This window comes from Etheostoma cragini, chromosome 11 (genome assembly GCF_013103735.1).
Source record: "Etheostoma cragini isolate CJK2018 chromosome 11, CSU_Ecrag_1.0, whole genome shotgun sequence".
NCBI classification, from domain to species: Eukaryota; Metazoa; Chordata; class Actinopteri; order Perciformes; family Percidae; genus Etheostoma; species Etheostoma cragini.
Window position 1 is genome coordinate 6,198,528 of NC_048417.1, and position 71,736 is coordinate 6,270,263.

Consider the following 71,736-nt stretch of genomic DNA (forward strand, 5'->3'; position numbering starts at 1 on the left):
GATGCTTGCAGTGGCTTGCATTTTTGCAGTTTCTTTTTGCCTCACCCGCTCTGTCAGCTTCCTGATTAATTACCTTGAAGCGTAATATTCCCCTTGGGAGTGACATAAATAACCAACGGCTCTGTAACAATCAACAGCATTGTTAATGCTTTCAAAAGTGCGTTAATTAAAATTACCGGGAGACCTGAAGAAATTCCGTCAACATAGTCTGGATTTCACAATATAATTAATTGTATTTAATTACGTTTTTAGATTTTTTCTTTTTTCTTTTAAATCTCAACTGCCAATCATTTTTTTATTCTTTGTGGACATCATTATTTTCTGACTTCTAAGGAAAAAAGGCACAAGGACTAGCCTGCAGTGTCAGAAGAGAGACAGAAAAACATGTTCACCAACTCCTTAAAAGATGCTCACATCTTTCTTACATGTAAATTGATTACTGTGGTAACATCTTTTTTGCCTTTTGTCAGATCAATAAAAAGAAGAAAAGAAGTCTGTTCCCACACCATTTATCAAGGACTGAATGGAGTTAGGGTGTGAATTAATAGAGTAAACGTGAGGTCATATAAGACTATGAGTCTAATACTTAAAACAAGAATTCTTTAGTTTCCTTTTGCAAATGAGCCATAGCTTCTAGCTTGTCTTTATTCAAAGAAATGAGGAACATTTCTGATCCACTAACTGTACTTTCTCGTGTGCGCTCATGCTTTAATAAAAACTGGAGTATTCCTCCTCCTCATTTGGATAATAATACAGAGTTGGCTGTTCTCACAAAAAAAAAACTTCTCTTGCAGAAGAACTTGGGCTTTGAGGCAAAAAAAAAATCTTGATAAGCTTTCATCTACTGTGGTTGAACGTGCAAAAATAGAAGTGGAACATGAGGATGGGCCGTCGACAAAGCCATGAACAAATAAAAGCATCCAGTATAGCCTTAGAGAAAACAGGAAGAGAGGGATTGATGACTGTTTTTGGTTCAGGCAGTTTCTATCTGTGACTCACTGAAAACACTGCGAGCGTTTCAATTCCCACCAGATTCCAACATTTCTGATGTGTAGGTTCTTATTATTTTCAGCCTCTAAAAAAAAAAAAAAAAAGTTAAAATTATGTAAGATAGGACACAAGAGTCACACTTAAAGCACCGTTCATTAAGCTTTTCTTCGCACACTCTTCCTCCCACTCTCACACACACACACACACACACACACCAGCATAATGACTACTTATTTATACCAAATGTGTTTCACTTTATCTGAGAGTAATACATTCATTAACATCAACGTTTTGGATGTCTGGATTCAAATGTGATGGGGTCTAATGTGAAGAGGGTGCTCGGTGTGCCAAAATCAATATGTTGGCTGAGGGGATAAAGTTTCCATTATAAACTAGAACAGGAGCAACTCATCAAACAAGTTGTGATCAGTGGATTCTTTTGCAAGGGCACATTAGCCTGCGTCTTAATAAATCTTTTGCATCAAGTTCAACTTTTGGGAACTTTGATTAATCAGAACAAATTTTGATGCGAAAAGAGGCTCCACAGCTGTGGGAGTACAGTTGATGGGAAACGCATCTCTTGAATTAATTGTGTGGGCGTACTGACCCGTTTTCCACTGACGCGTTACCATTTAGACTGACAAGCGGTAAGTCTGGCATGTTCTTGGCTAGCTAGTGTGTTAGCCAGCCTTGGTTAGATTGGCAATCAACCATGTGGTAACTACGGGACTCATTCAGCAACATCTTCTTAAGTTTCTTCTCAAATTTGTCCGTCAAAAATGTCCAAAGAGAGATCAGATTCGTCAGATTAATGAGGGTGTTCTTGTTCGTACTTGTGTTCTTATTTTGGTGAACCCCATTGTGCTCTTAAATTGAAAGTGCGTGCCAGTTGATCTATAGCACTTAAACACCAAAAATAAAAAAACATGCCTATTTTGGATCTATAAGCAGAATGAAAAATCATTAATTATTGGATGGTTAACTAGCTTTATTGTTGTATATCATACAATGCAGGATTGAACAATGAAAGCAAGTGTAGCCCCCTCCATGCTACAAACACAGTTGTGTATGTGTTTATATTCATGTAGACGTTGGAAATATGTGCAATATCAACGTAACATGCAATCATAGTTTGTCATTTTAATTAGAGAAACTTTTTAGGGAGCAGAAGGAAACAGAGTGCAACAGTTAGACAGAGAGAGTGTGACCTTAATGAAATATATTTAACAATTGGACATTCCAAACTGAAGAATAAATTGTAAAAACAACTCACATTTGCACTGGATTTATTTCCCTAGGGGATAGTGGGGTCATTTTAATATTTGCAAATGTTTTTGCCAATCTGACGGAAACAAGCTGACCCCAACAGTCAGGCCTATTTGAGAACCAACATGAGGACAGGGCAAAATTAACCCTTGTGTGGCCTTCCAGTCAAAGTGAAAAAGACTTTAGTTGATGCTTTTCATTGATTTTTTTTAACTCTTTCTTACTTTTTTGTTCCTTTTTTTAAAACACTTTTGACGGGGTTTTTTCCAATGTTTGTCACTTTTTTTGACGTTTTCAACGTTTTTTGACGTGACACTGCGTATCACTAACTTACTAACTTTAGTTTTACAGTTATTTTTGGAATTGATGATCAATAAACCTCATTTATAGAAAATGTTACCTAATGTTTGAGTTAGAAAAGCAGAAATTAGGAATTATTTAGATCAAAATTAAAGGAATGTATGTTGATTGGAATATAGCAACTTTTAGTCCATCCTATTTCAAAACCATTTCTATTTTTTTATTATTTCAAACGCTATAAAATTGAATGAGACACCCCAAAATTAGTAAAAGAAGATATTTTTACTTGCCAAAGAGCATTGTGTAAAATCAATCATGTTATTTTGGGTAGTTAAAAAGAACATTGATATAGGAAGGACAACTTGAGGGTTAAAGCCATCAGGAGAGCAAGACGCAGTAAATGCTAATCCAGTGTGCTCTTGTATTGTCCGTTACAGGTAAAGCGGCATGTCCATGTCTATTACAGTCCATATGTTACAGTGGTTAAAATGCTATCCCGAACAATGAGTTACATTACAGGGGGGCGCAGAGAATGTTTCTTTCTCCACTTCCCCCCTATAATGTCAGATAGATAGATAGATAGAGAGATGGAGAGATGGAGAGATAGATTGATACTTTAGTCATCCCGAAGAATATTTTCCAATAGCATGTTCATGGAATGGCATAGAACACTGTCCACCATGTTCAGATGCATATAAAATGTCTTTATAAGAGCAAAGCCTTTTTAGTAATTTAATATGTAAAAGGAAAACCATCATAAGATCTCAAGGACATTTCTAGTTTTCAGTGAGGTCACATCTGTAATAGACTAATGTAGCTCTCACCTTCACAGTTTATAGGAGCAGCCTTGAGGGAAAAGGCCACCCCGAGTCAGCCAAGCTGTGGACTTCAGGGAGGCCTGTGTGGGCCGCCGGCTGAAAGGGTGCCCTTCATTTCTAGACAGCATGCCCTTTTTAAAATACAATCACAGATAGAGAATGAGTGGCAGCCCCACTGTTGTCTGTCCCCGTCTCCCTCACTCACAAACGTGGCCTCAAGGGTCTCATTTGTGCACACTCGTACTCATGCGTTCCACACAGGGGTTAAATTTAAGCAACAAAAGCCCTTTCGGTGAGGTTAGGGGGAGATTGTAGTTTCAGTTAAATGATAATTCATCTAAATACATGACAAATTGATTATATTAGGGTAACAAGATCAGCTGGCTATCCAGCCATCTCATTGTCCCCAAATCAATATCAAGATTTTCACAAACAAATGATGTGTCATGTGTCAGTCAGAGCCTGAAGTAGCGAGTTTGAACAGCTATTGGGGATGTGAGGCAGACACTTACATGACAGCAGCACAAAAGCCTGCAGTGTTTCATTCAGACAGTCACGGGGTAGTTTTCATAATTTTTCATGCTTTCTGTTTTACAGTAACTACCCATTTTGCAGTTGTTTTTTTGTCTGGACATCATCTTCATTCCATCTTTTTCATCTTGTATTTGATTTAATTCTGGGTGCAGCGCATTTGTTTAGAACAGTGACAAGACAGTTTTACTGCAACTGCTTAGTAGGTGTCCATGGCCATGTCTAAATGAATACACACAATTAATATGTTCTGAGTCATTTTAACTTTGTTTCAAGTGTTTTTAAAGACATTGCATACAGATCTGTACATGTTTATTATTTTCTTAAAGGTGTCTTGTGAAAGACACTATGGCATAATACACTTTTGAACTTACATTTTGACTGTTGCCATTTCCTATGTTTACACTTTAGCCAATAGATCTGAAGTAAAAGAATGAGGCCAACAGCTCAGAAGACCCACTGCAGAAAGATTAACATTGATTGTGTAACTGCAGCTTGACTTCATTTGGAATCGGTAAGCCTTTCACTGCAGCCAGGGCATTTTCTACCATCTTCTCCACAATCCTTCTTGCTGTATTGTAGGTACTGATCCCGATGTGGGGGGTGATCAGCACATTAGGCAGACCGAGGAGAGGATGGTCCCTGCACAAGATGAAGTAGAGGGGCTGAGTAATACATTATTAGTTGTTACACTAGTGAATCTGTCTATGTGTGTGGGCTTTGATTTTCAGTGTAAAGGACCTTGGTAATGGTTCAGGATGAGTCACGTCTAGTGCTGCTGCACGAATTGATCCTGACTGGAGAGCCTCAACCAAGGCATTCTGGTCCACAACTTTGCCTGAGAAAATGGAAAGAGCATTTTTATCAACTTGAACTAGTAATCATCACAGTGTGGGCACGGGCGGTTCCAGACTTTTTAAGTTGGGTGGCACAGGGCGGACCAATAATCAGTTGGTATATCATTATATTTCTAAGAATAGAAAATGTGCTTAGAAATATAGTAAGTTTTGGATAGGATAAACCAAAATGTAATTCTGCTCAATAAGTGCTTTGTTCCATGATATCAGAATTTTGGAGAGTCATCATGGAAACTGGTCATTTGACAAGGGCATCAAAAACAAGCAGCCAAGGGATACTGTGATCCAATGGGATTCACAACAGCACTCTGGGCCAGTGGATGGGGGAAAGGCAATCATATTTCAGACTTCTGGCCCGGCGCCTGAGTTTAGGAAACACATTGTTCCCACCTCTGCTGATGTTGACCAGTGTTGCTGTGGGTTTCATGAGGGATAGCCCTCTGTGGCCGATGAGACCCGTTGTGTCCGAGGTCAGTTTGACGGCTATCACCACAAAGTCCGACTTCCTCAGCAGGTCGTCCAGGCTCTCACAGTAGCTCGCTCCAACCGCCTGCTCATCCTCCACATTTCTGAATAGAAAAATGTAAGAATTAAGGTTTTCACACTAATACATTATCACTGTATCCAGTTTTTCAAGTGAGGGTATGGTGTGTTTAAGAATTGTAGAAATCAGCTTCTGTTGAAAAAAAAAACATTGCTCAAGTTGGTATTTGTTTTTAGCTTTTACCCAGCAAGAAAAATGCTGCCTTGTTAAGCATCAGCTTGTTATCGTAGGTTTTCTGCATAGTCCTAGAGAAAACTCATGATTAACAAATTACTCATTGGTTATTTCTGCAACACATACAACATAAAATATCCTGAATTGTTTTTAAACGGCTATTAAAAAATAAACTCTTCAGCAAAGTAAAACGCAAACATTTTGAGATTGTTGACTGTACCTTCTGGTCCTGTTGTGATACAGGATCTTCATTTCAAATCCTTGGCTTCTTTGGGCAATTTTATAACCAATCTCTCCCATTCCAATGATCCCTAGAGTTGAGAATGTGACTTCAACTCCCATCAGGCTTTGTGGTATGTGCATTGTCTTTGGGTCAACAGCTATTTGATGACCTGTGAAAAACAAAAAACAAAAACTCTAATTAAACATGTTGTTTATTTATTACAGACTTATGCAATCAGCTGTGACTAACCAGCAGGAGGCATCAACATGGTATTTATCCCTCACTGGCTTCACAACTGCCAACACAAATTGTTTTGGACAACCTTAAAAAAAAAAATATATATATATATATATATATATATATATATATAAAGTATACATGTCCACGTATATGGGTTTGGGTGGTTTTTTTTATAAAGAAAACAGCCAATAATTGCAGATTTGATAATATGCTGTGCTCCTTTGCTAAAGAATGACCAAAAAACATATTCATCTAAAAATTGCAGGCAAATTAGGATTAATTTCCTACTCAGAGACAATAAATACGAGCCCTGATGTGCAAGTTTTCCTGGAAACTGTTTCACTCACAGATTGTGTTGAATTGGTTAACCTTTGATCTCACCGTCAAGGATCTTGCGAGCTGATGCCAGAAGTAAACCCATGGCCAAATCTGCAGTGGAGTCGCTGACTACGCTTGGCGTGTTGGCCACCTTCACCCCGACGCTGTTAATGAACGGCACATCCAGGTGGTCGATGCCCACTCCTCCGCTGACAACCACTTTGAGGGAAGGAAGCAGGCCAAGCAGCAAAGGCTCGGCTGCAGGACAATACTTCCACATGAACAGGACCTGGATTTTGGGGCCATAAAGCACTGGGTCTTCTAGAAGCTCTCTGTAGCAAATGATTCGGAAGTGTTGTTTCAGTATGTCAGCTAGTTCTTCAAGGTAACCGTGCTCGCCCCCCACCTCTGAGACCAGCGCCCATGTTTTTTCCTCCGTCATCACCTGGTGTGACATAAGAGACATAAAAATCCTTTGTCATGTTAATTGTTCAAATAGCATACTTCAAATTAGCTGCTAGTGTAAACCTTAAGTTTGCCTCTTATTATTACCAAATTGCAAAACTCTCTCCATAAAACTTCTTTTAATATGATTAGGAAATTACATTAAAGTGTGTTTTTCTTCAGAGTTAGTTTTTATGAAGGAGACTCACCTTTTTAACCCGAGCTGGTTTCAACAGTTCTGTCTCCTCAGACTGATCCGGTAGGAGCTGAGAACTTGGGGCTGTTTTTAAAACCTTTGACCAGTGTCAAGTGGTGACCTAATGTGAAAACCACACATTCTTCACCCTGTGGCATAAAGATGTGACAGTGGAACGTTCTGCTTGGTTTATTATTTATAAATAATAAATGACTGAATACCTTTCCAACTGACAACATTGTTGTTAAAAGGTGCACATTTAAATTAGCTCAGCTTACACATTGACCTAAAATAAAAGCAAGTAAGGCTAAACAAGACCAGAGACATCATTTCATGCTGACTCATAGTTTTACATTTTTTAAAGGCAGGTCTGTTACTGGATTTTCTGGTTATCATCACAGGTAGTTTAGAGATTTTGCCACTGTTTGGTCTTTACTTTTCTGTGCATTGGTTAGCTAGCCAGTCTTTGTCAAAAAAGAAGAAATGTTAATCAACATACCAGCATCTCCAAAGCTCACTTTGGTTTTTGTGCAGATTAAACTAACAAGATGCAGTGTGTTATTAGGTGATCTCAAAAGGTGCTGGTAGACACATTTTCTTCAACCTCTGTGCAGAGTCAGGTTAGGTGCAGTGTCCATCTACACTTTTCTAGCTCTAGAGATAATGTTTTTGGTCAGCACATTTCAGTCCTTTGCTTCTTTGAGTTCATTTGTCTCCAATATCCACTGTTCCAACAGTTTCCAGAGTGTATCCTGTGACATCCACTCCCATCAGGCTGTGTGGTATAAGGAGGGGTTTAAGGTCCCCAGGTATTCAATAAGCTGTGAGGGAAAAGGACTTAAAAGTCTTAAAAATTATTTATTTTCTTATTTATTTATGACCCCCCCCCCCATTCTTTTCATGAAAAAAAAATTTGTAGCTGATGCAAGGCTTTGTAATGCTAACCCATAATTCACTGTTTCTCTAGGTGTGTACTGTATGAAGGCTATTACGTGCCACAGCCATAAGTAAACACATCTTTACCTTTGTAGAGGCGTGGTTCTATGTCTGCCCAATGCTGGTCTGTCAGTCGCATCGTCCACCACTTTGTGTGAATTCCTGGTTCCCAGAGGTCAAATCTTATTGCCTCCCGTTCCTCAGGCTCTACTATGAAGCTCAAGTTTGATTGGAACATGGCCTAGATTTTTATGTGCCATGAACGGTAGGGGGATAAGGCGGGGGGAGGGGTGGGGGGGATTTGTAGGAAATCTCTCCTGCTGTTTCATTATGTCAGTAACCTTATCAAGGATGGTTTGTCCTTTCCCATCACCCGGAGGCACAGAAAGCAAAGATAAATACATTAGAACCACACAGACATTTTGTGGCTTGTCAATGTCATAGAGAAGGCAGAGATGGAGTAAACACAAAGATAATCCAAAGCTGTTTGATAGGCTTCTACGACACAGCAATGAAGGAATGCTTGATGATATTCATCTTAACTGATTTGAAAAACTGCACTCTACCACATGTTGTTAGATATTTAAAGCTGTGAGTGCATTGTGCTGTGTGTGTGAATGTGGAGTCATACAGTACAGCTCTACACATATGGTGTCACAGCATTTGAGTCACAATTAGGACTTTTTTTTACACCAGTTTTCAAGTCACTCAAATCACCTCTCATTAATCACACAGATATTACAAAATGATTATGAATAAAACCAGTAAGACGTTAAAGCTGCTAAGCATTTAAATGGAAATGGCAGCATATGAGGTTCATAAAACTGCATGCAAACGTATTAGTTAAAATGAATTAATTTCACTGTTGTATAATCCCATGACATTAACCAAAAAGTGTCTGCTCCTCCCTCCATCCTGTTATTCCTCCCCCACACCTGTCTGCTCATCCTCTGCACCTTCTCTCATCTCACTCCATAGTTTCCTAAACTCCCACTCCCATACTCCCTCTCCAATATTTCAACTTCAGATCATTTCGAATTGTCCCAGCTCCAGTGGTAGTTTCACATTTTAGGCCACTTGAATTGTGCATTCACGTTTATCCCTTGTGTGTTTGATTTGCTTCTAACCAGATTCTCTGTGTCATAGGATCTCTGCCTGCCTGTGCGCCTGCACGCCAGCTGCTTTGCCATGCTCTTATCCTGCCATCCCTAATACCTCTGTCTCCAACAGCCAGATTCTCCCCCCACACATCCATCTTTATTTTCTGTAACCAGTTGATAAACCCTCTTTTATCATTCCAGACTAAGAGACTTGTCTCCCCAAGTTGATTATAACCCATCTGATCTGTCCTTGCATCAGGAGCATTAAAGGTAAGCTCAGATATAAACAAACACAACCCTAAATAATCCATTCAGTTATTGATTTGACTTAGAAAGTCTTGTGCTTTCATCTCCACAGAGCAGTGGAGCGTGTTGTTCATGATTCCTTTCATGTTTAACTCCTAATTCTTTCCCAGTATGGTTTTCCTCTATTTATTATGCAGCTCTTTTGATAACGGCAAGTGTTGCTGACGGGGGGGACATTTCCATATCCCTCCCAGTTATATTAGAAGAGAAAATATGACTGCATGGTTCACTAATGGTCTTGTCTTAAATCTGCAGACATACTGTAAATTTGGACAATAAAATCTAAAGACTCCATTTGCCATTCCCTGCTGCTAAAGCCCTGCTGAGCTGACGCAGTTTTTCATTTTCACTAATGAAAAGTAAAAGGAATGAGGTGCTGCATGGATTTTAAATTCAAGCAGGATTGCAAAACAATGAACAGATTTATAAAGTTAGGTTAAAAAAAAACAAATTGGCTTTCATCAATCACCACTTAAAAACAGTTGATTTAATCCATTACTTTAAAGCTATTAGGTCAAAACACTATGTTATAGAAATTATTCATAATTATACGATACATCCTTATGATTCAACAGTAATTGTCTAGGTCTTGAGGTGTTCAGGCTTTTAGGGGGGTTTCACACCTGAAAGCCAAGATTCGGACCAAGGTTCATGTTTGTGTTACATTGTTTACCCCCTACGCCCTGTTATCATCATATACATGTGCTGCATCTTCTGACAGTTGAAATGAATTGGTTTGTAGATTGCCATCCTCTTGTATCCTCGCAATACAAGACACAGGAACTTTACTTGGGGTTTGAGGAACTGCAGCATTTATTAGGGGACAAACTGAAACCTACACTATGCACCTACTACCACTTAACAAGTAAACTGCTGATTTATTTTCTGCTGTGATAGCCGACATCTGTCTGCTCTGAGCACAGTCACTGTCACTGACGTTTCTCACCTATAATTTAGGTCTGTGTTCATCCGACGGAAAATCTCCCACTGGTTTACTCACTTCAGAAGGGTTGAAAATTGGCAACTTTCTCTCTTTAACGTTTAGCTTAGCATGGCGCCATTGCAACCATAAACACCACTGCCTCTAGCCGTTTCCTGCTTCCTGTTTGGTGCCGGAGGGACCGCAACCATTGGTTGTTCACCATGTTCACGTGATTCAACTTCATTATCAAGACTTAAAACGTGCAATAATATCAAACACGTTAGATTTTTTTGGGAATGTTTTGTTGGGACAAAGACTGACTAAGACTGAGTTTTATGACCACCTTACACAAAACAATTGAGACAACGGGAGCCCAACTCTAGCAAAACTCTCAGGATTTTATTCCAGTATTGGAAATAATTCCAACAGTGGAATCGGTCAAAAAGTTATTTGGTGCAAAGTCGTCAGAAGCCCCACAAAGCCTTATATCATCTTTTAGCTCATGGCTTTATATATCTAGCAGCCAAAAATGTCAACTTCAAGGTGGTGGAACAAAAAGAGTCAGGAAATCACCAAAGTGAGTACGACTTCTGCCATGGGGACCATGATTGTCTACACCAAAGTTAAAGGCAATCCATCAAGTTGTTATTGAAGTTTTCCAGTCTGGGCCAAAGAGTGGAGCGACCAACCATCTGACAGATGTTGCTATACCTAGAGACTTAGAACATCATCATAGCTCATAACAGGCTTTTGAGTCAACAACAAATAGTGTTTTTGTCTTGCTGTCTCTTTAGCAAATTTGCTTGCACTTTGCATGCGTAACGGGAAGTCACTGACTTATGAAAAAAGAATATAACCAGAATAAGCAGTTTTAAACAAAATCAATGATGCAAAGATATTAACTGTTGAAGTAAGAACCAGAGCCGTGGAAATTCACACCTTAGAGAAATTGCTGAAAAGTGAAATCTATTCTTCTAAAACAAATAAAAGACAAAAGATCAGGTACAAGTGGAGCGGAAAATTTAAATAAACAAACTGCTTCTTGAGTTGAAGAAAACTTTACCTTTAAGTTGAGTGTACTCCTGTTTCTATGTAAGCGAGGGAATTCGTGTCTCAAAGTTGAACCAGCTTGAATTGTTTTACAGTGTACCTTTGACAAGCTCAGAAGAACACTATCAAAGTGCCTTGCACCGTCTTTATTCTACCTCGCATTTCTTGAAGGTAAAATCCCACTGGAAACTGCAAGGTTTAGTCATTCTTTATTCAGTTGGCGTCACACCTTTGTAAGAGAATTAAAAGGAATCAACAGGAGGAATTCCTCTGTAGAGACATTTACCGGAGATTTGTAGGTAATATTTGGTGTAAAAGCCAATCAAAGTTACAGGTTCAATAGCGTGTGCACACAAAGACTCTGGGGATCCATTGCTCCCAAATCAGTTTGAAACACTTTGTTAACATTGGAAGAAGAAAAACCGATTGTGTTTAGTCAGGGAAATATTAAAAGGTTTATATTTATAGACACGCTAACAGAAATGTGAAATGTTTCGACAACTACTGGATAGATTGCCATAATATGTGGTACGTATCAGCATGGTTGCTAGGGCATGAATCGTCTTGACTCTGGTGATAACCTGACTTTTTCTCTAATACCACCAGCAGATAGAATTTTTGCCTTCCCATCCAGTAAGATACTGTGTCAAAATATCTACTGAATGAACTGACACCACATTTAGTCATCCTTGATTTCACATTGTGGTGGTTTGTACTGATGTCTTGACAACTTTTGGATGGATTGTAATGACATTTGGTCCACACATTTATGTCTCTGCAGGATGAACTGTAATCACTTTGATGATGCCCTGATTTTTCCTTTGGCACCATTATTAGGTCAACATTTTAATAAACCTGTATCTACTACTTTGGTTTATTAGAAAACACCTGCATTAACCAGTGATGTTCCCATCAGCCCTTAGATGCCTAAATGTTAGCATGCTGATCTAAAATGGTGAAAATGGTAGATATCACATACTGTCTTAGCATCAGCAGCATGTTAGCATTTCCCATTGCCTTGTAAGCATGCTGATGTTAGCATTCATCTTAGAGCGCCTGGCTTTGTATATATATATATATATATATATATATATATATATATATATATATATATATATATATATATATATATATATATATATATATATATATATATATACACACTCATCACATCTATGTATATTTATTGGACTATAGGTGTGTGTTGTTTGACTTATTTTAATAGTAAAATATAATAACCTAATTAAATAATATACATTTACATAACTCACTTATTTGGTTATGCATTCAGTCATATTTTGATCTAATCAGGGGCAAATAGGCTAGCGGTAAACATTGTATAAATTTGGAGCTAATCTGTTATTGTGAAATTTAATCAAGGATTTTGTTCAAGTTTAAAGCCACTTAATATACACAAGTTAAGACAGAAGGCAGGCAACTCTTACAAACAACAAGGGTCTACAGAAACACCTTGCTGCTGTAAGCAGTTGAGATACACATCTTTTGCCAAAGGATAAAAAAGGAAGTTTTTCGTGTGTAGGTATGTAGGAGGACTGTTTAAAAGAGGATTGCTCTGTAGGCGAGCAGGTCGTGAATGGGTGAACATCTTTTCTTCTTTTAGCTATTTCTTTTAAAGCATACAGTGTGAAGCGGGAAAAGATCAGTGAGTGCTGCTCTTCACATGCTGGATTTATCTCTTGTGCATCTCATCAGCCCTGGAGTGTGTGCTTGGTAAAAAAAGCTGAAATAGAAAAGGACAGTACTCTTCTCTAAGGTCAAGTTGCTCAAATAACATATTTTAATGTGGTTCTGTTTAATTCCCATTTGCTGACCATATAATACACTTCTACACTACACTGTACTTCTTACAACCTTAGCTCTCGTTGCTATTTAATAAACAGTATACTGTAGGTTTAAATCATTTAGGGATTGTTGCTCACTTTGGCCAACATTGACCTTGGAATTTGATATTAACACCACATCAGGGCTGTCTATATGGGCCAAATACAGCCCATTCTGATGATGAATGAGCATTGGGCTGACCTATGAGGACTGAGACACTCTAGAGAGGAAGCTAACCTTTCAGCTCATTTACTGTAGCTTTAGGGTGATTTCACATCTAGTTTTGCCAGACCTTATTCCACCCCGCTGTGGAGTAAAGTCTGGCTGCACCACAGATTAATTCTGGGATAGGAGGGAAAAAAATCGCTACGGCTCTGCAAATTAGTCTCGGGAAGAAACTTGTTTTGGTTGTCAATTTGCACCCCGCAATAGAAAACGTCACATACAACGTTATTTAAAGTTAACTGTTCACACAATACGGTAGCATGAGCTATTAAAATTAGCTGGAGACTTGGTTAAACCGCATTTGCTCATACCAGTGTATCACCCTGTGTTCGTCCCCAGCGATCCTTGCCAATTGTTCCCAAAACCTCCCAGTTTGATAGTAAAAAACAGAAAACGTATTCTTTTTAAAATCTTTAAGATCATTCACAGAAAGAATCAAGCAGGTGTGCCTTATTGCAGGATTCAAATGTTTATCAAAACCTGCCATTTTCAGCAAGTTACGTAAGCTTGCTAGCTCTGAAGTTCCTCTAATAGTTAAGAGGCAAAGTCAGGCTTGTAGTAGCTGTTTATTTAAATTGAGCCGGACTATTTACTACTTAACTTGTTTGGTAAGCTTTAACTGAACTGTGTTGCATTTGTCCACATAGTTTTATAAAGTGATTTTGGCATGAATTACAATAATTAACTACCTTAAAATCCGTCTGTTGATAGTAAAAAATGAGTTCAAACAGAAGTGTGTTCAGCTTGCGTTTGGTCTTTCTGCATGTCCCCCATTTTTTTACAACACACATCTATTTTTATTGTCCTGCTTTTACCTGTACATCATTATTTATGACATGGGAGGTCCAGCTGTAACCTTGATAATACATTATTTCTTAGTGAGCTCTTTGTGACAACCAGAGGAAATAAATAACCCAAATTGCACCATAAAGTGCAGCATAAGAATAAAGATGATGATGGATGGCAGGACTGTTCAGTGAATCAACTTGCAGTCCATCCCTTGGTTCATTTATTTGTGAGTGTAAACACAAAATTGAGGACTCATGATTATCATGTAACTGTATTATTATATAGTTCATATTATTTGCCTGCTATTAGTTTAAGACGACATGTACTGTATGTTTTCAGTTTAGATAGTGATTGTGTGACTGGGCTCATATGGCAGAGGTTGCTCTCTGATCCCAGAAGTAGAAGAACCACCATATGGCTGAACAAAACCTGTCTTTCAACTGTACTCTGAGTGAGAATGTGTTTTATTTAAGAAGAGGGACAGAGCTGTGGGTGTCTGTAGAGACTGGTTTAACAGTCTGAGAAGAAAACAAAAAAGATCAAAGTGCTCTAATGTGTTTTACAGAGAAATCCAGGCTGAATCGATTTGGCTGAACTAAAACGGCGGGCGGTCTTCACACCAAACCACTGGGTTATTCTTTAGGGTCTGTTTATACAGTTTGAGCTGTGAAAGAACAAAAACAACTTGAACCAGAGTGCTGCTTTTATTTCAGCCCGAGTTAAGAAAAGAGATGAACTAAATATCTTGTAGCAATCAATGGGTATTGATCATTCTCCTAAAATGCTTTTATTTCAGGCACAGTATAGATCAAATTGAGAAGTGGTGTGTCGTTAATGTAGAGAAGGGGTTGAAATAGGATACTGCGCTGTATGACGCCGCTTTATTTTCCTCCTGACCGCTCTGCACTCTCAATGCTGTTTTGGGTAATGAAACAGGAAAACAGCACAACATGCTTTTAAAGGCTTACGGTTCAAAACCATTTTTGAAAACTGAACCCAGAATTGAATTTGCATATCAATTTGTTTTGCTTCGTGTAACTGTTGATTTTTTTTTCAAATCAATTTATTTAATCCAAAGCCATGATGTAGTCATAGGTTATGTGGGTGCCTGATCATAAAATGTTTGTCTGTGCAAATGCAAAATTTTGTCAGTGGAAATTTTACTAACAGCACCTCTGATTCATATCATGAATGATATAAATCATTTCATAACCATTAAAGACAGAAACATACCGATTGTTGCAGCTAACAAGCTAGCGATCACGGAGGTCTCTTCGGGTTCTTTCTAGCCTCTACAGGTGATTTACTGTTTAGCCTGGAACTTGTTCCCTTTTCCGGGGTCGTTGAGCATTATTTCCAAACTGTTACATCCGAGATTTATCTACTTGACGTCCATCATTTATCACGTTTTTGCTCATTTCTGGATCCGTGCGCCGTGTCTTCTCTATGTCTGTGTACCAGGACTTTTGGAAGTAAAGGCAAGTGTTATGCCCATATATGGGCAACAGCGAGAGCAAAGAGTGTAGAGTGGGAAAGATAGTAATCTTCCAAGTCAAACTAGTCTAATGTGATCAAAGATATTATGTAGCGGACAAGATTGATAACTCCCGTTTTACAGAGGAGAATGGCGTCACTGGTTTGAGATTTGGCACATATTTGGGCCTTTTTTGAATAAATGTAAATAGTAGGTGCTTATATGAGTTATAGTGTTTATTATTTACATTTTTGCATATAGGAGAACTGTTTTAGACAACACAAATGCTTTTTTCCAGCGTTGCTGTGGGTGTAATTTCAATAAACATGACATTTTTATGTGGATTATATCATACGGGTCACAAGCGTCTGGACTTTTTTTGAAAAACTACGTTTTTTTTTAACTGTGTAAGTTATGTTCATTTCTTCACATTGTGACTCCCAAGACATATGAGAAGTGTTTTAGAGAGGAGATTGGCTTAGCTTGTACTACTCTGTGTGTCATATCAATACATATCTGGAAGATTAATGTTCCATTTTAATTATCTATTTGTCTTTAATGTTCTACAACCATTTTTAACATTCAAGTGACCTCCATGCAACACAAATATTCTAATAGCCCAGTTTGTCCTGAAAAAAATGATGTTCATATCTTGACTGTAGACAACAGGTTTGATGTTTTACAAGCTTTTTTATAAAATAAAACCAGACGGACAATGACCCGTAAAAATGACCTTAGGTCTCGGTGGGTAAATCTGAGTAACGCTATAGGTTTTTAAAAAGAAAACCAATTGTTGCACTGAGTAATTCGAACAAAGTAAACTATTGGACAGTTTGTGCTGTTCTTTCCTTCATTTCCACCCGTTTTTCAAGCAGATTCATAAAGCCCTAAGATACATAAAAGCGCAGATTAAAACATTTTCAACTCGCAAAACCTTCACGCTGCCTGGGCGAATTTATCTAATCAAACCGTTCCATTGAATTTGTATCCAATTACCACCACGTCTAGTCTCACTTTGCCGGACCTTCCTCCACAGCGCTGCAAAGGAGGGTCTCGCAAGTCCACACAGCATTATGGGATGGGAAAAAAAGGTTTATTGGCATTTCCCTAAACCAATCACATTCTTCTTGGCCAAAAATTGTACCTGAGTAAAAGTACTGTTACTTCAGAATAATAGGACTCCAGTAAAAGTAAAACCTCCTTGAGTAAGAGTTAATAAAAAATGCTTTATTTTTTAACACAAGCATTAAATCAGACATGATGTAGCTGGTGTTTCGCCCTTCTACTAAGACAAATATGCTTTTGATTTGAGGCCAGGGGTGTTCCTCCTCGTCTGTGTCTGCAAAGCCAACGGTTGATTCTGACATTCTTGTTTTGCAATGACTCTCCCAACGCTAAGATCCTGCCACAGTCACGTTGGAGAGCTTTCTAGCGGAAGTCTCTCTCTCTGTCAATAAAATGTGGCGTACGTAGGGGGGATAAAAACATTAACGCGCAGAATACCAAAGAGGTAAAAAGAAAAGTAACAAGCTTATTGTAGTCTAATGTAGCGGAGTAAGACAGTTTCTTTTTCACAAATCTACTCATGTAAAAGTAAAAAGTATATTGATTCAAAACTACTCCTATTTTTTTTTTTAAACTTACTATAAACTTTTACTTTTAAACTTTTAAACTTTTTAAACTGGACTTACTATATACTTACTACTATATCTAAACCGAGTAAATGTAACTCCTTACTACCCACCTCTGGACAGCACTAAGCACCAGACGCAATAACGGTGCTGCTGAAAAAACTTGTTTTGGTGGAGCAAGTGCACGTTCAGAACAACACAAAGAAAGCAGAAGGTGACGGATATCCGGACGAATATAAGAGACATCCGGCGGATTGTGGGGCGGCACCGGAGCAATCCCCTAAATTGATCGTTGTCGACATTGATAGCAACAACAAAAACGCGTCTAAAATTTGACTCACAATCAGTCGGAACACATAGTAAAGATGGCACATGGGTGGCATCTTTTAAGACGTTTTTTATCACATAGGCAATCATTGAGCAGCCTAGTTAGTTGGCTAGCTCTGGAAAGTTTGATCAAAGTCCAGCAAGATTACATTTTTCTGTTCTCTCAATGATTTTCTGAAAATGAACATTTCAAGTAAATCTTTAAACTGTGTGTCGGTCAAGTTTGTGCAGTGCAGTGGAACAATATGTAATCAAGTCCAAGCTCCAATGGCCTGCAACATTAATGTAAAAAGCATGTACGTTCAGTTATTGCATTAAAAGACTGTTACATTAACAAAGGAGCATTCCAAATAGAAGCTGTAGCAATGTAAATCAATCTAACGGCTGAGATATTAGATCAGGAGCGTAACCAGAGGATGGGGCATGGTGAGAGCAGCATGAAATTAGATTTCAGGGAGCCAGCACCAGTGAAAGTGACTGGCTTCAGTCAGAATCTCTTCGTAGAAGTGAACAATATTAGGAACATTCACCTCATAGGACATCTTTTGAGGTTTTTGTTTCATGAGCTGTCACAAGGAAAGTTGGAAGAAGGGCAGAAAACAATACTCTTTGAATAAGGTCTGATCTCATTGACCTGCAAACATGGCTTTTTCAGTTTCTGAGCTAATCCAAAAACCACACGTTTGTGAGTTTAACTAAGATTTTATGATAGCTCTATGTCTATAATATCCTACAAGTAAGTTATAGTTATAAATACACATAGTTAGTTGTAATTGTAAAAAAGAAAATAGTTAAATATCTAAAAACACAGGAAAACATAACATTAGGCACCTGCACCACAAAGTAAGATTATTGGGTTTGCAAGCTCAGGTTTTCCGGTTTTACAAAGCTGGCTCACTTAAACAGGGGTGGATCACCATGCTTACCGGGGTAAGTTACCATGGTAACATATATATACGACACAGGTAACCTGCCCCAGGCCAGGTTAGCTTCATAGGATTTTTAAAACAGAGCTTCTAAATAATGAATTATAGCTGTGTTTTAATTGTGCGAAGATTGTTTTATTCATGTCAATGACGAGGCTTTTACATTCCTTTTCCTTCACTGCAACGAAGAATAACATGTGGCAACTTTGACATGATATTTTTATACATACAAAAAACAATAGCAACTTGTGTCTTTTATTTCCAAATCACCAAAACACTGATAAATATAATATGATTTTCTTCTCTTCTCTCCTCTCCTCTCTGCTTTGGCAGCAAAAACAGTCTGACGTTACTTTTAACTTTTTTATGTGCATCACATATTCATTATGGTTGATTCATCGTCAAACGCAATAGCAAAATATACTCACTCTGTGTGTAATAATAACGTTTCGCACACTTTTGTTTAGCCTTTGGCTTACTTTAATATTTGGAAATTATTTGTAGTGTTACCACAGCTTCAATCTCTAGTTATGTGATGAATGTATATTTTGTTGAATATCACTTTTTGCTGTCGCTGTGTAATACAATATTCCCACACGTATGGCAGGCACTGTTTAATCTCATTTTATATTACACTAAGTAGAATTCATGTTATGATGTCTGCTTCTTTCACATGAACACACTCATAGCTGGATTAGAAAATCCAGAGTTACCTGAACTACCTTCTAACCAGCTTCGACCAGTTGTCCAGGACAGACAACGTTAGGCTCACTGAAGCCAGGTTACCCAAACTGAGTTCTCTCCCTCTAAGAGTACTCATATCGATATTGGGATTTGAGACAAGACATTAGATTTTGGATGAGGTAATATGGCTTAAGTTTAGTCTTTTCCTGGTTTTAAAGGCTGTATTACAGTAAAGTGATGTCATTTTTTGACATACCAGCCTTTCTAGCTGTTGTTCTACTTGCCTTTAACCACTTAGTCATTATATTTAGTCCCCAGGACTACGCTCAGCATCATGGGTGATCGGGCTTCCTGTTCTGGCACCCCTTGTCTCCCTGATCATCTGAGTGCACCTTAGACTACTGAGAGTTTTAAAAAGGACATTTCTTTTTAGCAAGATCTATGACTTTTAATTTACTTTTTAGTGTCCTTTTTTTATGCTTTTATTTGTCTTTATACAGATGTTTTTACCCTATAGCCGTTTGACATTAGTTTTGAATGTAAAGTGTGTTGTAAATAAAATGTATTATTATTATTATTACTGGTGATTATTAATCACAAATCTCATTGAACACCAACCAAGTCGACCCTAAAATATTGTTGCAATAACAATCTCAATGTGATGGTCAAAAGAAAAATACCGTATTCTTGATTTGCCAGACCATCTTTCACAGGGCTGTGGAAGAGGGTCTGGCGAGTCATTACAGCATTCTGGGATGTGAGAAAAGCGTGCTCTGCTTTATTGGCATTTCTTTAAACCAATCACATTCGTCCTTGGAGGCGCCAAACGCCAGACGGAGCCTCTGTTAAATCGCCTCAAGAAGTAACTTGTTTTGGTGTAAGTTCAAAGGTTGCTATAGAAACTCAGATTGGACAGATAGTCTAGCTAGCTGTCTGGATTTACCCTGCAGAGATCTGAGGAGCAGTTTACCATAGTCCTCAGAAATCCAACGGAGATCAAAATTACAACACAAAGAAAGCGTAAGGTAACGAAAAAAAGAGTCAAATTTCGGCAGAAATTTCGGCGGCAATGGAGCAATCCTGAAAGTGAAAACGTTGCGGACAAAGACAATAAGAATACTGTGATATCCTATTTTCTCCATATTGCCTAGCCCTGTTTGGTGGTTCAGGCCCCTGGTTTAGTTAATTGCAGCCAAATATCAATGCAGTGTAGTAAACAAGCAATATAATATAATATTTGTCTCAATATAATTATCTTATTTTTGGTCACATAGGAGAAATATGTAAACACGTATTGTAGCTTGGTCATATAACCTCTTTATGGTTGTCCCATGTTAACGACAGATATTGACAGTCTGTTAATTAATTGGAAGCCTATTGCCAACATTTATGAAGTGAACTGCTTTCACACCCACAGGCGAGGCAAACCGTATCGAGTTTTGTTTATTATGTCAGGAGCCATTAATTTGCTGCCAGCTTTATATTGAATATGTTATCAGAAACCTGGCAAGCGAGTGAGAGCGAAACAAAATGAGCCAATTTAATACTGTTGGCAGGAGGAGTCAGATTTCACTGCTCGCTGGGCTTTTGTCTGACTTGGAATCTCTAAAATGAATTTGTGCGACCTGATTCTCCCGAGGTGTTTGCACCTGTACCTTAATTTTATCTACAGTGCTTTCATTAGTGCTCCATGATGCAGAACTGCAATAGGCGTTGGATAATTTTCTGTTTTTCTGACAAGGGAGCTCATTGTCTAATAACATGCTCTGTGTCCCAAGTCAAACGCGTTTCAGTTATGAATAACAACCTTGATTTCAGCTCTGCAATCACGCAAACATTCCTTTCATTTTATTCTGAGGCAAAGGTGTACTAAGGTTAGATAAAGTTATTTGGCAGCCGTATGTTTCACTGAAAATATCTATTTACTCCACAAATGAAGAAATTGTGTGATGGACCCAAAAAAATGAAGTCCATTTTATAGTGAACCCAAGAGTAAAGCACACTATTGACAGTGAAACTTTCCCTCTATAAATCATAGTGATCTACAATTCATTAAACTTCATTAAAAACTTCATTGGACTTATTGTATAGGCCAGGTTGAAATACCCCATGTTCCTGTGGGATAGGGCTTGGCTGAAGTCAAAAACCAGGGGAAAAAATATCACAAAAAATAGTCCTCAGACTATATAAGGGAATTTGTGGGAATCCGTTTACATCATCTATCTTCACTGGACTCTGTGTCTGTTCCTGTTCAGCACTTGTGTTGCAAAATGCTAATGGATGTCAACAAGGATTTAAAAGTGAACCTGCAGCACTTGTTCCCAGCTTCCACAACGACCTCCTACTTTAAAACATAAAGGTTTCCCTTTTAGTTGCAACACCTATTCTGTCTCTTTCTCTCTGGGAGCAGAGCTAGCACAAAAATATTAATGCTGACTGTTATGGTCATTGTACTGTGCAAAGCAATCTGCTGCAGGTTTGGAGAAAGCAGAAACAAACAAAGAAACGGTTTGGGTTTCTGTGCATGTCTATATGGATCATGGTGGCATAAATCTGTTAGGGGGCCCTGGGGCAAATATGCTGCAGGGGGTTGTGTGCTACCCCCCTCGCACTATGTGCAACGTGGGCGCACCAGAGATCAGACAGTTCTCTGTAACAATAGCTTGTGATTAGGTGAAGTGGTAGAACAGTGATTAAACACAACATACTGCATTACTTATGCATCTTCTGAGCACAATATCAACCGCCATAATCAAAATCATAATTAAGCTCTTTAAGCTAGACTTCAAAACAGGGCTTCAGCATTAGGTAATGTCACACCAGAAATTGTCACAGGAAAACATGTGCTTTTGGTGCACTAGCTCATTCGGCAAACTCATGTAGCTGACAAGCTAACATGCAAGCCAGCCGGGAACATGCTACCGCCACTCAGTCACAATAGCTCCAAATGAACAAATGTAATGAATAAAGCTCTTCAGGCTTATTTCCATTTTCTCTGTACTGGGCACGAACGGGGATAAAAGCTCAGTCAGCGAGCTCATTAGATCACGCCACTGATGGACAGTGTGTTCACGCGGTTTATTCGAAAGATGTATTTGTGTCATTGACTCGGCTGTCTCATAAAATGTCCAAAAACATTACTTTTATTTGTGCAGCACTTTATACTCCCACAGAGGAGGTTAAACAAAAGTGGATAGTCCTAATCAGCCACAGTAATAGCTTCCTCCATTTTGGACTCTGACATCAGTGGGAGAGAGAAAGAGAGCAGACAGGTTGCAGTGAACACAGGATGCATAAAAAGTGGAGGCAGGGAAGGAGGAAGAAAGGACAGATGAGGGAGGAGGAGCTTTAATGTGCTTTGCTTTTTCTTTTTTTTGCATGAATGGAATCAATCGGGAGGTCTGGTGTGTGAGGTGGTGACGAGTATTCAGGGAAATTTTGACCATGTGTGGCTCCCAAAAGATGGAATGTGAGTGGGAGAAAATCCTCACACCAGCCACCCTCCACTCATAGGGTCAGAGTGCTTTGGTGTCAACCACAGGAGCCAGAGCTCCTCCTACTGGCACGTTTGTGCTTTGCAGTACTGCGTGTGAAATCTGATGTCAGGTCAAGACAACAACAGCACTGCAGAAAGCATGGAGTACATGCCCACATGTAACAGTGTATAAGCTGTAAGGTAGTGTACATGAAATGTAAAACAATTACAAACTAATTCACCTGCATCTAAATAGACATGTGAGACTAAGATGTAAATTTGAATGATGGAAAGGAAATTAGAAAACAATAAAATGCAGTAGATTAAAGACAAGAACAAAACCTTTTAAAGGCCTTGAGACTTTTTCTGTCAATCACCTTCTTGTACTTGTTCTAAGTTCATGTTATTGGGTGATTTCTGTTATGATTTAACTTTTTTGATTTGACTTTAGCGCACTGATCAAGATTTTGCAACATTTGAATTTGAATCAGAATCTGATGACAGTTGGTGATTTGGCTCAGATCAGACTGCACAGTCCGGGTGAGGCAGATTAGCTGAGTTTTTAAAATGAGTAAATAAATAACATGTAAATGTGTTAGCTTAATAAGCCTGGTGTCATTTCTCATCGGATGCCATAGACAAATATTTAAGATCTGAAGTTTGAATGGGCTCCAAAAACAAAATGAAAAGCCAATAGTGGCCATGAAACATTATGCTAAAAGTCTAAGCTACGGAGGTACAGCTTTTAAGTTTCTCTTAAAGATATCAGCTTTACTCACAGATCCTCCGGCAGGCTGCTCTAATAGCTTGCGGCAAAAGAACTAAAAGCATTTAGCTTTTTAGAACAACTAAAAGACTTGTGTGAGAAGACCCGAGGGCTAATTTACCAGATTTGCAACATGCAACCTACAATTGGCATCATAAGATATAACAGACCTGAAATACTTGCAAAATGTTTCACAATTTGCAATTGGCATATCATGTGCAAAATGTGACTTTTATTAAAACAAGATCCTGGTTCATACTTTGCAAGCGTGTCAGACAAATATGTTCCCCATCATGCAGTGCTATATAACTTGGTCAAATTATTTATTTGTGCTTTCCTAGTGCTCTCAGTCAACACTCAGGCTGGCAGCAGAGTTCTCAATCAATTGTAACTGAGTTATGACTGTGTAGCCCAGTGCTACTAATACACAGCAGCCTATAAACAGCTTATATATTACAGCTAGACAATGAATGGATATTGGCACAATATTCCTTTAGGAAACACAACCAGATAACTGCTGTGCAGGCTCAAAGGGAATGAGAAAGGTCACTCATATTTCTGGCCAGCCCTTTCTGTGAATAAAGCTGACTCAATGGCTGCGTCAAGGCTAATCAAAGACAGTCTGGATGGCGGATTGGAGTAGCAATACTCCATTTACACACATAGTGTCAACAATCAGACTGAGGTGCTGTCTGCAATTTCTTGAATCAGAAAAAAGTCAAGGGCGATAGCTGTCGTTAAGACATGAATGGTACGTCAACAGATTGGGTCTTTATGAAGGAAAAATACCCTCAGTCTGTATACAGAAGAGTATTTAAGGTTGGGAGTATTCATTTAAGGTTAAACTTGTTTCACAGCCTCCTGCTCTTCACTTACCCATATACTCTGAATCTCTTAATAATTCAGAATATTCTGTTCTTTCATATGATTCTCTCATCTTTCTGTAGCTTTTCAGAGGTTTTAGAGGTTTCTGGCAGCTGATGATGCAAGAAATGGCAGCTGTGAAAATCCCCACTGGGATTGTGTGTCTGTCTGTGTGTGTGTGAGACATTCAGTATTGATTTAATTGTTATTTGACATAGCAATCAAAGGGGGGAAGGGCGATTGAGATGAACTTGCTTCCTGCTGTTCGCTTTGTCAATCCATTGGTTTCCCTTCCAGCATGACAAATATGCAAATATTTGTCATCCACACTTTTTCTTGGACACTCTTTTTCAGAAGTATTTGCCAAGACGATGCTGTTACATTTCTCAGCCAAATTGTGAGTGACTTGTCTGCATACATTAACACTAGTTACAGTATCTGTTTTTGGTGCTGCCCTGTTGTGCTTCACAGCTCAGTAAATGCAATGAACTGACTCAAACAAACAAATAAGCTCAGCGTAAATTCTTTCAGGAAGACCTAACTTTTAATCAGTGCACTCCTAAATCAATTCAGCTGGTGGAAACGTTCACCTTCTTGCTTAACCAATCAAAATCGTACACAAAATGCAAGGGCCAAACACATAGTCCCAACCCTGCTTTTCAAAAATCTGTTTGTCCCTTTGCCATTCAGCTGTTGTTGCAGCCAAAGAGTTCAACCCTCCACCCCCCCCCCCCTTCCACCTCTAGTCATCTACTCCAGCTGACCGGTCCGGAGCCTCCTTCGGTCTGGTCCGCGGGCTCCTTCGTCGGCACCACCGGTGTCTAGATTCCATTGGGGGGTCTGATGGCTCTCTACAACTGTATAGATATATGAAACATTCATGTAGCGATGGAGTCTAATCGCCAAGGACTTTGTACATTTCATTGAGTTGTACAATAAACCTCATTTGCATATCTGCAAACATGTCTCTCCTTATTGAATTCACGTGGGATAGAACAGTAATTATGTTAGAAAAGGGCAACGGGGGGGCAACGGGCTCGAGCTCATCCAGTAAGAGCGTAGGCCCCGTGTTAGCTGAGTCCTCCAGCGGACCGTGTTTGAATCCAACCTGTGGTACTTTGCTGCATGTCATCCCCCATCTCTCTCCCCCTTTCGTGTCTATCCACTGTCAATAAAGGGAAAAGCCCAAAAAATTAAGCTTTAATAAAGAAAAGGCTAACAGGGCATGATTTAGGCATCTGTGTGACTGCAAGTATTCACATGGGAATGTTAGGATCCTGTAGACATCAGTAAACATGAAACTATCCTCTGCAAAACTACGTAGCACTGTTGAATTATTCTGTCTGACCATTTCTACATCCATTCTGGGGCATGACCAATATATATTGAACCTGGCTGTGCAACATTTCTGTTCGCTACAATTTATTACTATGGTTGACGTTAAGTGACTTTAACGCGCCCCCAAAGCATTGCGGGAAGGCGTCAAAAAGCTGGACGATGCCAGTATTTAAATTACCATTATTTAACAATTGAAATTTCCTCACAATCCGTATTAATCCACTCTAAATATTAGATAGATACATAGAGAGATAGATATTTATTGATCACAAAAAAATGGGAAATTACAGTGTTACAACAGCACACAAAATATACATACATACAATATACATGAAATAATAATAATACAATTTTAGAATAAAATATAAGAATATAAGAACAAATATTTAAATATACACAAGATGGGAAAACAAAATGTGCAACTGCTTAAGTAATATGCTAAATGTATAACAAAATGTAAATGAACCAATCGTGCCGGTTTCCATCTTAATGTGCATTTTTGTCTATAGGCTCAAATATATAAACCCCAGTGTTGGTTTATAACCTGAGGTTGCTAGTTCACATAGCAAGAAACAACATCCTAATTTGCACACCTCCCACACACATACACACACACATATCCTCTTCATCCAGAGGGGGCAACATTGCCTTTTGTCTGTGATGCATGTAACTAGAACAGCCCTTGTGGATAACTGGAATCATGATTCAAACCAGGAAGTCAGCCGCTCTGTCAAGTCACAGTAACTGACCGTCACTTCAATTCTTGTCATTTTTCCTTTCAATGTAAAGATAGACAGGAAAAAAAGGTCCAGAGTTGGAGCATCCTACACTCACCCTGCAAGAAAGCAAGTGACCATTCACAGATTGTGTACTTGATTGTAAAGAATTTTGACATGTTATATGATGAAATCAATATCTAGGCCTACTTACATCCATTTAATGCAATTGATATACAAAAAACAGAGCCATTGATTACAATATTATTTGTATTAATTAACTATAGGAGGTTAGGTTTTAGGGTGAAAGCAGTGGAATACATTGACTCAGATAGGCTACAGTAGGCTACTTAAGTACCATTTTTACAGTCTTGCACTTTACTTGAGTAAGTATTTTAACTATCTATTTTATACTTCTACTCAATAACATTTCAGGGGGGAGTTTTCTATTGCATTGTATTGTATCAATCCATAGTCCTACTTCTACTCCACTACATTTATTTGACACGTTGATGTCACACCCTTTATTTTGAAAACACACCGGAAGAGAGCTGTATAATAAACTAGTACACAGCAGTGCCTTATCCTGTGTGTATTTTTCATCCAAAACAGGAACCGTCAGTCCACCTATACTTTCTGACAGCAACCGCAGCATATCACCTGGATAATTACTGTCAAGTAAGCCTCAATTCCTTTATTTACGCTGACGTAACATCGTGTTAAATCGTAAAAATGTTATCGAAAGCTCCTGTTTTCACTGTAAGTTATACAGTTTGTTGGAATGTTAGGGCACCTTTCGTTACTTTGCTTACAGTGTTAAGTGCTTGGTTTCCTCATTGTTTTTATAGTCGTTGGCGAAGACAAGAACCCAATTTGACAGCTAACGTCATTTAAAGTAACAACTACGTCATTTGTGTCATCTCCTTACAGGCATGGCTGTGTTTGAGAACTGCTCCATGCTCTTTGAGCTGAAAACTTTGCCCTTCAAGGAGAAGACTAAGCTGAAATCAGCAGTAACAGAAAATGGAGGCCACATGTCCTTTGTGGTCAATAAACAGGTCAGATGTTCATGTGATTATTCCCCAGCAGCTAAGGTCTTTAAAAAAATTAAACATGCTCCTCCAACATGATTAATGTGGGTGCGGCTTGCATGATTATACTGTATTGTCCTAGTCCTAGTGGGACAATGTTCATAAACAGTCTTAAAAATCACATCTTGCTTTTTGATTTCTGCCTTGATTTCCCACAGTGCTCTCTGATAGTGACCAGTAACGTATCCAACCTGAGCTCCAACAGGCTGCGTAGCATTCAAAAATACAATACGCCTGTGGTCGGGGTGGATTATGTGTACAGCTGTCTGGAGAGAGGTGTTCTTCTGCCTGTGGATGAATACAAGCTGGACATTTCCTCTGCTCTTTCACTTGATCTTCCTTTCTCCTCGATGATGCAAAGTCCACTCTCAAAACAAGGTATTATCCTTATATAGGCAGTGATTGTCTCCATCAAAGCACACAGGGGCAGATGCTATATGCAACAAATTGTGTCAAAAAATGTTGCACACAGATTTATGTTTCAGCTGCAAAAATAACTTTGTAGTCAGGTCCACGTGAAACATGTTGCTTACTGTTGGTTTTAAACCCGCGTAATGTAGCAATGTTTTACTGGAATTTTGTTATGTCAGGAATCAGGATGGGAATTCAAATTCTTTGTGAAATAACAAATCTTCTAAACCAAGTTTAAGAACACATGTTGTCATGATTATTACAGTTTATACTGGTACATAGCATTCTAATGTGGCCCATTACAAATGCAGAGCATCCATATCAGTTAAATAAGTATTGGCAAAAGAAAACATTTCTTCTTCTTGGTCCAGGAAGTTCTGGTCTTTGTATCATGGCAACATTTCAAAATGCCCTCGTTAGTCATAAAAATAAATGAATAGATGTCTTTTTTACCGTGATACAGAAAGTGTGGTCGTGTATGTGTCTTGTTTGTTTGAAACAAATAAACAATTGACCATTTAGCATTATGTAGCAATAGCTATGGTTGGATAGACAAATACAAATGTGTCAAACTCAAAGTAGACTTAAGTTACCAAAACAGGAAATCACCCTTCTGCCAATGCTGCCACAAAACAAAGCTGGAACAGGACCAGGGCTGGGCAAATCGGAATTAGGTTTGCCTTGGAGCCTGGCCAGAAGATCTTCCATGCTGTGTAAAAAAACCATGAAAACAGTACACCCCTAACACTGATGTAAATAAACATGATTGTCTTTCAATATTCTAAAGTTCTGATGTTTAAAAACGAGCAGAGTACATAGTGCAGGTTTTCACACTGTTTGTGCAATCAGAGATATGCGAATGTATAATGATAATCTTTCATTTGGTTTATTGTCACACAGCCAGTACAGCCAATAACAGAGGGCGGAGTAACTTAATCTATAGCAAGACTCCACCCAGTTCCAACGCAATGACTCACTCATTTAATTTCATGCATGGCTCACACAAGGTTCAATTGTTTTATCCTCCTACTTTGTTTCCACATCAACATATGGATATTCTGAAAACACAGTGCACTCAGTCAGCAGGTTTAACTACATAGCAGCCTTTAGGTTAGATAAAGAGTGTGTTTGCTCATCAGGTGTGTGCTTACTTTACTTTGTTACGCAGTGAGATTTTTTTCAATGGAGCAAAGTCAAACCTGCACCAGTGTTGTGTAACAATCTCTTTGTGAAGTGCATTTGTAATCCATATGTCACCTTGCTTAAAGAACCTGTGTGTACTTAGGTTTAAATGCATTTATTGCAGAACAAGTAAAGTGAGGTGTGTCGTTCATGTTCATGTGTTCTGTCTTGTGCATTGTCCAAAGGCCCAGCCAAGCCTGTGGACTCTGACCATCAGAAGGCAGGGTCTCCAGAGAGGAGTGGAAACATTCTGGAAATGTTCAGGTGGGAATAAGAATCATCCTCATGTTATTCTGGATTTGCACTGTAGTGTGTTTTATTAACACTGTGGGGTTAGTGATGAAAGGAGATAATGACATTGAGTCAAATCATATTCATTGTACAGATGGTAACAGTTGCATTTTTAAACGTGTCCTGCCACACACATCTGTTTTGTATTTGTATTTTTGGAAATAAACTACTACAACTAAAACCCTTGTATAAGTTCAATAACACAACATTTGTTTGTTGGATAAAACACAACAAATTCAATAATAATTACAGATTTAACTGAATCTAGCTGACAGGGTTAACATTAAATGATTAGTTACCATTATATGGACATTTTATGATCTGGGAAACTGCCAGTGGAATGTAACAGAGTACATGTCCCCAAGTACGAGTATAAGTCACCTTTAACCAGCATCTATTAATGTGATATTTTTTCAAGGATTCTTGTTTTGGTGATTAGGGAGGACTGTGTATTTGGCTGGTCTTTAAAAGGTTGTGGCAACCAGGGGGGCATCGATTAGAATGCAGACAAGATGTTCCTTTTAGGCGTTTTATTGGAATGAAGGTTTATGTGTGTGTGTGTGTGTGTGTGTGTGTGTGTGTGTGTGTGTGTGTGTGTGTGTGTGTGTGTGTGTGTGTGTGTGTGTGTGTGTGTGTGTGTGTGTGTGTGTGTGTGTGTGTGTGTGTGTGTGTGTGTGTGTGCGCGTATTGGATGTTCCTCGCAGAGGCTTGGCAAATATATAAAGAATGAAGCCTGGAGGTTGAAATTAGTTTAAATTCTCCTGGTGATGTCTAAGAGCAGACAGAAAATGCAATGCACTTTTTTTGTGTGTGTGTGTGTTATGTTATGTTGTGAATATGAAAATGAACTGCTACCTCCTATGTCAGCTCTAGCCACTGAAAAGAAATAAGAGGAGCAATCAGACCTATTACAAAAGCTGTTCAGTCGGATGTCATGTTGCCTGAGCTCGGTAAAGGATACTGATTCTCATTGGCTAGCTGTTCAAGCAGCCTAGTTAGTTGAATATCAATTAGAACCGGCACAAATTGAGCTGAGTCTTCCTGCAGGCTTTCTATACCACGCTAGAATGGCTTGAAACAAGGTAACCAAGGCATTTTTTCTACAATGAATGGTTAAAGAGTCTATGGTAGTACTTCAGACATTACCACAAAGTAATGAAATATGTGTGGCAGGGCACCTTTTAAAGCCTAATTCTTCTTAATTTGCCTTCTTCTTCATTTAAAGAAATATGATGGATTATAGTACTGCATAGAGTAACTTTTGCACACTCACAGGCAGGGGCCGCTTTGCAAATTGAGAATGCAGTCCACCATTAGAGTAATTTTCATACAAAATGTTAAGATATTCCTCCAAATGTCAGTGTTATCCACTCAAACATGTAGTTTCACCTCTAGTAGAATAACCCCTGCTCTTACTTTATACTTTATCACATGGTGGTAGAAACAACTGGACACAACACATCACAAGAGTTTTAAAACCAAGTCATTTGGTCACAGTTCTTGCAGAAATGGTTTTTCAAATGACATACACAAATTGCATTAATCTTTGAATTTTTTGTTGTCAATTGTTACATTTTACAGAATTTATAATGAAACTGATTTTGATCTTCCAACGTATCCGGAACATTTCCAAGTGGCTAAGTATTCAATCTTTGAAAAGGTAAATATGCTTAGTTATGTTTTGCTTCTCCACTACTGCTGCTACAGCAGTGCTTCCATTACTAATATTAATAATATACATTTCTCTCAAGATAAACAGCAAGACTTGGTGTGTGCTGGAGCTGCAGAGTTACAAAGGAGAGAAAGGACAGCAGTACCGTGTGGTCAGGTACTGCAAGGATGATATTGGAAACAAGGTAGGAAGACCTATAACTTCAACCACCAATGTATACAGTGCCTCACACTGTAAATATCTGTCATATCCCTATTTTGCTAGTTTTAACATCTTTATTTGCTCTAATTTTCTAATGTTTATCTGTGTTGTCTTAATTTGCTGTTTTCCTGTTTCCCCCATACTAAATTGTTGAGGTTTTTGTGCTTAAGTGATATACTTATAATTTCATGATGGTTCTGCACTCTGTTATTTGTCATAACAGATTTATACAAAGTCTCATGTTGCTTAGAAACTTGCATATTATAATGTTAGACGTTTTATTGATCTATCTACTGTAAGTGACCTCTATGCCTTGCATGCTGTCATTCATTTTATGCGGTAGAAGTAATCTGAAGCTAATAGGTATTTGTAATAGTGTAATTCTAAAATTGTTTTTTGACTTGGATACCAAAAAACTGCTTCCAAATTGTTTAGGCCCGTCAGAGTAACAATCACTGAACATGTTGGACTCAAGTCAGACATAACCCTTCTGTTGTCTTCCCGTCGAAATTGAAAGTCAACACTTTAGTGGACGCTTTTTAATTGATGTTTTTAACTTTTTCTTACGTTTTTGTCCCTTTTTTCAACCCCTTTTTCAATGTTTGTCACTTTTTTTTGTTACTTTTAAGACTATGTAACACTAACTTATTATCTTTAATTTTACAGTTATTTTTGGAATGTACTATCAATAAACCTCAATAAACCAGGAAATAATACCTAATGTTTGACTTAGAAAACCAGAAATTAGGAATTATTTATATGTCAACTTTTACGCAATACTGTTTCAAAACCACTTCAATTTCTTCTCTCCTAATGCTATAAAATTGAATAAGACGCCCCAAAATTAATGAAAGTAGAGATTTGATTTGTATTTGCCAAAGAGAGTTGTGTGGAATCAATCATGTTATTTGGGGTATTCACAATGGGGTGGTTAAAAATAACATTGATATAGGAAAACGGGTCAATTTGACCAGAGGACAACATGAGGGTTTAGTAGAAGAATATCTTGCATGTTGAAAAAAATAAAATAACAACACATGCCTGTGTTTTTTTTGTGTTACCAGAAGGCAGCAGTGAGAGACATGCTGGTGTTTGTGTCCACCTCAGAGGAAGCTCTGGAGGTGTACAAGGCCCTGAGAGACAAACTGCAGGCTACTGGTCTGCAGCTGAGGAACAACACGCCTTCGCAGGCCGGGGACCTGGGCTCCGCCCCCCTTCAACAGGTCCGACACACTTGCTTCAACATTTACACACATTTTACTGACTGTCTTATTAGTCTTAAGCCAGAAAATAAAAGCTGCAGGCAACTATAAGAGTACCATACTGTTACTTAGAATGCTTTGCTGTAAGGCATTGTAATTTTTAGCGTAATTGCTTAATTTTATTACAACATTACATGTTTTAAGTAGCTGTATTTTATTCAAATCTGAGCATACAGTATCAACATGTAGCTATTTTTAAGTCAATTTTCTGGCCAAACACTTTGAGATGTCTCTTTAGTTTACTTTTAAAATAATTTATGCTGTGTCAATAAATCTTCCCAATATTACACATTAAGATAAATGCTGTCAATTAAACGCGTAATTATCCGCGTTTACGCAAACCCATTTTAACGGCGTCAATTTTTTTATCGGGAGATTAACGTTCTTTTTGGCCTAGCATACTTTACTACTGTTTTTTTTCACATGGTGTTGCAACAACTATTACCGCTGATGTCAATTATCCCCCCCCCCCCCATGTAAAAGTATTAATTTCACCCTTTTATTGATGGACAGTGTTTCATTGTGTATGAGATTATTTGCTCCAAGTGAGAATGTTGCGTGTGAAATTGAACACTACAGTAGGTTATATGCCAATGTTGTTTTCAATAAAAAAACATTTGCACAAAGCAAGCCGATCCACTTTTCCTTGTTGATAAGAACATTAAAATTAGAAAAAAATAATAGGACAAAAAAAAATCAAGGGACATTTAGAATAGATAAAAAGTGTGATTAATTGCGAGTAAGCTTTGATGTTAATGCGATTATCGCAATTAAATATTTTAATCGTTTCACTAATTAAGCAGTAATTAAGATATAATATTTAAGGATAATAACACCACATTACTGTCAGTCACCATAGTAAAAAAAAAAAAAAATCCAAATTATAATAATACTTTACACTGCATAATTGTCTTGGGGTTTACATATCTGTAACTGAATGTGCTTGCTCTTGGGGGAATTAATGGAATTGTTGAGTTTTTGTAAATTATAGAGTGTGCTCTAGACCTACTCTATCTGTAGAGTGTCCTGATATACAGTAACTCTTGTTATGATTTGATATTATATATATAAAATGGAAGTGAATTGAACTATATTGACTCTGTCGTAGCCTGATAAGCCCCATACCACCAAACTTTAAAAGCAACCTATTGTAATATACAGGAACGTAAGAGAGAGCCAGGTCTTACAACACACTGCTTTAAAGACTATTCTTGTGTACTAGGTTTACAGTATGTTCTGCACACATTTTTTTGTTCCGACTTGGCAAAGGTATTTTCTGATTCACAATAGTATCTTATTTTGCATGATTTGGAGCTAGACTTTGTGTTGTTATGATATCTTATGATATCTGATGTCTGAGTGACTGCTAATGAGCTGATCAGTTGTTTAACATGTGTCTTTTCTGACTGGCAGCTCCTCCTGGAGGAGAAGCTGAACACAGGAAGCTTATCACAGGAAGTGGGCGTATTTGTGGAGCTGCTGTGGACTGAGGCCCTGGGCTGCCTTAGCAACATCCTCAGAGTTCCTATCAATAAGCTCAGCCTCAACGATGTAAGGTTTCTCTCTGTGGACTGTTCTACAAAATCTCAGTCTGCAGTCAAACTCGTAAAATAAGCTGTCCCATTAGCCTGTTGTCTGTTTCATGTTTCAAAAAAGAAAGTCGAATCATGACTCTCATTATGTTACGCTTTGTGCTCCATGCATTGTGTGCTTGTGTGTGTGTTTGTAGGTGAGCAGGGCGGAGGGATTGTTGCTTCAGGCTCAGAGGAAGCTGAGAGAGGGAAATATTAATGAGGTGAAGTCCCTCCTTAGTGAGGTTTACACCCTGCTGCCGCACAAACCACCACTGGTTCACTTGTCTCCCACTGCCAAGTTCATCTCTCAGAAACTGGACCTCTGTCAGGTAAGAGAGCTTACACACATGCACAGACATAAAGACGATAGAAATAAATAAACAAACAATCATGTAGGTTTAATAAGAAGGCTTAATAAGTAGGTTTTGAGTCCGGGGCGTGTATTAAACATACTGAAATCAGTCAGTTAGCATGTTAAAAAAACAGATGAATGTGCTGTTGATGGACACTGTTATCCCATGATGCTGTCCACAAAGGAACTCAAGAGGATTTATATGTACATTTATTGTATGGTAATCAAAACATCTGTGATGAAGAAGTATTATAAAATAATGTCTTATTTTGTTTCAAAAAAATTATAATGTGTAGCTTATTAACATTTTACAGTTTGACCTCAAAATATCAACAGACGATAACAGTAAACACAAAACGTTTAAATCGTTTGAGCACCCCCATTTAAATTCTGAAATACATGGCACTACCTTACATCCACAAACACAAGACACCACTGTCCCCTGGGAATATCCAAGCTAACGTGAAAACAATCTTTTCTTTTTTTCAAGTTAATCAAAGATGTTCTGAATGTGAGCGAGATGACTCTGAGATGCCCCACGCCGTCTTGTCTGGGGAAGTACCGTGCTCTGAGGTGCAGCATTGAGACTGTCCCCCCTGGCACCGCCGAGTTTCAGGCTGTGACCGCTCTGCTGCAGGACAGGTAATGCTTTTATGTCTGAGGTCCTGGAGGAAGCAGAACCCATTTTCAGTGATGCAGTGCTTCTAAACGCCAAAACACACACTTCTATTTACAAAACCTGTTGCACATTTGTGAATAAATAAATACCATCCATATACATCTATAAATTATATTTGATTTTTCAGTTGAGTCTCATCTCACTGCCATGTTTTGATCTGTGCTTTGCAGGAAGGTGCAGGTCCATCAGGTTCTGTGTGTCAGCAGAGGGGTGGAGCTACAGACGTTTAAAAGGGACATTGGGAACATTAAGCCCCTTCTCCATTCCTCCAGCCCCAGCAACTTTGTGGGACTGCTGTCTCGGTGAGATCACACAGACAAATACACATATCTACACACACAATTATATACAATGTATTTATACACTATATCCCATTTTAACTAAGTGATCGTCCTGTGATTCAGTTGTAGCTGTTGTTGGATAATTCCAGGTATTCTCGCAAATTTTCTCAGATAAAAATTTGCTTTTTGTATATAAAAAAAAAACTGTGTGCAGTATGGGAATGTACCACCAGAGAAACATTATATGATAATTTGCTTTAATTTAATTAGAATTTATAGGCTACCAAGGCCACTGGCTATACGTTTGTTTAAGTGCAGTTTTCCCAATATCCCCCTACAGGGTTTCTGCTTAAATAAAGTTTAAAGGAATAAGCAGTAGCCCTCTAGTGCTATTTGGAGTTTAGTCTGTACAAATATACTGTATGCAGTAAAATGTCATTAGTTTTATGCAGTAAATCATGTGGTAACTTATTCACAATTTAAATCAGTTAATCAATATTTTATAAAATAGCTTGTTGTCTTCTTTCTATTCCTTCATATATTTCTTAGTGATATGATGTTATAGTAATGCTGACAGCCAGACAGGTATGCTATAGTGTAAGTCTACTGTACAGCTTCAGCAGAAAAATAAAGAAATCTGACTTGGACTTTTATTATGTAACATAGTATTTTCACTTTCTCTTCAGTGGTCTGCTGCTGCCCCGTGTTGGAGTGGAGCATCATGGGATAGAGAGAACTGACGTTGGTAATCTGGGAAGTGGAATCTACTTTAGTGATTCCATGAGGTTAGTAGAAAATCTGAAATTGATGAGTCTTATTCCATAACAATATTCAATTAGTTTTGGCATATAACAACATCTTGCCTGCGTGCCTATGAATATTCATTTAAAGGTAGACGATACTGTACTAGTGAGTCTGTTGTAGATTATAAAACCTTTTTATAATCTGGGAACCCTAGAGGGTAACAACCCAGTCATTTTTAGTAATATAAGCATGACTTCTATTCTCTATGTTCTCCATCCACAGCACAAGCTTGAAATACTCCAAGCCCAGTGAGACAGACGGCTCTCGGCTGCTGTTGGTGTGTGATGTGGCGCTGGGACGATGCGGGCGGGTACACAAGAGAGACTTAACACTGACCCAGGCTCCTGAGGGCCACCACAGCGTGCATGGGGTCCGCTGCACCCCTAACACTCCCTCTGAGTTTGAGGTAGGAGTGTTTGCGTGTGAATGTAGGTGGAATATAAATCGACGGATGGACATATATCTAAATTAGCTGTAAAATCGGACACAGATTGTGATTATGAGATGATGAATGTGATCAAATTGATTCACATCTAAGATTTTTTTATTCTGATTTGGATCCCTTGCCATGCGGCCATGTGAACACAAGGTTTAGAGTTTTAACTTAACCGTGAAGAGGAGAAAACATAATTGAATAAAAGGATGCATGCAGTGGAAAGTGATGAGCATGAGGAATGATGAAATAGTAGTTTGATGAGACCAAAGGCGTCTTTGTCTATGTATTTATCACCAACAAACAAAACAGAATTCACAAAGTTAATAGTTTCAACTGAGAGGACAGAGCTCTGCCCCATGCTGGATGATGGTTCAGAGTCCGACAAGGAATGGCTTAAATCATCCCATTTTATATAGTGGGCTTCACCTTCAACCCAGACAAGGTAGAGCTGTTCTTAGTTATGCCACAAAAGAGCTAAAGCTGTTCTTAGATTTGGCATAAGAGATGTCTAACAACACCTACTGCGCCCTCTCAAAAACTGCAGACTATTTCTGCATATTTGTCTTTCAGCTTAAAGTCAGCGCACCATGTTAAAACACACTTCAGGTTTCATAAACAAGTTTCTAATCTGGAGATATACTAAACCACGAGGTTCAGTGTGATGGCAAGATGTATAATAGGAAAACCACAATTCCACAGTAGCATACTTTAATGAAGACAGACGTGTGTAAATGAAATGGTGAGTGACTAAGTGATTGTCCGTTAAAACTGTCTTGTGTGTAAGTATTGTCTATAAGCAGCAGTTTAATGCTTAAAATATACTGGCACACTCTTAATGGGAGTATACCTTCGGACTTGTTGTGATCATATGTGACATCTCTCAGCCCTAACACGTCTAGACTTCTATGCCTGTGTGCACGCTAACTGTGTACTGTATATGATCCTACTCCAGGACGACGAGTACGTGGTTTACAGTCCTGATCAGGTGAAACTGAAGTATGTGGTTCAGTTCAGCGTCGAGGGAGAACAACTGAAGGACTTCAGTCCTGCCATTAACACTTCAACTGAGCTGGGTCTGCCCTCTATAGACCAGCAAGAAACAGGTATAGTTATCCTAAAGGTTATATGTTTATATAACCATCAAATCTGATATTGATCAACAAATTGTTCATGATTTTTCTTCAGTTGACGGATTAAAACTAGTGCGTTCAAACGATTAAAATATTTAAAGCGCCCATATTATGCTCATTTTTAGGTTCTTAATTGTATATTGAGGTTAAACCAGAATAGGTTTACATGGTTTTATTTTCAAAAATCACCATATTTTTGTTGTGTTGCACATTGCTGCAGATCCTATTTTCACCCTGTGAGTTTGGGTTTAGCTACAGAGTGAGACATCACACTTCTATACTATCTTTATTGGGAGTTGCAAATGCGCAGTAGCTAGGTAATGATAACGTCAGCTAGATAACTCTTTCTCCAACTTTGGTCAGTACAAGGTAGGATTAGCTGGGAGCTAGCTAAAATAGTCCAAAAAGAACGTTAATCTCACTATAAAAATTGACACCGTTAATAACATGTTTAACTGACAGCATTAATAAAACATGATTGAAAAACCCCTTTGATAAAGTTAATAAATTGTGTTGTTAGCATAATATCATCAAAGTACAGTATTGCAGCCCACTTAGGTGAATTAGGGAGTGTTTTATCTCAGACAGCAGGAAAGCAAAATAAGGCAGAGTTTTTAGCTGTTTATATCTTAATGAGAGAACTGTTCTTATTGGGCAAGGGGACACCAAATCCTCACAATGTTTGTCATTAAAAGGATCAAGGGTTGTCTATCAGTGGCTTCTGTATGAAGGAATGTATATCGTTATTGGCCCTCAAATTTGCAAATGATTGTAAACAAAACCTCCTTTTTGCAGTGATTTTGCCTAGAGATTTTAAAGGCATTATACTACGCATCTCCACATTCTGGCATTCCCATATTATCAAAAACATTTTGAAGACAACTATTAACACCAAAGATGTTTTGTCTTGAAAATCACATCGTAGGATTGATCACATTTCCAGGCAGAAGTAACTGCACTGACAGTGTTCCCCAAGAAAGTCTGCAAGCCTTTATTAACTGTTAAATGATCTAAAATCTAAACCTGAATAAAGTAATGATCTCACATAACGTCTATTATATACCGTAAGACACAATAGCAAAATAGAGACTTTTGGTCACTTTAATTTGTAATTAGTTAAACCTGAGTTTGATTTTTAAGAGATCTGTGTTGTTGCAATTGTATTACAAGCAAAAAAAATGTGTCTGTGTCTGTGTCTGTGTCGCTCCAGAGTGTAGCTTGGATGAGGGGTTGGAAACCATCAAAAACCCACTGGCGGATGTGAAAGCTGGGCTGTTGGACAGTTCTGGTCAGCAGCTCCCTCTGCAGGCTGTCCACGTGAAGTGCAAGCTGATGGATCTGCTTTCTCAGGTGAAAAATAAACCGCTCATTCATTTTTCCTGTTGATGACGCCTCAGTGATCAGCTGGTTGGTTCGATTCATGCTAAAAAAGCATCATCAGCTGAGTTTACTGACTCATATCTCAAATAAAGCACATATATAGTATATGTGCCTCATCTTTCCTCAGCTGATCTTTCGGTCATCTTTTCAGGTCATCATTTTCCAGAAATACACCAACCTGAGCCCTGTTCCCATTGAGGCAAAATATGTCTTCCCATTAGATGATTCTGCAGCAGTGTGTGGATTTGAAGCTTTCATCAATGGGAAACATGTGGTGGGACAGGTAACTTGACTTAATTTTTCTTATCACTTTTTTTTATTATTTACATCCAGATGCAGTATTTCCTCTATATCTTATCCTATTTCTTTAATATTTATAATTATTCTCAGATGTTTACCGAGATTATATTGTAAATGTCCCTTTTGTAAATGACACAGAAGAAAATGTAAAAGTTCAGTTTCATTAAAAGCCAGATTCACAGGTAGGGGTGGGAATCACCAGACGCCTCCCAATATGATATTGTCACTATACAATATTGCGATTTTAAACATATTGCAGTATTCTGCGATATATTGCAATTTATTACCTTTTTTCCAACTTCAAATTTTTCCCAATTTCAAATGATGTCCCCAAAAGGACATTTGTTTCATCTAAAAAAAATACATGTCTATTTGTTCATCTCACTTAAATTGTATTGCTGCAAAATGGGATTGTCAAGCAGACAAACTGACCAACACATATAAAACAAAAGATTTATACTTGGCATCTGTGTATTGGTATGGAAAATATTGTGACACTATGCTGTATCTATTTTTCTTCCCCACCCAACCATTTGGAGTTTGCATCCATTTGATCACTTAAGATGCTGTTAAATACAGTGAAGTATTTTTCTTGTCTTTGTTGCTTTGTTCTCTTTTCTGATTGATTTCTCAGTGATCAGATACATTTTCAGGATGTCATTGTATTATAGGCAGCCAACCTCACCCACCAGTACAAAACTGAGGATTATTTGTAAAATCAAATTTGTTTTTTTGTCTGTTTGGATCTCAGGTGAAGGAGAAAGAGCAGGCTCGCAGGGAGTACAAGCAGGCTATTGAGAGAGGCCATGGCGCCTACCTCATGGACCAGGACGCCCCCGTATGTCCACCCTGTGCACTCTGTCAAACGCATATCATCGTGCTTTCAAGCTCTAAATCTGGAAATCTCTAATTTTGAAATAATAGACTGATCAATCAGTATTGCAGGATATAATATATATTTTTTCACAGTATTTTATTAATGTCATTGAATAATTAAATTAATCAATAAAAGGGTATAAAGATCCGAAGTTGGAACTGTGTTTAAGAAGGTGTTTTCTAATTATTTTGTATTCCCATAAAAAACAATTTCTTTCATCAATAGCCTTAACGTTGCTAAACATGAAAAACCGGACTCTACCAATGTAAATGTAACAATCTTATAGATTATTGTTTCTGAGAAATCCGTTTTTATCCATAATTTAAAATATTTTATAATAATTTAACGGGCAACTCTAAATATTACAACACCCATGTGCCACAGCCGTGGAGAAGAATCTAGCCAGAGGCTACAATCAGATTGGTGGCAAATAAAATAACGCCATTACAGTTGCTGAATTCATCCAAATTGCCAAAAGGCACTCTGGGAGTCGTGGTTAACTTCTACATTTATTTGTACATAAGCTTGAGGTTTCTACTTTGTGTCAAAGAACCAGATTTTTTCTAATGCAGTTGTTAATACTTTGTGCAACTTTGTGTATGGGAAAAAAATGAATAGGATTTTTACTTCTGGAACCAGAGGTGCCAAGAATAGCTCTTCTTACTTTGCAACCCTATTTCTGCACTTGTGGTAAAGGGATTTTTGTGCTCGTTGCAGGATGTGTTCACCATCAGTGTTGGCAATCTTCCGCCCGGTGCGACTGTCCTCATTAAAGTTACATTTGTGTCTGAGCTGATCGTCAGGGACGGGAGCATTCTCTTCTCCCTGCCTGGGAGTGTGGCTCCGTGGCAGGAGAGTGCAGCGCTCAACCAGACTACACAAGTAAGGAGAGCCTGGACGTGTGTCCAAACTAAAACTAAAAACAGTTCACTCCACGTGTCATTTATCTTTTGGCTGACTGTCCATTGTGTGAACAGAAAAACATCAAGAAAACAATCAGAGGATGTATGCATGTGCAATGTACTGTGTGCACATACTTGCATTTTTCTAATTTTGTTTAATTACTTCTCCTTATGGATGTTAATTTGTTTTCAAGTTAACACAAGTTAGGCAATTAGACATATGAAATTTTAAATATAGTGAGATTTGGTCTTCAATTGAAAATTGCAGTTTGCCTTGAGCTGTCTTACTGTTACATGAACCATTCATCACCTAAGAAATTATAACCTGAGGCTGAGAAGTGTTGCTCTTTCTGTTCATTTATTTATTTCACTGCATTAGACCTTTGTCTTTCTATCTTGGTTATGTGAGGGGCTCTGAAAGCAAAATGACTGTTAATGTTATTTGTCTGTTTCTGTTTTTTATCGCTTAACAGGTCACTGTGGAGAAGGTGTGTGTGACTGATGAGGCAAGGTGAGCTGACGCCCTCTTTAGTGCTGAATACTCGTGGTGTAGTTTGGTGAAGCATTAGAGCTATTGGCCAGTCCAATCCACAAATAATTAACTACTGGCACTTTTATTAATCAGTTAAGCATTTGTCATTTATGCAGTATACCATTTTGGATAGAAATGTGTGTTGTCCTCCTAGTCTTTGCCTATATGCACTTCCCGTTTAACTTTGTGCATCTAGAGCACAAGTGTCAAACTCATGGCGCGTGGGCCAAATACGGCCCCTTGCAGACTTTCATTTAGCCCACATATCAATTAGAGTTCTCCTTAAATTTTGGACCACCTAGTTTTTGTTGCCTTTTCTGAAGTTTTTATGGCACTTTTGCTGATGCTTTTTAGACTTTTTTAAATGTATTAAAGACATGCAACAATACAGTCAAAGAAATTTGACTTTTCTCCTATATAAAAGCACGTTAATAAAGCATGTTTTCTGAAGTTTTTGTCTCTTTTGACAACGTTTTCCTGAACATTTTGGCCACTTTTTAAGCGCTTTTTCAGACATTTTTGCTTTGTTGGACCTTTTTTTTCTGTAAAGGCTAAGAACCTCTTTTGCCGACTTTGTCAGGACTTAATGTGATAATAATTTTCCAGTGGGGCCCTTGGGGAAGTTGCGTTTGACAACACTGATATAGAGGCTGTCTTCAAAGTGTTTCTTTTCCTCAGAGAGTTCACTCTGGACGTGTCAGTTGAGATGCCGCATGAGATCACCAACCTGCAGTGCATCACTCACAAAGTCAAGATCAAGGTAAGGTGTTTTAACGTTTCATATATTTGGATTATGCACATATTACAGTACATGGTTGTCGAGCGTTAATGGCGCAGTGGATGTGACACATAACTTTGGCGTGGAAGATCTGGGTCTCTGTAAATGAAGAAGAAATACAGGCATGCTTTAAAAAAAGTTTTGAAGTTGAAACTGTGTCACTTTGCACAGCCTATATGTTGTGAAAATATGCAGTGTTTACTGTTTCATATATTTATATTTACACTAATGGGGTTCTGGGGTAACTCTCTACCTTACATGCAAGTGCTGAAATAACAACTGGATAAATTGATCAGCAGATGATTTTTTATAATTAACAAAATATTGTAATAATTATATATTTCTTTTAAATGTCAAAATACTAAAGATCAGCATGTTACAGCTTCAAGAAAATAAACATGCTTTTCTGGATTATATCAGATCAAAAGTTAATTTCTCTGCAGCTTCAAATGTTCAAATTTTGAATCACTTTTAATGCAGAAATGTCATACGTTTGATATTTTTGTAATACTAAAAAGTTGGTTAATTGCAGCTATTTTTAATAGTTTAATTCAGTTAAAAAGGTGATCATTACTTGGAAACCCTTTCATGTTGCTCATGTTTAACCTTTTCATTCTTTCCTTGTATGTGTGTGATTCTCCAGAGAACCGACTGTAAGGCGGTGGTGAGCGTGCTGCCAGGAGAGGTCATGGGTCAGGAAGGTTTCCAGCTGTCAGTCACTCTGTCTGAGGTCCACCTGCCCAGGATGTGGGTGGAGAAGCACCCCGACAAGGACAGCCAGGTCTGTCAGTGTCTGCACATCTTCCTTTTTTATTCTGACTCTGTTACTTTTTCTCAGCCTACTCTCTCTCTCTCTCTCTCTCTCTCTCTCTCTCCCTCCCTCTCTCTCCCTCTCTCTCTTCTCTAGGCTAGCATGTTAGTTTTCTATCCAGACTTTGAAAACAACTCCAGTTCAGCATCCGATGAAGTCATCCTCTTGCTGGACACGTCTGAGTCCATGAAGGAAGAGTCTCTGCGCCAGGCCCGGAAACTCGCCCTGCAGGTCCTCAAAACTCTCGACAGCAACCTCAGACTCAATGTCATTTTCTTTGGAACAGGTTAGTTTGACCCCTTTACCTTTTATTGTGTATGTAGTGATAACAGCATAAAATAGACAGAGGATGTACAACTTGTAAAGATAAGAGAATATGTAACTATTTTTCGATGATCTGTTTTTTTCGCTGACAAATTCTGACATGCAAGAGTGTTTTAGAACTTCATCTTATGTGAGCTGATTGTTGAATACAACATGCCAGGGTTTGTGTTACCTTATTTGACAGAAATCTATACATTTACCTGTAATTTCTGACAATTTCATAAACACGTTTAGTATGCTTGAGTAACCCCAGTTTACAAAATTGGTAAAAAAAAAATGGTCACAAAAGTGACCGGGAGCATCCAGCACAGCCAGGCTCTCGTGTACATGTAAGTATTTGTTCAGCTTGTTCAGTGATTGTTTGGTAAACTGCTCCTAAACACATACAGAGAGAGTTTGAATTGCTGCTGAATTGGTGCTGTTGATTTTCCTTTTGGGCTGGCTAAAACCTCTTTTGGGAGGCGCCAAAAATTCCTCTTTGCAGGAGAAACCTTGCATGTAATATTAAGAGTATTCCCACCAGTACAAGAGAACTGCATTTGTAAGACCTCTCTCCATGTATGGTCAAAATATATTTTGCAAACGTGCTACAGTGGTCAGTAGGTATTTCCCTGAAGTTTGCAGTGTTTTGTCTGTCAGATCACACCGAAGCTTTCCTGGCAGCACAGCCATATGTTAAAGCCCGTCCGGCAGCCGAGAGCTTCATCAAGGTGAGTTATGACTGGCACATTCTTTCATACTGCAGTTCAACCTGGAAGCCATGGTCATAAGGAATATTAAGAGGTGTGGTTGCAAAGCTCTGAAATAAAGCAAGCATATATTGTTTGAAATAAAAAGTGCTGCAGATGATTTTATATTTTCCTGTAGTAATATCTGTTGATTTATTTGATCAACCTAGTAAAAGTTCAACATCAAAAACTTTTAAAATATATCAGTTAATGTACTGTAACATCAGTTAACACATTTAATTTAATTTAATTTTTGAATTTTGCACAGGTAATTGAACCTGTGCAAATATAGTTTTCTTTTGCTACATTTACACAATGTTTGCAAAATGAGAAAAACAGGAAAACACCCATAATTTGCAACTTTTGTTGTTTTAACGTACTATGACATTAAGTCAATCACTTGTATTGGTGTTGATATTTTATTTATTTTGCAGTGGTTCATTTGCAGCCATTTTGACAATATTTTGTGGACATATCTGTAGCTGTTAAATGAGAAATCTGGTTGATTTCTACACGTAGCTCAGTTGTTTGGCAATTTGGAGTGCTGTCAGCAAAAAAAAATAAAAGCAATCGTTGCTGTCTACACCGTGTTATCCTCCTGCTAGATTTGTCATTACAAGTGCTTACTAATGTGCACACACCTTTCATGCCTTTCTGTCACATCTACAGCAGTCAGATTTGATGTGTTAACTCAGAAGGAATAATTGCACATAGATAAGCACTTCTCCTTTAAAACATACCCTTTTTAAGCCTGTTAGGTGCTAATTCTAGCAGGGGGATAACACGGTGTAGACAGCACCGATTGGTTTCAGGGTTTTTTGCTACTGACAGCACTCCGAAAAACAGAGGTATGTGTTGACTTGGACCAGAATTCTCCTTTTAAGTGGAACATATTGTCACTGATTACAATGATCACAGTTATGACAATATGACTTGAATGCCTGTGTGTTCTGAAAGCCTTGCTCCTCTCCTTACTATCAGAGCTCCAGCCCAGTCGGGGGCAGCACTGAGCTGTGGCGGCCTCTGCGAGCTCTCAGCCTGCTGCCTCCATCCCGCGGCGTCAGGAACCTGCTGCTGCTGTCGGACGGCCATATCCAGAACGCAGAGCTCACCTTGCAGCTGCTCAGAGACAACGCTCAGCACAGCCGGCTCTTCACCTGCGGCCTCAGGTCTGAACGGGTCTAGGGGGGATAGGACAGGGTCATTGAGGGGGGGGGACATTGGCTTTTAATGCATACAGACAGACTAAAACTCTCTGAACTCTAAAGACAAATGTATTTACATAAAAAAAAATTAATAAAGCATTTGTCCGTGCTACAGCAGCAGCTACCAAGCTCTGCACACTGAGTTTCTTTTGATAACATAACATTTAAAGATGTGTGTCATTTTCAGCCCAACAGCCAATCGGCACATGCTGAGAGCCCTGGCCAGGGCAGGGGGCGGAGCCTACGAATTCTTTGACACAAAAACAAAACACAATTGGGCAGAGAAGGTAAGACGGACTACCTTATATTAATCAGATATAGTTATATAGTATAATCACATTTTTCAACATTGTTTGTGCTGTAGTCATGTGGTGTCGGAATAATCAGAAAAATGTGTTCCCTTGATAATTCACATTGCATTCACATTGCGAGATAGGGCTAGCCTTTGCAGAGGGCTGCACTCTCGAGTGCCTTTCTAGTTTGTTGCAATTTTAGTCTTTCTGTAAATATGCAAAGTATCCACAAATTTCCTTTTTCCAATCCCAATGCACACTTTCAAATAATAATAGCCGCTGTTGATTCGTCTGTTTACCCTTTTGTTTTGTGTGTTTTGGTTGCAGGTGGCATGTCAGGTGAAGCGCATGTCGTCTCCCGGCTGCAGTTCAGTGTCAGTAAAGTGGCAGCAGTTTAACCCAACAGCGGCCCCTCCTGTGCAGGCCCCCAAGCAGCTCAATGCTCTGTTCAATGACTGCCACACCTTGGTTTACGGCTTTGTTCCGCACTGCACTCAGGTACCCAGTTTATTTTTCACAGCTGCAAACCACTGAATTCTTTTCTTTTTTTTAGTTGCTTGCAGCTATTTTTTTTTATTTTTGTGAATCTGTGCATTATAATGCATATTTGTTAGGGCTACTAGTAACTCATTTTAAATCATTTAAGTTTTGATGAAACTTAACAAAATATAATTGCAAATGCAACTAATATTGTTCCGTAATAAAAACTCACGGATCGGAAAAGTGCAATCAATCTAAATTTTTGTTTTTACAATTAACTAGTAATTCCATTAAACAAAAAGAACACAGATTACACATTAGCTGTCATCTATTTATCTACAGTATATTTATCTAGTTTTTCTTTTGATTAATTGTTTAGTCTATAAAATACCCCAAACAAGTGAGAAATGCCCATCACAATTTCCCAGAGCTCAAGTTGATGTCTTTAAATTGCTTGTTTTCTTTGACAAATAGTCAAAACATGAAATTATTAAATGTGGAATGATATAAAACACAGTCAAGCAGCAAATCATTATATTTAATCAGATTTAAACCAACCAAGATTTCACATTTCTTCTTGATGAATGACTCAAATGATGTTGTTTCACGCAGGCCACTCTTCTTGGAAACCTAAGCGGTCAGGAACTCAAAACCATGGTGTCGACCAGTGAGCTGCAAAAGACCAGGGGCACGGTAAGGACACACACACATTCACACTCAACAGTGAGTTTCAACTAATCTACAGCCACTCTATATGCACATCTGGGATTGCTCTGTTGCCGACGGAAATACCGGCGGATTTTACTATTTTCGGCCGAATTACAAAGGAAAATGCTGTATTGTTCCAGGAGTTAGGTGCACTAACATTAAAAGCAGCTTTTCCATGTTCAGACCAAGCCTGTGGAACAAACACAAATAATTGTTTTACCCTGAAGATACTAATGCAGGATGTTGGTGATTGTCTTTATTATGACAAGGCAATGATTGTGATATGTACTGATGTGTGTGTGTGTGTGTGTGTGTGTGTGTGTGTGTGTGTGTGTGTGTGTGTGTGTGTGTGTGTGTGTGTGTGTGTGTTCAGTTTCTTCACAAGCTCACAGCAAGGGCCCTCATCAGGGATTACGAAGACGGAAGCTTGGATGCCAATGAAGCTGAACATGAGGTGTGTGACTGTTTGTGTGACTGTGTGTGTGTGTGTGCGTGTGTGTGTGCGTGTGCGTGTATGTGTGCGTGTGCGTGTGAGTGACCTATTATTACTGTTCCAGGGGAAGAAAGCAGACTTGAAGCGCTTCATCATTGAGTTAAGCAAGGAGTTCTCCATCCTGTCTCAGTTCACCAGCTTTGTGGCCATCGAGGAAAGGGTTTGTTACATTTAAAGTTATTTGTAATCATTTCCCTCACCTGCTGACTTTACACCCTGGATTTGAAAGTGTTGTTGCTCCCAACCAAAACCAAACTCATCTACCTTGTTTTAGGACTCCGAACAAACGGAGGACGGCTTCACGGACATCCCCAAGTTAATACAAGATGAAGATGTGGACTTCCTCCCCTACATCAGCTGGATTTCTCCTCAGGATAGTAAAGTGGATGATACATCTTCGGAGATGGAAGAATGTTTAGAGATGGTAATGTCACACTGCGTATAATATAATCAGAGGGGAAGGAAAGAGCACATTGTTTTACGTGTGTTTTACTAATGTCCCCTTTCTGATATGCTTGTATCTCTCTGTTTTAGGCAAGGCAAGGCAAGGCAGCTCTATTTGTATAGCACATTTCAGCAACAGGGCAATTCAAAGTGCTTTACACAAAATCCGTTAAGCAGATAAAACACAAGGATGGTTTTAGGATGAGTGCCCGAGCTATGATGATGTCCTTCCTGATTTTATGGCAACAGCATACTATGTATGGTGTAATCAGGGGATAAGGAAATAGCACATTGTACATGTTGTGATTTACTAATTGATTTATGAGCTGCATTTGTCTCTGTTTTAGGATGATGCAGAGTCTGGTGATGATTATGAGTCGTGCGTCGTGACAGCGGATATGTATGATGACTGTACAGATGAAATGATGGTAACGTAACATTGTGTATAGCGTAATTAGGAGAGAAGAAAAGAGCACATTTACATGCTGTGATTTACTTAATGTCACTTTTCTGAGCTGCATTTCTCTCTGTTCTAGTCGGATAAAGGACTTTGTCTGACAGACAAAATAAAGGCTCTTGCACACTATGCACCCATGGTAAGTCCCGTCAAGCCCAAGCTGCAGCGGCACACCTGCTATTTTTTAATTAGAGCTGTAATTTGTAATGACTAGACAGTGTGACAAATATTAAAATAAAGTAATTAACAACCAATAGGTTCACAAATTTTAAATTAGCATCACATGTCCTTGTGTGGCATCATATCCATGTTATTATCGAAGCTGGACAATGCATACTGCTCCATTCATTTGCTTTATTGATGCAGTCATTGTGCAAAGGTTTGCTTGATCAAGGTTCTTTTTTGTGTCACGTGCACATTAAAAAAGGACTAAAATTGTTGGCCTCGGACACCTCTTTCAATGCTTATAAATGAAAAGAAACAAAAATCTAAACCTGAGACAAAAAAAATGTAAAGTTAAATAGTTAAAATATAGGCATAAAAAGTGTAAAAAATATTAATATATATTTTATGTAATTGTTCTAATTCATTCAACTACAATCAACTATTAATGTTGTTTTAAAACAAATTGTGGTTCAGTTTTCATTTAAGGTAAAAAAAATGTTTCTGAATTGTTTTTTTGTTTTCTTTATTTCTCTTTTCTTCTCTTCCTCTGCTCCAGAAAAGGAAACTCAGAGTGAGCTCCAAAGAAGTGGATGGCCAATTTTTGTGTAGGCAAAGCCTACAGGTACCCTGTATGGCCACTTGCCCTCCTCCTCCTCCTCCTTATCTTCGTACTTGTCTAATAGTTGCTTCACCTATACAAACCCTAGGTCATTCAGCCCGCTCATTTGATCGTCTTCCTGGTCTTCCTGGTCTTCCTCTGCCTTCAGCTTTCATTCCAGCTCTTGGCAGTGGGTCACTGGGTGAACCGAGTTCATCCAGTGCAGAGATACAACATTTCAGTCAACGTCTGTCAGAAAGGTCCAATAACTCCATTTCACCTGAAATGTCTAGATCTACAGGACACCGCTATTTTAAGTCTGCACGTCAATATTCTGCAGCTCACCAACAACAGACTTTTGATACAAGGGAGTTTCTGCCTGAAGACGAATCCATTGAACAGGATTATATACAGAACCGTAGCGCTCAACGTTCGAGGAGGAGAATTGTGCGCTATGGGGCTTTCTCAGTTCAAGCAGCCCACGAGTGAGTTCCAAAAAAAATATTCCTACTTAGAAAACTCATGTTTGTATTTCGGGATGTAAATGTGTGTTTTTTTTATTGTACAACTGATCGTCTTGTTTCAGGTACAAGTCAAGAGATCCTAAAGTGCTGCAGGTCAGATGGACAAAGATCTTTCAGATGCAGCATTCGGTAAGATGTGATTTAAAAAAAAAAAAGAATTTATAAAAGAAGTCATGTATGCTGGTGGAACTGTGACTAAATTAAGTCCTGCTGGCAAGTTAAAATGTTGGCTTTTACAAAGGTTTATCAAAGTGAACTAACTAGGACCACTAGCTGTTGCAAAGACTACATCTCACTTTGTTACAGCACTTTAACACAAATACAAAAGCAGCCAGTTTTGTTTCTTTAAAAAAAAAAATGTGTACAGTTCTGCCACAGTTTAAAATTTTATTTGAATTAAATGTAATTCATTTTACCAAACAGGGTTTATCATTGCTTAACAAGCCCTTTCAATGCCATCATACTCGGTGGTGGAAAATGTATTCAGATCCTTAAAAGTCCCATGGCATGAAAATTTCACTTTATGCGTTTTTTGAAATTTGAGTTCCCCCAGCCTGCCCATGGTCCCCCAGTGGCTAGAAATTGCAATAGGTGTAAACCGAGCCCTGGGTATCCTGCTCCGCCTTTGAGAAAGTGAAAGCTCAGATGGAACGATCTGGATTCTTGCCTCTTATGAGGTCATAAGGAGTAGGTTTTCGACCCCTTTGTCTGCTTGGCCCACCCAGAGAATTTGGCCCGCCAATGAGAGAGAGACATCAGGGCTTTTAAACGAGCAAAGTGGCAGTTGGTCAAGGCCACACCCCCATCCTCCACCTATTATACAGTATTAGGGTACGACTAACGCCTATTTAAAGCATCCAAAAAAGCACCATGTCATGGGACCTTTAACTTAAGTAAAAGTAGGGTCTATCTAGGGAGGTGCTTTGCAAATTAGTTTAGGATATAAATGCTGGTGGTGGGTTGAATAGATCTTTGCCAAATACTTTTCCCTATACAAATAAACATAAGAAGACTACTAATACCACACTGTGACAATGCTTTTTCAAATGCAAGTAAATATGTACGTATTACGCCTTTAAATATAAATGTATTAGGGCTGCTAGTAACAGTTATTTTCATAATTAATGAATCTGTCGATTATTTTCTAAATTTCTTGATTAGTTGTTTGCTCTATAAAATGTCGTGAAAATTGTGTAAAAAGTAGGTCAGTGTTTTCCAAAGCCCCAGATGCCCCAGATGGCGCCCTTAACTGTCTTGTTTTGTCCACAACTAAAAGATAAGAACTGTCTTTTACAGTTCTTTTCTTTTAGTTGTGGACAAAAAAAGACAAGACTAGTTTTATTGTCATAGAGAAGTGAAGAAAGTAGGAAATATTCACATTTAAGAATCTGGAATCAGAGATATATTTACTTTTATTTATAAAAATTACTCAAACTGTTTAATCAATTATCAAAATAATTGCTGATTCATTTAATAGTTGGCAACTTATTGTTTAATCTTTGCCACTCTATAATGTATTATCAGCAAAATGCACTACAAGTATGTAACATAAAGGTACTCATTTGTGCAGTAAAATGTCATAACCTACTGTTAGGTAGTTAAATCTACAGCAATGCAACATATTCCATAAGCTCATTATATGTTCGTAGCATTGCTGTCCTGTAAGAACCCCATATCTCTAAAAAGTTTTAATATGTCATCAGAAAATCAGCCCTGTTTTCAGCTTTTTGACGATGCATTATGCAGCGGATCCAAGAGGCTTTTTAAAGACTTAATTTAGCTTTAAGAAGTAGGAGAATTGTCTCAACTCAGGAAAGGAACACTTTCTCCTTTAGTTTATCACAAACATTTAACATCTACACATCTGGAGATACATGTTCTTCACTGGACAGGAAGGAGATGAAAAAATCAAAGTGATCAGACAAAAGTAGTGGAGTAAAAAGTAAAACCTTTACTTCTGCAATATAGTGGGGTAAAAATATAAATAATCAAAACATAAAAATACTTATAAAATAAAGAACAAGTACCTCAAATTTGTACTTGAACTCAAACTTGAATACATTTATTCATTAACATTCCAATACTAATCGTACTGTATACAGTGTATACAACATGTGTAACATATTGCTTTTCTATTTTGGTAGATGCTTTTGTCCAAAGCAACATCCATTACTGTGTTGTTCTTTTTTAGCTGTCTTTGACAATAACCATGCTTGTTTGTACTAGTAGTCCTTGGGGAAGTGGGAAATTGCTGTTTTACAAAAACTGAAAGAAGGTGACGTTGTGTGTTGCAGGAGGGCTACTGGGAGTTAACCAAAGAACTGGGTGAGCTCATGAATGTCGATGCAGACCTCTTTGCCAACGTCTTCCTGAAGAACAAGGGCATCCAGTCTCTAGGTGAGAACTCTCATAACCTTTGGAAATAGTTGTGTCATTTTTTTTTCCTCTAGTAGATTGGGTTTGTACTGGAAAGATACTCACAATTTGAAAGTAAAGTAAAATTTTACTTGAAAGTAAACAAGCATTAAACATACTCACGTACATAATGAAAGCACGTTACACGGAGTTAAGCTATTGCCAAAGAGCAGGTTGATCTTATTAGGGTTAAACTGATGGGAAGAAGTTTCAAATGCATTTTAATGACTCATGTTGAAATGATGAAAATGTCTTTTATTCTCTAGAATCGTGTGTTTTTAGATCATTAAAATGCGTTGAAATATGACCGGTATAAAGGCTTGAAACTGAAAAGTTTCCTATAGAATTTAAAATCATTATTCAAAGTGGATATACTTAAGAGAAGAAACGTGGTGAAAAACAAGTCTGTTCTAATGCGACGCCTCTGCTTTCAACCGACTTTATTAGCATTGTAAGCCAGTAATTAAGTGAAGGAAGTGGTCATTGGTGAAGCAAGTGGTCCCCCAAATCACAATCAACATTTGTTCATCTCTCCCCCAGAACTATGCCGGCAGAGTTTAGATTTTATTTGCCCAGGTTTTAAGATTAACCTCTGCTTCCACCCCAATACAATAAAGGTAATAGATTTTTCTTCAAGTGCTCGAGTCAAAGAACAAATGATTTGAACAAATGCATTGTGTGCGTGGTGTGTGTGTAGGTGTGAAGGCCCATGAAGACATCCTGAAGCTGGTGGCAACTCTTCTGGTTCTGCAGCTGATGAGGGTGGAGAAGCTGAAGGAGGGCAATCTGCTCCGTACGCTCTTCTGTCTGGACGACTCGACTCAGCCGAGGTCTGTCCAAACCCAAAAATTATTCAATAAAGTTTTTCTTGGTATTTGTAAAAACACATCAAGTGCGTTGAGACTTGAAGGCACATCCTGCCATCAACATGCATGTCCAAAACAGGAAGTGTAGGTGTCTTATGTTAATGAAGCAAATTCTACTCAACCCTATTCACATGAGGTTATCTTAGAAATGCATGTTTGTTACAACCTACAGTAGATATAAAAAGTTGTTAAAAAACACAAGCTATGATGTATCCTTAATCAAGCATAAAGACTTGCATTGTCACAAGAGGAACTGTAAGAGGAAGCATATGGGAGTTTATTCAGACACAACCTAAAAATGCCCAATGACTTTTAATGTACTTCTTAAAATTCTACTTTTTTTGATTTAACCCATTGTTCTCAGCCGTGAGAGTCATGTATTGTAATTTTCTTTTTAGGAGTCAGTTCCCAGTTTAGCTACCCTGTTTTGGTAACAACTGACTTGTTCTTCCAGGCCCGAGCGGTGGGAACAGGTGAAGAGGGCGGTGGACTGGGTTTGCTGGGCTGACCGGCAGTACCCGTGCGTCTACAGCCGGTTGGAGTTTGGTGTGAGCTGGGAGACCTCCACCCGTCAGCTGCTGGGTTTCGAGGGCCTTCCTCCCTTCTCACCTCTTAGTGGTCTGAACCTGCAGAGGGCAGTAGGGAATCTAATGGTCCACTGAGCATGCCAACATAACTGAGGGAGCATGAAAAGAAGATAGTGTGAGAGAAATTTATAACGCTTTTCCGTTTTTGAGGGGATTTCATTTTCTTTTGTGGTCTTTATTGACAAGACAGCTTGAAGGGAGTGGGGGGGGGGCACACACAGCTGTGGGTCGGATTCAAATCCACAGCCGCTGCCAAGGACTCCGTGGGGCGCATACTCTACTGAATGAAATAGAGGTTGCACTGGGATGAGATTATTTTAGCAATTCTTTTCTGACATATGCATGATGTATACACACTTTATAGACTTAAATAACCAGCTCCAGCTGATTTCTGTAGTAATCTGATTTCTTTAACTTTACAAATACAAGAATTTAAGTTTCTTTTTTGATGCAGGGGTTTGGAGATTTAGCTTTCTCCTGGTTCATTGCTTGGACATTTACTGATATACTAATAACCGGGTGTTTGGAACTGCTTTCTACATGTACGCATGTCTATGACAAAGCCTTCAGACAGGGAAATTATCCATGTTCCAACAGGATAAAAGGAAAGGTCATGAAGAGTAGCAGGGTATTGGTGTGTTTAGAATATTCCCATCCAAATTTACACTAAAACGAAAACTATTTGCTGTAATACAGCAGCATCTAGAGGTGCGGTTTCCTCTGAGTGTTTGAATGTTAAATTTAGACAAAATCAGGAAGCAGTGCCTTGATATTTCAAGGAAGCAGTGAAAGTAATTTTGTAATATTTCCAACTAAGGTCAGAGAAGTGGAGAAATGTGATGACTGACCTGCTGCATATGTAACCAGGGCCAGAAAAGCAGAATTTATAAGTCCAGGATAACTTATAAATCAAGGCTTTACCCAGAAATATTGTGCGTGCACATGTGCTGACAGGTCAGTTTTAAAAGGGATTGAAAAGCCAGCTTTGACACTTCTCTTTTTATTTTAGAAACTGCTTTTGTTCTTCCCCTAAAACCTAAAGAGAAATATAGAGAACAATCCTATAAATTATTTTTTAAATTGTGTCAACTTCTTATGTTCATGATCAGCAGCAGATAGAATGCATCGGATAAAAGAACGTTATTAGGTAACTGGCTTTCACTTGTTGTTCTTTGTTATAATGGTTGCTGAATTTTTTGTAATCAAGAACAGAATTAAAAATATTTCACAATGTTCTTCAAGCACCTTAATATTTCTTTTTGTGTTCATGAGCGTATTTAGTTAATTCTGCAGGAAACCTCTGTTGTCTTTTACCTCCTGTCCACACAGCCGCCCTGCACGCATGATCTACTGGTCTGAATGTGATCTGGCTTCAGGCATGCTGTTAGGCTTCTTATTACACCTCTTTACAGTATAAGTAGTCAGTAGTTTTCCATAGCATTATTGCTCATGGGGTTAGTAAGTTGATGTCTCTCTATTTAAAAGGATGAATTTGATTGACAATGTACTTAAGTTTAGCTTCACGAGATTTACACCAGAGGCAGTGTCAAAGTCAGAGGAAAAAACAATCAATCCTGTTAGGCTGTCTGTAGGCATGGGAATCACCAGAGGCTCCACAATAGGACATTATCATGATACTTATCTCTATTGTTTCAAACATTACAAAAATTATCTTGAGACACTTTACAGATAGAGTAGGTCTGGACCACACTAATTTACAACCATTCCAGTAATTTCCACAGTCACCATACAATAGTATTGTAATTTTAAACATATTAAGGTATTCTGTGATTTATTGCAATTTCTTTTTTCCAACTTCAAATTATGTCTTCAAAACTTTGTCAATGTCCGTTCGATCTAAAAAGATACATTTCTCCTGCTGACCTCAAAGAAACAAAACCTCATCTTGCACTATCTAGTGGACTGAAAACAAACTTTTATCAATCAAGTACCAGAACGTTTAATTCTCATGCAATTTATATAATAGAAGATTAATACTTGGCGTCCGTGGATCGATATAGCATTGCCACGGAATATATGCTATAGCTGATATACTGTATTTACTAAGCAGTATCAATTCTTTTTTTCTTCTTTTTTTTCCCTCACTGTGACGGATTACATGGCAGCCATTATGGTAGCGAGGCCCTACCTGTTTTTGCCCTTAGATTTACTTTAGATGCTGCCTATCTGTCTGTTTTAGAGTGTTATGTTCGGTTTATTATCACATCACAACCTAGCCATTCTTCCATTCCCCACAGTAATCCTGTAGTTTTCTTGCGTGCACATTTAACATCTAATACTGCGCTGATTTTTATGTTATAAATACACACATCTATATATTATTCTTTATTGTTTAAAACCGTATAGTTTGTTTCACAAACATTACCGGTGATAAAAAATCATGCAATGAACATGTTTTTTTGTTTCCTACGTGTCTGTGTAGTTTTAATCATGTGTGTACCGTATATATAATATTCTGTGAGTGTCTAGTTTTGTAGGTAGAGGAATTTTGTCGGTGTTAAGCCTTGACTGTCTACTCACCTGAGCCCCCCCTGCATTGTACCGTGTGTTGGAATGTTCCAATCAGAGGGGCGAGCTGCAGGTGTATATAATCTAGCAGGTTAGTTTAAAGGAAACAGTTTAAGGAAAGAAGGACATAAGTCTGTTGGATGCCCTCAGTGTAGTGACTCTATTTAAGGTCAATTTAGTGAACAGTTTTGGCATCGTATTTCTTTTGACTCCCCAGTCAATTACCTTTTATTTTCTTGGAAGTTTGTCTTCTTCCCATACGTTTTGTTGATTGATGGGTCTCTATTTTGCCTCTGCGGCCTTAATTGCGAGAGAAATAAAAAACCCATCTTTTCATCTCTGACTCATCCTGAGTGTTTTACCCCTACTCAGCAACATCTACCTACAACACCCACCTCTAGTTATTTGCATCGCATTTTGTGCCAGTCCATCTAACAGTCTAAATGTGTCTTCTAGTCTTAAATTTTCTAAAGTTGTCTTGTCTAAGTAAGCAAATTAGCATTTCCCAATATGACCTTGCTAGTTGCTGAAAACCATTACATATTTAGCAGCCAAGGTTGCACGATATGAGGAAAATATGCAATAACGTTGAATATAGCGATATTGCTACTACATGCGATAGAGAACAGATATGAAAATGTACTCAGTTCTATATTTCTACTGCTTTCAGTATTCTGCTGAAATACAACACTTTTTCTTTTGACCTAAATCAATCATTTTCAACATTTTATATTAAACATTTTGAACTAATTTTGAATCAAATATTAAAGGCACCACTAAAAAAAGAGTTTCTTTTTATGTCCTACTGATATTTTCTTTCAGCTTAAACATCGTAATATGTCCCAGCCTTTTGTGATGTGTAAATTGCGCCAGTTGATATTGCAATGACGATTAATAAGAAAAACAATATTTTGTGCCACCCTTATAGCAACAGCTAGTGATGATCTTTATTTTCTGAGCTGGAATTGCCATTCCTTTAACCTATTTCTTTGAACAGAGAGCGCCATCTAGTGAGCTCAGGAAACAAAGACGCTAGTCCATGATACTTCATTTGACCATCACTAGCAACACCCAACCACAAAGCACCTTGATGTTTTGTCTGACCGAGGTAAGATCCCCCAGGGGTGGGACACTTTATTTCTTGTTGGGTTTTCTCAACACAGAGCAAGGTGAAGAGCTGTGTTTCATCTAATTTACTAATTTTGTAAAACTTCAAAATTAAATATGAGACTATAAATAAATACAAAATGACAATTAACACTTGATTTTCATTTCTCTTAGGGCTTCTCCTATGGGTCCTTGTGGTTCCCAGCTCATTGATTCACTCCTGTTAAAGACCGCAACACATTCTGAATCAAAATTGAGAATAACTTTAATATTCACAGTGTGTACTGTGTGTTTATGTGCAATCATTACACAGATGAAGATACAGATAAATGTACTTAAGTTTTTTTCATTACATCTGAAACATGACCATGTGACTTCCTCTTTTTTAGGGGAAAAAAAAGAGTTTCATGGTTTATATGTAGTTTAGTCCGCCCTGCAGTGCTGACTCTTCAGGAAATATTCTGACACCTTATGAGTGATGGATGAAATCTATATTAATGTTGAATATGATAAGCCTGTTAAACCGAGACCCTCGACAAATCAGACAGGTAAGAATGATCAGTCAGACAGAGAGGCTGACACACTGATCTGTATGTTATCATCTGACTAAATGATCTTCTCTGTGTTTAGGTCCCAGGAGCTCCGGGAGGGGATTTCATGGAGCTGTTCTGTGTCTGGGGCTGCTGAGTGTTTTCCTGCTGGCTGGGATCATCGGCCTCAGTGTCCACTGTAAGTCTTAATCCCATTCAGAAGTTAAAATGTATAATATTGTTAATAAGTGGTTAATAAAGCATCACTTAACATTAATTTGACTCCATTTGGTGATCTACAAAAGAGATTACTTATTTGTGCACTGACAAAAGCTATACTAAATTATGTTTATAAATGCTTTACAAAGTCTTTTAGTATATAACAACCTACTATAACTACTCATCCCTACTAACATAATTTCCAGCTTTATACTAGCCATCCTATTATAGTAACATTTAAAGTAATTATTTACAAATAATTTGGTTATCATCAACAAAAAACTTTCTATAATGTTATGTGTGTGTAAAAAAACTGCATCTGTTAAAAAACATAATTCATAGCACTAGTAATAATTATCATCAGTAGCACCATTCTACTCTAAAAGATGTCAATGCTTTACCTGGACAGGTGTGTTACTTCTTTTCATCCAGGATCTTGTTTTGATCTGTGATAGTTACTGTCCTTTTTCTCATTAATGTTTTGTTCCAGTTTCGTTTTCATTTAGGCAATCATACACAGGAAATAGTATATATATATAAAACCCAAAAAGCCTAATCAGAAAAAAAAAAAGTTATTTGCTTTTATTTAACAGAAGGATCACACAAGCATGTAACAAGCAGGAAATGTAGTCTTGTGAAATACATTAGAAATGATATGAATTCAGAAGGTGTTTTGTGTTTCTAAGAAATGTCTCTTGGTAATTTCAGACCATGAGACATTACGTGGATCAGCTGCAGAGCTCTCCACTATCAAGACCAACCTGACTGAGTGTCTCCAGGCCAGTGAGAACAAGTCTTCTTCCCTCACTGAAGAGAGAGAGCGGCTGAACTCCAGGCTCACTGAAATGGCTGAAGACTTGGACAGGCTTCAAAAGAGTGAGTTCTTGCATCTGGTATTTAGATTTACTTGCTTTAACATTTTTACCCAGTCCCCCTGCATTGTAATAAGCTGTTTTTAGTATATGCTTGTATGATTTATTAACCACGTATTGTCCAAAATGAAACATTTACAAATCAAACTTAATAACTAAACAAAAACAATATGATTATTGACCCCTGGCAAATGGTGGCCTCTTTCCCTGTGTGTTGCTAGATGCACAGATGGCAAATTCTACTGTTTATTACTGAATGCCGAATTTCCAAACTGCTGACTCAGCTGTTATTCTCTCTCGCCTTTGCTTGTTTCACAAGAGTCCCACTGCATACGATGATCACTAGTAGATGAGGTCAGGGGCAGACTGACAATCTGTGCGTTTGAGAAAAGTCCAAAATGGCACAAAAGAAGTCTGTTAAAGCGATATTGACAGCCAACAGAAGGGGGGTGCTGATACGATCACTTATAATCTACGTAAAAAAATAAAATAAAACGGAGTACAGACAGCAGTTATATTCTACCGAAGAGGATTAGGGCCACTGGTGAAAACATTATCAGAGTTCTTACTTTTTTCTTAGAGTTCTGAATAATGTCAGAACTCACATACATTTTTGACCAGTGGCCCTAATCCTCTTCCGTAATTTTCACATCAGCAAGAAGTACTGGTAATTGTCAGGAACAGGACACTAATTAGATAAATAGGCTGCCTCATCCCTTTCTTAGGGAAATACATAGTCAGCTATGAACCCCGGTGTGCATCATGTTAACGAAAATGATGAGTGAAAATGACTTAATAATTATTTTTGTTGAAACTAACGCGTTAGAAGTGAATCGCGGGCATAATGCGATTTCTCTTTGTTATTTGTAGTGAGGTTGTAGTGAGCTCAACTTGACATGCGTGTTGTTAATCTGTGTGTGGTGCATCTTGTTTGCATCTGACAGAGAAAACGTGTCCAGCTGAATGGAGGATGTTCGGTTCTTCCTGTTATCTCCTCTCTGCTGAGTCTGGTTCCTGGGAGAAAGGCAGACAAGACTGCAGAGACCGAGGAGCAGATCTGGTGGTGATAGAAAGCTCTGAAGAGCAGGTACAGTCCATGATAGTAATTTCTTCTAGGTTATATTTAATTATGATGATTAGATTAAAGCATGTATTCTGCACATATGTTGTGGTTAAAACTAGAATAAAATGTGGATTTCTTCAACAGATGTTTCTCTCTGAGTTCATACAAAAAAATACTTGGTGTTGGATTGGTTTGACTGACAGAGATGAGGAGGGGACCTGGAAATGGGTAGATGGAACTCCACTGACTCTGAAGTAAGACTTAACTGTAGTTGTATATATTTTGAGTACTATTATTTAATTACATAAACCCAGCACACTACAGCTGTAACGTTAGTCAGAGATGGCAAAAGTACTCACTTTCCGTACTTAAGTAGAAGTACAGATACTTGTGTTAAAAAATACTCCGGTAAAAGTGGAAGTAATGATTAAACTTCTTTACTCAAGTAAAAGTAACAAAGTACAGGCTTGGAAATTTACTTAAAGTATAAAAGTAAAAGTAGCCTTGTAAATTTTTTATGCAAATCTACCTGGAGCACTCAAATGTTACTAGAGAGCACGCTGAGAAACTTCAGTGGACATGGAGGACACGTCTTTATATGGCAAAGGCTACATTTTAAATGGATGTCTGCCAATAGGCCTAAAACATAACATATATGATTATAATGACAGAAACTGGGACTCTAGGTTAATAAGATTCTGACTTATCAGCAAGATATGAATTCAGTTGTGATTGTGTGAGAAGTCACAGATCCAGTTTTTATTTTTAATCTTTCCCCCTAACATGTAAATGAATCTACATGTTTGTGTGTGCTCAAATATGGCTTCTGGAAATAAAATAAAGGATTAAAATATGAATGACTAAACAGACATTAATGAAGAAGTTCCCCAGCACATTGGCCAGGAGTCCTTCTTGATGCCTTCTGTCCCAAACATCTCTCTCAGATAAGGCTGAGAATGATGGGAATGTCTTGCTGTTTTCTTCATTTTCAACTATGTCGCCCTCCATACTACTATGTGCTAACGTTAGCGCCCTCCATACTATGTGCTAACGTTAGTGCCATCAAGCCGCAATGATTTGCTGTGAATTAATGCAAAATGCTAAATCTGTTGAGTTGTCTTAGTCGTGCGTCAAATACAGTAGATGTATTCCCATCCATTTAGACTGAATATGGTATTGATGAATTTAACAATAATAAAGGATAACTCCAGTGAAATTATGTGAAAGTTGAGAACTAGATTAGGACTGGATTAAACCTGATTCTGGTTTCCAACTTCACCCCAGGTGTGTCTGTTAAAACAGACGGAGACAACTTCTGTCTAGCTAAGTTTCCATCAACTTGTCAATTGAATTACAGTAACTGAAGTTTGGTCCCAAAAAAAAACTCATGCGAATAAAGCTAGTGAAAGTGTTGATGCTTCATTAAGACCAACGAGCAACCTAGCTAACAGGTGAAGAACACACCAAAACCACTAGCTAACTTACTTTAAATGTGAAGAACTATAGACCAAAAACAGGCTTAAGTGAACTGACAACATAAGTTATACGACTTACAGTTGTCAAAGAGGCAGACACACAATCTCAGCTGGTTATCCTCCGGACAGCTTGTCTCCTTTTCATTTCTCTCACTTTTTTCTCCGTGTGGCGCATGCACCCGCTCGCGGTGTGAGGCGCGTGTCCGCGCTATTTTCCGACATAACAACCTCTTGTACAAAACGAAAGTAACGAGCCAATTTTGTAAAATGTAAGGAGTAGAAAGTACCGATATTGGGGTTAAAATGTAAGGAGTAGAAGTAAAAAGTCGCCACAAAAATAAATAGTAAAGTAAAGTAAAAATATCAGAAAAATCTACTTGAGTACAGTAACGAAGTATTTGTACTTCGTTACTTCCCATCTCTGACGTTAGTACAGCTATAAAAGCAGCAAACAAACGAACAGGATTAACGCATATACTGTATATTCCAACAGTTGCGTGACCAGAGACGTAACAAACCACAGGTAAATACTGGAGATGTACAGTACAGGTCAAACGTTTGGACACACCTTCTCATTCAATGCGTTTTCTTTATTTTCATTACTATTTACATTGTAGATTATCAATGAAGACATCAAAACTACGAATTAACACAAGTGGAATTATGTACTTGACTAAAAAGTTTGAAATAACTAAAAACATGTCATTTGTCATATTCTAGTTTCTTCAAAGTAACCACCCTTTGCTTTTTTGATAGGGCAGCAAACCCTTGGTGTTCTCTCAGTGAGCTTCATGAGGTAGTCACCTGAAATGGTTTTCACTTCACAGGTGTGCCTTGTCAGGGTTAATAAGTGGAATTTCTTTCCTTAGTTGGGGCCATCAGTTGTGTTGTGCAGAAGTCAGGTTGATACACAGCCAATTGCCCTATTGGACAACTGTTAGAATTAATATTATGGCAAGAACCAATCAGCTAAATAAAGAGAAACGAGTGGCCATCATTACTTTAAGAAATGAAGGTCAATCAGTCCGGAAAATTGCAAGAACTTTGAATGTGTCCCCAAGTGCAATCGCAAAAATGCTAAAACGAAACTGGCTCACAAATAGCAGCTAGGAAACCACTGCTAAGGAGAGGCAACAAGCAGAAGACATTTGTTTGGGCCAAGAAACACAAGGAATGGACATTAGACCAGTGAAATCTGTGCTTCGGTCTGATGAGTCCAAGTTTCAGATCTTTGATTCCAACCGCCGTATCTTTGCGCAATGGAGAAAAGGTGACCGGATGGATTCTACATGCCTGGTTCCCACCGTGAAGCATGGAGGAGGAGGTGTGATGGTGTGGGGGTGCTTTGCTGGTGACAATGTTGGGGATTTATTCAAATTGAAGGCATACTGAACCAGCATGGCTAGCACAGCATCCTGCAGCGGCAAGCCATCCCATACAGTTTGCGTTTAGTTGGACCATCATTTATTTTTCAACAGGACAATAATCCCAAATACACCTCCAGGTGTGTAAGGGCTATTTGACCAAGAAGGAGAGTGATGGAGTGCTGCGCCTCCACAGTCACCACACCTGAACCCAATCAAGATGGTTTCGGGTGAGCTGGACCGCAAAGCGGAGGCAAAAGGGCCAACGAGTACAAGGCATCTCTGGGAAACTCCTTCAAGACTGTTGGGAAACCATATCAGGTGACTACCTCTTGAAGCTCATCAAGAGAATGCCAAGAGTGTGCAAAGCAGTTATCAGAGCAAAGGGTGGCTACTTTGAGTTATTTTAAACCAAGAAGGGGGGCTGGAAATTAGGAAGAGATGGCCGTGAGTTTGCATTGTGTTTAGCAACTGTTGCCACTTTGGAGGAAGATTGGCGAAGTGAGACTACTGATTCTGTCAGTTAGTGTAATTGCCAAAAGTGTATCTGTAAACTTACTGTGTACAGTATACATCAAGGTTTAGTGAACTGTTAATCAAATCATGATTCTCTTTATTTTAATTTTTAGGAACTGGAGGAGAGCGCAGCCTGATAATGGCGGTGGACATTCACAGTTTGCCGAAGAGGACTGTGCACATGTTGGACCTACCACCACTGAGTGGAATGACCTGTCATGTGAATCTCAAATGTACTGGATGTGTGAGAAAAAAGCTTAACAAAGATGTATGTTTGGGATCATACATTTGATAATGATTTTACAGTGTAGTGTGTGTGTGTGTGTGTGTGTGTGTGTGTGTGTGTGTGTGTGTGTGTGTGTGTGTGTGTGTGTGTGTGTGTGTGTGTGTGTGTGTGTGTGTGTGTGTGTGTGTGTGTGTGTGTTTCTGTAAAAACAGGATCTCACACCTTCTCGGACAAATGTGTATGGCAACACAAAATAATGCCACATCAATAATCATGATTTCATGCCTGAAAAAGCATTAATGTAGGAGCCCATGAACTACAACTGTTCAAAATGCCTAAGTGAAGCTGTAACACATTCAGAATTTAAAGTTAGGTTGAACTCATTCTGTTATGAAACCCTACATTTATCCTAGATATGAAAACACGAAAATCGACGATGGCTGTGTCTAATTATTCCAGGTATTATGATAATGCGCTAACTGAATGATTCCTTCCCAAGCAGGTGTCATTAAACATTTATTCAGCCTTATGTACAGTGGCTAACTTTAGCGATTTCCACACGTGTCATTATAATTGTAAAGTGTGCTTCTGTTGCTTATGCCTCACGCTTACACGCTCATCAATGATACTGATATAGCAAGCCTGAAATTCGCACTGTGAATAGTGTGAAAAGAGGGATTGTAGAAATATAATAAGAATGTAAAAGGTTTCCATAAGAGACCGAGTGTGTTTTGGTGTGTGCTTAACAGAGATGGCAAAAATACTCACTTCATGTACTCAAGTAGAAGTACAGATAATTGTGTTAAAAAAATACTCTGGTAAAAGTAGAAGTACGGATTTAACTTCTTTACTCAAGTAAAAGCAACAAAGGACAGGCTTGGAAATTTACTTAAAGTATAAAAGTAAAAGTAACCTTGCAGACAGATGTTACTAGAGAGCACGCTGAGAAACTACAGTGGACATGGAAAACAGGCTCTTTATATGCCATTGGCTACTTTTAAATGTCTGTCTGCCTATAGGCCTAACACCTATAGTTTATTTATTGTGACAGAAACTCCAAGTTAATAAGATTCTGACTGAGTAGCAAAATATGATTTCAAGTGGGATTTTGATTGAATCTAATTGGATAGGTAACACAGAGTTCAATTTGGTATTGATGATGCAAAAATAATAACTAACTCCAGTGAATTTATTTTAAACTTAGTGAGGACGATAAGGACTGTATTTAAAGCTGATTCTGGTTTCCAACTTCCGACTACCAGGTGCGTCTGTTAAAACCCAAACAGAGACAGAGACTGGTGCAACCTAGCTAACAGGGGAAGAAGACAAACAAGCTAAATTTTAAATTTGCAAGAACTATAGACCAATACAACAACAGGCTTAAATAAACTGACAACATCAGTTATATGACTTACAGTTCTCGAAGACGCACAAACAATCTCAACTGATTGTCCTCCGGACAGCTAGTCTCTTTCTTTTCTCTCACTTTTTTCTCGGTGCAGTGTGAGGCGCGTGCCCGCGCTATTCTCCCACATGCAGTCACAGTCACACCTGATAGACGATCTTCTGTAAAAAACTAAAGCAACGAGCCAAATTTGTAAAATGTAAGGAGTAAAAGTAACGTTTTTTCGTCTTAAAATGTAACGAGCAAAAGTAAAAAGTCGTCAAAAAAAAACATGGTAAAGTAAAAATATCTGAAATATCTGCTTGAGTACAATAACAAAGTATTTGTACTTTGTTGCTTCTCATCTCTGATGCTTATTGCACAGAGTTGTGTGCCTAAAATAGAGTCATAGAGACGGTGGTTACAAGCTCTCCGGACAAGGCACATCTGCATTCCCACGAACAGAGGAAACTCTGACGCATGGAAGGTTTAACTTAAGCCACAACTATAGAGTTGTTAAAGGTCACGATTCTTGAGCAAATTACATTGAGTAATAACAAGTGAAACAGGAACAGAAAGTACCGCTTTGCGTGAAAGCGAATGAGGGCGACACAGTGGCCCTCACCCTGGCGAGTGTTGTGTGAAGATAACAGTCACTGTGATGGAGAAGAAGAGGGGGCACAAGAAAGAAAGAATAAGAGATGAGGGGAAGAATAGATTGGGGATCAGGAGGCTTGAAAGACAAGAGATGTGTGGACCAGCTCCGACTTTTGTCTGCTGCTAGAGAAACTTACTGTGCGTGCTTTGTGATCCCACAGATCTGTGTACTGGAACTCCGATGCTTGACTGATTAAACAAATGTATTTGACTTTCTTATCATCTTATTTTACTCTATCATAGGATCAATATAATACCAATTTAACTAATGCACGGGATATATACAGTAAGGGGGAGGTGGGGGGGGGGGGGACACAGAGAGGTAACAACAACAAAAGTGAATGCCCTTTTTAGTAGGAGGTTGAGAAAACCCTGAAGTATATGTTTTAATTTAAAAGGACCTCTGGAAATTGAAAATACTTTGGGTATTAACCTTCAATAACTGTTCTTTACTCTCGTTTATTTTTATTTTTATTTTTTTCAGTTATTATTTATTAGATATTCATTTTCTTGTACATGTACATTTTTTGCTTTTGTATTTTTTTTTTTACTGTTACTTTGTACTGAAATATTTCAAAGACCATTTTTTTCGGTGGCCGTTACTTAGAACGCAGTTCTGCTGCAGTTTTCCCAACTATCGAAGCCAACCGGACTGAGCGTCTACAGGCCAGTGATAAGAAGCTGTCCACCATGTCTGAAGAGAGAGAATGGCTTATAAAGTATTACTTAAAATTTAATTTTACATCATTTTTGGTTATCTACTTTATAGATTACCTAAATAATGTTAGCCATGTTTAGCCTATAACAAGCTATTATTATCATCAGTTATCCAAATAATGTTTATTAGCAGTTTACAAAAGTTAACATTAAAGTTTAAATTTATCTGTTACTTTCTTTTCACTTTTTATTAAGATGGGTTGATGTTACAGTGTAAGCTACATTCTTTGTGTTGTCCTTTCACGCCCCCCTAGGTTACAATAGCGATGATTTGAGGAGTTAGGTAACACTTTATGATAGAGCCTGCATTTTACTGTCTAGTTATTTGTGACATATATCAGACCTAGGGGTATGAGGGAAACACCTACTGGGCAGTGATGGCAGTCTGAGACTGAAGCTTCGATACGTGCTTCAAACCATTAACTACAATTACATTTGAACAACTGCTCTGAAGGTTGCTTTGGTACATGAAGATCATGTGACATACTACGTCTGAAGAAGCAACTGCTTTATTCTCTGAATGAATCAGCTGAGTGGTTTGCAGCGCCACCGCCACACAGAGACTAGTCAGGTGCTGCCACTGCAACTGGCACCGCCTCGTTTCAATTTGAATTGTAGCTCAAAGCATAAAACAAGTTGCGTTTGGTTTGTAGCAGCATCTACAGTGACAATCATTAGTTTGTTCGTATCGATTTATTTTCATTGATATGGAAGCTACAGTGGAGGTACAGAAGTACATGACGGCTCCACTGCAAAAAAAAATGTGTACCCTCTACTTTTATACTGGCTAAACATAAACTTCTCTAAATGTGGAGAGGTTGTGTTAAAAAAAAAAACAGGCTCAGTGGAAAAAATAATGTTCATTAATAAATATCGTTGGGTGTTGCCTATCCCACATACCCCCTGGCCATAGTTACACAAGCACATCCTCAGTTTCCCCAGTACCAATACACAAATTCTGCAATAGATCCCTATGTTAAAATGCCCAACTTTACAGCAGAATGAAACACGTTTACAGCCTAATACAGCCTAGTGGACGCCATCACGTGAGCTTCATTTGGGGGCTATATAGTAAGAGTGATATTCAGCAATGAGTTTGCATTGTGTTTCTTACCTTTTAGAAATGTAGCACAGTAATGTTTACTCAGACAGTGTTTTAACTGGACCACTTACTTTTACTTAAATACAATATTCTTGTATTGTTTCTACCTGTAAAAATACTAATCTCATATCTGTCATCGGTAGGTAGATAGATAGATAGATAGATAGATAGATAGATAGATAGATAGATTGATGTCTCATAATGAGAGGAGGGGACTGTCATAGAAACTTCTTTTACCAGCTCCGGAAATTGTGACTTCCTCAGAGGGTGAGACACTGGCAAATCGAAACCAACAAAAATACATAAATACTGTACTTAGATCCCTTATATGGGATGCAGTCTGTGCTGCTGCGCTGACCTTTCACGAAATATTTTGACACTTTATGAGTGATGGATGACATCTATGCCAATGTTGAATATGACAAGCCTGTTAACCCAAGACTTTCGACAAATCAGACAGGTAAGAATGATCAGTCAGACAGAGAGGCTGACACACTGATCTGTATGTTAGCATCTGATTAAATGGTCTTCTCTGTGTTTAGGTCCCAGGAGCTCCGGGAGGAGATTTCATGGAGCTGTTCTGTGTCTGGGGCTGCTGAGTGTTTTCCTGCTGGCTGGGATCATCGGCCTCAGTGTCCACTGTAAGTCTAAATCACATTCAGAAGTTAAAGTAACAACAAAACGACAGAGTTCATTAACCTGATGTATAGTACTGGTTTGTATCCCTCAGTCACTTGACCTACCAGAATTACAAACAGTAGTGCTACACTAATTGATAATATATTTACCAACGTGATTGACTATAAAGTTGAAAGTGGACTAATTGTCAGTGATCATCTGCCCGTTTTTGCAAACACACATAGCTACACAAAGACCAGGAAGGACAACAACATTTACACAATGACCAGACACAGACACAGATAAACCGTGGCTAACTAACGGAATATTAAATGCATGTAAGAAGAAAAATGTATTACATAAAGAGTTTTTAAAGAAGAGAACAAAAGAAGCAGAACATAAATATAAGATATACAAAAAACAAACTGACCAGAATCATGAGAAGCAATAAAAAGAAATGTTATAGTTAATTATTAGAGGACAAACAGAAGTAATATAAAAACACCTGGAAGGTACTGAATGAAATTATCAAGAAAAATAAAGGCACAACAGTAGACACTAACTATTTCCTGACAAAAAACAATATAGAGGTTAAGGATATGAATTTAGCTGCAAATTAATTTAATGATTATATTATTGGAGTTTGTCCAGGTTTAGCTGGGGACTTTACAAAGGTTGGCAGTATGAATGATGTGTTAAGAAAAATTGTAAATATTAATGACTCTATGTTTGTTAAGGGAATGGATGAAAAATAAATTATTGAGATTGTTAACAAATTTAAGAAAAAAAAAAAGTCCACTGACTGGAATGGTATTGACATGTTTATGGTCCAAAGTATTATTGGCTGTGTTGTCAAACCTCTAACGCATGTATGTAATCAATCTCTGAAAACTTATACCAATATATAAGGCTGGTGAAAAGCATACACTTTCAAACTTCAGACCTGTTTCATTGCTCTCCAAATTCCCAAAAATATATTAAATAAAGCATGTATTAAAGTATACAAATATATGCTATATATAATATAGCATATATTATATAAATGTAATAAAGAATATAAAAAGAATTTAAAGTGATAGAATTATAGAAAGACTGTATGGTTTCTTGGCATTTATATACTAGTATATCTATATACTAATATATTTATATACCGATATATCTATATACTGGTATATCTATATACTAATATATCTATATACTAAGTCTACTATGTATGTGTTATTTAATCTGCTATAGATAGATGGTATAGAAAGAAGAAGAGAAAAGGGAAGAAAAGCAACAAAAACTAAAAAAGTGTAAATGTGTTTGTGTATGTATGCATCTGCCACACAGCCAATACTAAAAACGCAGCAAATACAAATACAAAAACTTGCAGTAAAATAAGATAAAAACACAGCAAATCCAAATATAAAAGCTTGCTCAATAAAATCAACCTCCGCCCCGTGACATTTAGCTCCGTTGACTGTTGGCAATGCAGACTGTGGTAAGACTTTTGTACGTGGCTTCAGTTGTGACCACTGTCAGCAATTGAAAAAAAACTGTAACAGCCGCAGTGATATTTAGTAGTGATAAAACTGCAGTGGAAAAAAAGACTTACTAAAGTCTACTGCAGAGTTCACTACAAACGTTGCTATGTCACAGGAATAGCAAATTAAGAGAAATGCAGTCTCATGAAATACATAAGACATGACATGAATGCAGAAGGTGGCTTGTGTCTTGGGGATTTCAGACCATGGGACATTACGTGGATCAGCTGCAGAGCTCTCCACTATCAAGACCAACCTGACTGAGCGTCTCCAGGCCAGTGAGAACAAGTCTTCTTCCCTCACTGAAGAGAGAGACCGGCTGAACTCCAGGCTCACTGAAATGGCTGAAGAGTTGGACAGGCTTCAACAGAGTGAGTTCTTGCATCTGGTATTTAGATTTACTTGCTGTAACATTTTTACTCAGTCACCTTGCATTGTGATGAGATCTGAGATTTTGGTTATCTTTCACTATCATGGGAAAAAAATGCATATCAAGTTTTGTGAAAATATTATACATGACATGAAGACAGAAGTTGTTTTGTTTTTGTGAGAAATGTCTCCTGATTATTTCCGACCACGCCTCATTATGTTGATCAGCTCCCAACCTGACTGAGTGTCTCCAAGCCAGTGAATAAGCTGTCCTCCATGTCTCAGTGCCTATGATGTGTAAATAACTGAAGCATAAGATTTACTAAATGATAAAAGTAGAGAAAGGGGCTTGAGACCTGATAAGTTGTATATCAACTTCTTCCTACTCTGTTTGAACATGGGACATTTTTTTTGTTTGTTTGAATGACTTTCAATTTTGGAAGACTGTGCTGAGAAGAACATGGCCTTATTTATCTGTCATTTTAATTATATATGTATGCATGAATACAGCAGCTCTCTTCTCTCATAGCTAGCAGTTGCCATTAACCTAGAGTGTTATTTAATACTATTAACTATTATAAATCTATGCACCTCTGCTCCGACAGATGTGTCAATAAGTATATTTCTCGACTATTTAATTGACAAAGTAGCATCTAAAATCACCAGTGCTAATTTTAGGGTGTTTTTGTCTACTTCTCCTACACACTCAGCTGTGTTTGAGGAATTTAAGGCAGTTTCTCTGATGTTCCTTAGTGTGGTTGTACAACACATGAAAGCCACCAACTGTCCCCTAGACATCATACCCGCCAAAATGGTGAAGGAGGTTTTTTGTAGCACCATTGGGGCGAGTCTTCTTACTTTTTTAATTCCTATCATACTTTAGGTTCTGTCCTAGCTGCCTTTAAAACATGCTGTGGTCAGGACCCTACTTAAGAAGCCTAATCCTGACCTCACAGTGTTGTCCAATTTTAGACCAGTCTCTCATTTGCTTTTTCTTTCAACGGTTTTAGAAAAAAAAAAGTACATAGTTACAAGTCTTTTTACAACTGATCTGTGTTTGAAAATTTTCAATCTGGTTATAGATCACGTCACAGCAATGAATCTACACTGTTGAGTACATAATGATGATATTTCCTTGTCTGTAGATGCCGGGAATCCTACTATTTTAGTCCTGCAGTCTGCCTCCCTTGCCTTGAGAATTGTGTAGGCATCAGAGGGTCGGCACTCAAATGATTTAGCGCCTATCTGTTAAATAGGAACTTTTCTGTTGTGATTAGTGACCTCTCCTTGTCAGTTGCTCCTCTCTCTTGTGGGGTACCCCAGGGATCCATTCTTGGGCCCATTCTGTTTTCTTTATACAGTATATGCTGCTTTTAGGAGCTATTATAGGAAAGCACAACCTCTCTTTTCATTGCTATGCAGATGATTTGCAAATCTATTTCTCTATGAAAGCAAATTACAGTATTACACTAAACTCCTTGCTTGGTTGTATCACTGATATTAACTTGTGGCTTTCTGACAACTTTCTTAACTTGAATGTAGGTAAAACGGAGTGTATTATTTTTTAGTACTCCAGGCATGCAAAATGGTCCAGCTTTGAGTTTGGGAGCTTTAGCAACATACACTAGATCATCTATCCAAAACTTGGGGGTTACTTTTGATTGCAGCATGAAATTTGATAAGCAGATCAGTAATGTTAAAATTTGCTTTTTCCAGCTTAGCCTGCTGGCTAAAGTTAAGCCCTTTCTGAGCAGGCATGACTTAGAAAAGGCCATTCATGCTTTTATTAGTTCAAGCTTGTACTACATTAATGATCTCTATGTTGGTTGAAATCAGACGTCCATCTCACGCCTTCAACTTGTGCAAAACGCTGCTGCACGCTTTTTAACAAATACATCTTGACGTGCACACATCACTCCTGTTCTCCACACCCTGCATTGGCTCCTGGTGCGTGTTA

The 71,736-nt window shown here is 38.2% G+C and overlaps 4 protein-coding genes and 1 long non-coding RNA gene across 7 annotated transcripts in view; 3 read left to right on the plus strand and 2 right to left on the minus strand.

Moving 5' to 3' along the window:
• Positions 1–4,158: 4,158 nt before the first annotated feature.
• LOC117952880 (probable 2-ketogluconate reductase) lies at positions 4,159–6,994 on the minus strand. The gene is made up of 6 exons (XM_034885479.1): positions 6,915–6,994; positions 6,325–6,706; positions 5,701–5,872; positions 5,153–5,331; positions 4,647–4,743; positions 4,159–4,547 (listed from the first exon to the last, which is right to left on the minus strand). The coding sequence occupies exons 2-6, from the start codon at positions 6,701–6,703 to the stop codon at positions 4,376–4,378; spliced, it is 999 nt and encodes a 332-aa protein (XP_034741370.1). The 5' UTR covers positions 6,704–6,706; positions 6,915–6,994; the 3' UTR covers positions 4,159–4,375.
• A 3,222-nt stretch (positions 6,995–10,216) lies between these two features.
• Positions 10,217–22,172, minus strand: LOC117952897. Its single transcript, XR_004658531.1, has 3 exons — positions 22,163–22,172; positions 17,549–17,559; positions 10,217–10,321 (listed from the first exon to the last, which is right to left on the minus strand). It is a non-coding gene; the product is annotated as an uncharacterized LOC117952897 (long non-coding RNA).
• Positions 22,173–26,818: 4,646 nt separating this feature from the next.
• parp4 (poly (ADP-ribose) polymerase family, member 4) lies at positions 26,819–54,579 on the plus strand. Its single transcript, XM_034886017.1, has 40 exons — positions 26,819–26,950; positions 27,203–27,330; positions 27,522–27,741; positions 29,142–29,220; positions 30,829–30,907; positions 30,999–31,103; positions 32,185–32,343; positions 33,796–33,933; positions 34,112–34,285; positions 34,799–34,950; positions 35,158–35,289; positions 35,955–36,053; positions 36,295–36,478; positions 37,461–37,610; positions 38,842–38,988; positions 39,170–39,301; positions 40,070–40,156; positions 40,913–41,077; positions 41,571–41,608; positions 42,308–42,389; positions 43,051–43,188; positions 43,315–43,504; positions 44,182–44,252; positions 45,252–45,439; positions 45,663–45,762; positions 46,096–46,266; positions 46,861–46,941; positions 47,330–47,410; positions 47,514–47,609; positions 47,724–47,873; positions 48,094–48,150; positions 48,241–48,321; positions 48,430–48,489; positions 49,072–49,137; positions 49,223–49,364; positions 49,454–49,598; positions 49,700–49,766; positions 51,932–52,034; positions 52,750–52,882; positions 53,373–54,579. Exons 2-40 carry the CDS (start codon positions 27,205–27,207, stop codon positions 53,578–53,580), a joined length of 4,776 nt encoding a protein of 1,591 aa, XP_034741908.1. The 5' UTR covers positions 26,819–26,950; positions 27,203–27,204; the 3' UTR covers positions 53,581–54,579.
• A 3,040-nt stretch (positions 54,580–57,619) lies between these two features.
• On the plus strand, positions 57,620–63,512 carry LOC117953197 (CD209 antigen-like protein E). The gene is made up of 6 exons (XM_034886018.1): positions 57,620–57,689; positions 57,772–57,870; positions 58,599–58,766; positions 59,707–59,849; positions 59,970–60,079; positions 63,294–63,512. Exons 1-6 carry the CDS (start codon positions 57,620–57,622, stop codon positions 63,439–63,441), a joined length of 738 nt encoding a protein of 245 aa, XP_034741909.1. The 3' UTR covers positions 63,442–63,512.
• Positions 63,513–67,570: 4,058 nt separating this feature from the next.
• The window catches only part of LOC117953190 (CD209 antigen-like protein C), an 8,588-nt gene continuing 4,422 nt past the window's right edge, over positions 67,571–71,736 (plus strand). For 2 of the 3 annotated variants that reach the window (XM_034886008.1, XM_034886010.1), the window contains exons 1-3: positions 67,572–67,726; positions 67,809–67,907; positions 69,614–69,781. In XM_034886008.1, coding sequence (XP_034741899.1) covers positions 67,657–67,726; positions 67,809–67,907; positions 69,614–69,781 — 337 coding nt within the window. In that variant the 5' untranslated portion in view covers positions 67,572–67,656. Of the gene's footprint in view, positions 67,727–67,808; positions 67,908–69,613; positions 69,782–71,736 lie in introns of all 3 variants that reach the window. The other variant, XM_034886009.1, reaches the window with a different exon arrangement.

Bases quoted from the DNA above. Each gene is read 5' to 3' on its own strand.
- LOC117952880 (XM_034885479.1), bottom strand. From the start codon at position 6,703: ATGACGGAGGAAAAAACATGGGCGCTGGTCTCAGAGGTGGGGGGCGAG. The intron at 5,873-6,324 runs GTGAGATCAAAG...TGTTTTTCACAG, and splicing joins AGCTCGCAAGATCCTTGACG to GTCATCAAATAGCTGTTGAC. The intron at 4,744-5,152 runs GTGGGAACAATG...CCATTTTCTCAG, and splicing joins ACTGGTCAACATCAGCAGAG to GCAAAGTTGTGGACCAGAAT.
- parp4 (XM_034886017.1), top strand. From the start codon at position 27,205: ATGGCTGTGTTTGAGAACTGCTCCATGCTCTTTGAGCTGAAAACTTTG. The intron at 31,104-32,184 runs GTAGGAAGACCT...TTGTGTTACCAG, and splicing joins AGGATGATATTGGAAACAAG to AAGGCAGCAGTGAGAGACAT. The intron at 46,267-46,860 runs GTACCCAGTTTA...TGTTTCACGCAG, and splicing joins TTGTTCCGCACTGCACTCAG to GCCACTCTTCTTGGAAACCT.
- LOC117953197 (XM_034886018.1), top strand. From the start codon at position 57,620: ATGGATGAAATCTATATTAATGTTGAATATGATAAGCCTGTTAAACCG. The intron at 57,690-57,771 runs GTAAGAATGATC...CTCTGTGTTTAG, and splicing joins ACCCTCGACAAATCAGACAG to GTCCCAGGAGCTCCGGGAGG. The intron at 57,871-58,598 runs GTAAGTCTTAAT...TGGTAATTTCAG, and splicing joins CATCGGCCTCAGTGTCCACT to ACCATGAGACATTACGTGGA.